Source organism: Myotis brandtii, unplaced genomic scaffold (genome assembly GCF_000412655.1).
Source record: "Myotis brandtii unplaced genomic scaffold, ASM41265v1 scaffold1327, whole genome shotgun sequence".
Lineage (NCBI taxonomy): Eukaryota > Metazoa > Chordata > Mammalia > Chiroptera > Vespertilionidae > Myotis > Myotis brandtii.
The window spans coordinates 55830-117629 of record NW_005354705.1 but is presented as its reverse complement, the minus strand read 5'-3'; the positions used below and the strand labels follow the sequence as shown (position 1 = coordinate 117629).

The following is a 61800-nucleotide window of genomic DNA, read 5'->3' as shown; positions in this document are numbered from 1 at the left end:
CCGGCCGGGCCCGGGAAGGCGGAGGTTCCGGGACGTGGTGGCCCCGGGAGCGCAGCCTGGCCTGGACTTCTGAGGACTCGCTGATTTGCTGATAATGTTAGAGATTGTCTAGTCTTTAAAGATTCTGGTTGCGAAACTGCATTGTAATGAGCTGGAGGAAGGCAACGGTTATGTCATTCAGCCTGCTTTTCTGTGCACCCTCTGTCTTGTTTGCACACAGTGCCTAGCGCATAGTCAGTATTCTACAAACATTGCATTGAAAAGAGGCACTGGGTAGACAGAGCAGGTATAGCATGCAAAGAAGTGATGGGGCGAGCAATCCCGATTGTGTATTGTTTAAAATGTATTATATGATTTCTTTTGAACCTCAGGTCAGCTTTTTGAGAGATTAGGATGGCTGTTTTTACAGAAGAGCAGCAGGCTCAGGAGGTTCAGTGAACCTGTTCAGGTTCCAGAAACGGCAAACTATTGGGCATTGTGAGAGAGGGAGCCAGGATGAGGTCCTGGAGGAGTTGTGCGCCATGTGAAAAGAACTTGGCCTTTATTATCTGTAGGGGATGGAGAGCCCTGTAGGGAGTAGTAACTACTGTTGGAGCTGGGTGTAGGGGAGAGGCTGAGTAAGGGAACTATTAGAAAGTTCTTGGTGCTGGCTTTGGCTGCACATATACTAAAATCGGAATAACACATAAGCGAGGCTCCTGTCCAAGGATGACAAGCAAATTCATGAAGCAGTCCATGATTTTAAGGAAAAATAATATTTTTCCTTTTTATTGTATCTATATGAGATGATGAATGCTAACTAGACCTATTGCCATAATCATTTCACAATTATGTAAGTCAAACCATTATGCTGAAACTTTAAACTTACGTATGTCAGTTATATCTCAGTAGAATTGGGGGTGGGGGTTCTTGTGACAGATGAAGGTGGCCTGAACAAGCTCAGTTGGGGTGGAGAGAAAGGAGCATTTTTTGATAAACAATTAGATTTTAAATGATCTTCTAGACAAAGTGCTCATTAACCTAAAGATGAAATGGGGAAGACTTGAGTGAGCAGGTAGATAATGGTGCCATCAGCTGACAGGAGATGAGAAAGAAGGAGGAGGCATTCAAGGTGAGAGGATGAGTTTTGTTTTGGAGATATGAAGTTTGGTGGGTTGAGGCCAACCACGATCCCGTTGTTTGAAGTGAGGTAGTCTCTAATGTGTCCCAGAATGAACAAGGTCTTTGAGATTAGAAGGTCACTGGAGGTTTAAGTCCTAATTCTGGCAGTTGAGTGATCCTGTACACACTCTATTACTGCATTTAAATGTTGTTTTGAAAATCCCCATAACTGTATCTTTTTCCCTAGCTCTGTGCTGTCAGATGCTGTCATCACCAGCACATGTGGCTAGTCTGAATTGAGATGTGCTATGTAAGTGTAAAGTACACACCGATTTCAAAGATGTGTTACCAAAGAAAGACTGCAGAATATCTCATTAATAACATATTTATGTTGACTATATGTTGAAGTGATTATTTTGGATATATTGGGTTAAATAAAAATCTATTAGAGTTAATTTCAATTTTATTTTTACCTTTTTTTCAAATGCAGTGACAATTGAGTAAAGACTGGAAAGAATGAAGGAGAGAGCCACGTGGAGCCCTGGGGTAGACGGAGCAGCAAGTAAAGGCCAGGATGTGTCTCATGTTGGGAGCTAGCAAGGAGGTGGGTGTGGCTGGAGCAGCAGGAGTCAAGGTTGAGAAGAGGTGGAGATGAGGTCAGCAGGGTATCCCAGGATAGATTCTGTAGGGTCTTACAGACTACTGTAAAGATGTTGGCTTTTATCGCAGGTGAAATAGGAAACTAGTGGATTTTACTGAAGAGAGAAGTAGCATGATATGACTTAGATTTTTAAAAATAATGTTTTTATTGATTTTAGAGAGGGAGAAATATCAATGTGAGAGAGAAACATCCATCAGCCGCCTCCCGACTGGGGATGAACCCGAAACCTGGGCATGTGCCCCGATTGAGAATCTAACAGCAACCCTTTGGTGCACAGGATGATGGTCAACCCACTGAGCATACTGGCCAGGACTGACTTAGAGTTTAACAGAATTGCTATCACTCTGGCTGTGTAGAGAAATTGGGAATGCGTTAAGTGGATACTGTACAGATGTAGGGGAGAAATAAGGGACACTTGGGTGCTAACAAAGTAGTAAGAAACAACGTGAAGCTCATGGACCCCTAGGGGATCTGTGGATAGGCTTTGGGGTATCCTTGAACCTCCTGAAATTTTATCTATACATCTGTGTGTAAGTGCATTTTTGAAGGAAGTTTTATTAGATGAAGACTCATGATCCAAATCAAGAACGACCTTGATGGCAAATAAGCAGGATGCCTCCTGTCAATTCCTAGTTACTCAAAATCCCAAAGGGGTTAAGTCCTTTCCCAAATCCTCCAGGGCACTGATCCTGTGTGTGAGCCTCTCAGAGCTTCGGCCACCCCTTTAGGAATGTAGCATGACATGACTGCCAGTTTAGATTCATCAGAATTGTTAAGAAAAAAAAAAATCACTGGAAAATGGGTAGATTCTGTTCATTTTTTATGCTACTCTGGGAAGCTCGGCAGCCATAGGCAGGAATAGGGAGAAGGCTTCAGATCTTTGGAGAGACGATGCAGGACACTCCTGAGGCTAGTTTGCTCTCGGTGAATCCCCTTTTTAATAAGCTCTGGTCTATGAATCATGTAAATCTCAACACCGAGAACTGATTTTATGGTTTGGTTTGCTTAATAGTCACACAATTAAAATACGTTGTAAAAAACGGTGGTGGTGTTTGCCAGGATACATATTTAAAAGGGAACAGCTGTAGAAAGATGTATAATTCAAATCAGCCCATGGCTTTTTAAAAAAAAATGTTTTTATTAATTTTTAGAGAGAGAGGAAGGGAGAGGGAGAGATAGAAACATCAATGATGAGAGAGAATCATTGATTGGCTGCCTCCTGCATGCCCCCCACTGGGGATCGAGCCCACAACCCGGGCACTTGCCCCAACCGGGTATCCAACCAATGACCTACCGGTGCATAGGTCGACACTCAACCACTGAGCCACACTGGTCGGGCAGCCCATGGCTTTTTTAATAAAGGCTATCGAGGCTGGTTCTTAACCAGAGCGGTTTCTTGGTCTCTCCTGTGAATATCTTGGTGCTGCGGCTGCCAGGCTGAGGTAGGACAGAGCAAAGAGGAGTCAAGTCCAGTATGCCTTTGGGAATAGCTGCTATGGCACAGGGACGGGCTTCTAGTGCAGGGTTGAGGTCACAGAAATGGAGTGAGGGAGGCAAAGTTGCTACCATCTCCCCTGAATTTCTAGGTTGGGTTTTCTGGTGTGAAGTCCTAGTGGTTACATTTTTTAGGAAGCAGGTTAATCAATTTCAAAGGGCAAAAGTATTTTACACAGATGTGCCTATTTGGAAAGCAAACTTCAGTTCTGTCTCTTCCACTGGACTCTGGGCTGGTTGCTAGGTATCATTGGTGACAGTTGGTTTTCTAGCTCTGATGTGGCAGAGGTTGGAGATCAGGTTGCAACTCCTTCCTGTTTCCTCACACCATTTCCTTTACCAGGAGAGCCCCTACCCTTTCTCTCTCCTACTCAGGGAGCTTCCACCCAAGCCCTCCTACTGAAGCCTTCCAGCTATGCAGCCCAATGTGCCCTCCTTCTCCTGCCTTCAGTTCCAGTCTTGGTCTCGGTGATTGTAAAGGAAGAAACTCATTTCCATCTCCATTACATACAACACTCTCTGAATACTACTTAACTTCTGACACCAGACATGGGTTTCCTACACCAAGCAATTCTGTGACACAAGCTGAGTGTCCTACAGTTTAATTCAATTCTGACACTATCTACCTGGAGTTAATGTCAGACTTCATAGGTTAAGGGCTCACACAAGAGTACCCATTCCCACCACTTCAGATGATAATCAAGTCCAGGATGTTGCTTGTGCTCCTGACTGACCAGCTATAGGCCAGAGCTCCCCCCACCCCCTTCTCAGGTTTAATTTGCTAGAGAAGCTCACAGAACTCAGGAAAACAGTAAACTTACTAGATCACTGTTTGTTAAAAAAGGCTATAATGCCTAGTGGGTGTGGCTCAGTGGTTGATCGTTGACCTATGAACCAGGAGGTCAAGGTTCAATTCCAGGTCAGGGCCCATGCCAGAGGTTGTGGGCTCCATCCCCAGTAGGGGGCGAGCAGGAGGCAGCCAATCAGTGATTCTCTCTCAACATTGATGTTTCTCTCTCTCTCTTCTCTCTGAAATCAATAAAAAGTGCATATTTTTTTAAAAGGCTCTAACTCAGGAACAGCCAGATGTCAGAGATGCAAATGGCAATGTATGTAGGAAGGGGCACAGAGCAACTCTGCATGTTCACCAACCCAGAAGCTCTTAAACCCCATGCTTTTGGGGTTTTATGGAGGCTCCATCATGCAGGCATGATTGTTTAAATCATTGGCCATTGGTGATTGAACTCAATCTCTAGCGCCCTTCCCTCCCCAGAGGGAGCTGGTGGTGGTGGGCTGAAAGTTCTAACCCTCTAATCATACAGTTGTTTTCACTGGCAACCAGCACCCACCCAAAGGGGCTTTCCAAATGTCACCTCATTAACATAAACTCCAGTGTGGCTGAAAGGGGCTTGTTTTGAATAACAAATGACACCTTTATCACTCTCACCACTCTAATCATTTAGGAAATTCCAAGGGTTTTAGGAGCTCTGTGACAGAAACCAGAGGAAAGCCAAAATACAGATATTTTTTATTAAAAATCACAGTATCACAGTGATACACAGGTGGGAGGGCTGTTAGGGAGTACCCAGAGAGCGTAATGCCCTGAGGGGATCAAATTAAGGTTCAGAGAATAAACTGACTAGGTAGACACCACATAGCTAGGGAGAGGGAAGTCAGTCTCTAGACGTGATCAGCCCTATTTAATAATAATTAAATAATCGGGTGCCCAATTTCTTATACTGTTGACACACAACCGGATTGTAGTTTTCTTGAAGGTAGGGCCAGATCTTCATTCATGTATTCAACTAGTATTATTAGAGAGTCTGTACTAAAAGCACTTACATGCGCCCTGGCTGGTTTGGCTCAGTGGATAGAGTGTTGGCTTGAAGACTGAAGGGTCCCGGGGTTCGATTCCAGTCAAGGGCACATGCCCAGGTTGCAGGTTCAGTCCCCAGTGGGGGTGTGCAGGAAGTAGCCAATCAATGATTCTCTCTCATCATTGATGTTTCTATCTCTCTCCCTTCTCTGAAATCAATAAAAATATATTTTAAAAATATTAATAAAAAATAAAAGCACTTACATGCATTTAACTTATTTAATCCTCTCAGTAATCCCAGAAGGTAGAAACTATTACTCTCCCTGTTTTGTACTTGAGTAAATGAAGGGTGAAGTAACTTACCCAAAGGCATGTAGTTAAAACGTGGTGGAGCACAGGGTACGGTGTAACTGTTGTTTCCCAGTTGGAATGTTTGGGAAATGAAGTCATTATTCTTGCTCCCATCAGAGACTACTAGGAGTAAAATTTATTGCTGGTGAAACAGAGGAAGATGGCAGAGAGTTCCAACTCAGCTAAAGTCTCTGAACAGCACCCTTAAACTTGGCATCAACTTAATTTTAATTCTTGCTATTTTGGGGGATCCTCTCCCATTTTCCACATTTTATTATTAAATAGTAGAGAGACTATTGGACTGGGAATCAAGTTACATCTTTGTCCTACTTTAGCAATGAATTTGCTGAGTGACCTTTGACAAGATGTCTACAATGGAGGCTGTTAGCTCTGATCAAATAATTGAATCAATACCCCTTCCCCTGGGAGCTGACCTTTAAACTACATCACAACCAGCATTCCCTTTCGCTTAGACCACATTCCACTTGACCTAAGACCATTATCTCTCCCTCCCCCTACTCCCACCCCCTTCCCAGGATCTGGACCAGCCCAGAGAATTCTCTGCCCAGAAAAAGCCTGCCCAGAGTCCTTTAAAATCTGACTCCTCGTCTCTGGGAGCTGGAACCATTTTTGGGCTCAGCTCATCTGGTCTCCAGATGACCTAATCAATTTATAATTCTTTACCACTTTTGGCCTTGTGCGCTCCTCCTTCAGCACCCTAACAGAGGTGATGATTATTTTACTTACTCTGGAGGTGTTGAGATTTGAACATATAAGTAATGTTAAATAATAATGAGGGTAATAGTAGGGACTTTGGAATTGTTGCCTTGAGAAGTTCCTTCACTTCTGAGCATGTTTCCTCATCTGTAAAATGAAGAGATTACATACAAGGTGGTTGTGAGGATCAGAGAGGGTGTATGTCAAACCCTAGCATACTGCCAGACACATGTAGGAATCCAGTAAGTGGTAACTATTATTAATAACCTGACAACCTTGGTTGATATTCTCTTATAATCACTATTGGCAGAGCAACACCCCCCCCCCCCCCCACACCAAAAACAGTAGCCACCATCATCAACCACCCAATCAGTGTGGTCCTGTGAACTCCCCTAAAGGTGACCGCTGGCTCCCCAGTGCGCTTGTAGCCTGCCAAATGCTGTTAGTAAAGTGGATGTGCCGCCAGATGGAACCCCTTCCTCTTACAGACTGGCAGTGCTTTGATTGAAGGATGGCTGAGTGCTCTGAAGTAGCTTTGACTGCCAAGTGACAGGCAAAATGAGCCAAACAAAATGGTGATGGCAGAGAAGGGGACTGAGGACTGAGAGCAGCTGGGAGGCAATGTGTACTTGCTGACTCTGATCTCACTCTGCCACTGAGTCACTTTATTCCTCCTCTTCTCCACGTAAGAGGCCCCTAGGCAGTCAGAACTGCCCACTAGCTCCCGCTGACATATGGACATCCCTCTTTGCTTGTTTGGTGCCATGAGGAATTCTTATCAGCTGCTAGATGCAGAGGTGGCCCATTATACGTGAGGGCCTGTTGTGTATGCTCTATGCTGCTTCCCTCAGAATAGGCCAAGGCTTCATGTTCCAGGAAAAGATTTCTAAGTCCTTTAAGCTGTTCAACGGACTTTTGTTCTGGTTCTGACTTCCAAGAGTCAGGTTGGTCTTTTTACCACTTTTCCAAGCAACTTTCTGCTATGTGGGTATTATTCCACAGATATTTATTGAGCTCTATTATGTGCCTGGCATTATTTTAAGTTGTGAACAAGACATGCAAGCTCCCTGCCCTGTGGAGTTTACATTCTGATGGGGAGAAACAATTTATGTCATCTGAGAAAGGGCCATTAGGGCTGAGAAGTGAATGATGAGAAGACTGCCATGCTATTTGAAATCAGGTTCCAAGCAGAGGGAACCACAGGCACAGGTCCTGAAATGGCATGTTTGAGTAGAAAGTTAGCTAGTGAGAATAAAGGGGAGGAGTGTAGCAGATGAAGTCAGAAGATAGGTACAAAGTGGGAATCCATGGATCACATTCAGCCCACCTCTTGTTTTGAGATTTCACTAAAAACAAAAACAATCTTGACTTGCAATTGTTCTTGAAAGTTAAGAAAACAAACAAAAAACACACCAAAAAACCAACTTGATCATCCAGGCCACTATTCCTGAATGGCAATTAGTTTCAACATAGAGCAGTTATGCTTGCCTTTCCCCTCCTATCCCCCTTTAATTGGAGTGTGGTCATTAGTTCATCAGTAGTCGACATTTGAATTAGTGATTGCTGAGCGCCAAGTAGGCTTAAGGGCCAGGGTTCCCGCCCCCCTCTCCCCGCCCCCAAGTGTGATGGAAGAATATATGGTTTTAAGTGACAGATTGACTTACCTAAATTTTAAAAAGATCACTCTACTTTGTTGGTAACAGACTGTGGCTAGGGAGGGGGAAATAGACAACAATTGATGCAAGAGATGTTGGTGGCTAGGACCAGTGGAGACAGAAAGGAGTGGACAGACTCTGGACATACTTGTAGATTTGGGGACTAAGAAAAGGAAATGAAGGATGACTCCCAGGAATAAGGTCAAGGCTAGGGCTATAAATTGTGAGTCATCAATATATAGGTGATATTTAAACCCATGGGTATGGATGAGATCATTGAGGGAGGAAAGGTAGATCGAAAATAGGATATAGCTTTGGGATTTTTCTTTCTCCCTATTCAAATTTAAAGTTTCTAAATTCCTGGTATCATACAGGCTTCTAGATCTTAGTATTAAAAGAAATCTAAGGTCATCTTTCTAGCCACCATTCCTACCCATATATTTACTCAAATTCCCCCATACAACATCCAGCCAAGTATCTAGCCCATTGGTGCATCATAAACAGGAAACATAATACATCCATTAAGGCTTTCCAATGTTTTTTTTTTTTCTCTCTCTCTGATACCTAACTTTTAGGTGAGTCTCTTTCTCTCTCTCGCCTTCTCCTCTCCGAAAAGGAATACTATTGAGAGTGAAAGGGGACACTATTCATAATTACACTAAGAAAGCTGTCACTTTCCTGGGCAAACCTTGTAAGCAAAAGTAACAGTACTTAGGCCATCTCTGTCTTTAGACAGGCAACTTAAAAAATCTTTAAAAGGTGAGATGCCACTTGACTCATGGCAAAATTAAGGATTTAGAGTTAAATCTCAACAAAACCATCTGCTCTAACTCCTGGCCAGCATGGCTCAGTGGTTGTCTTGACCTATGAACCAGGAGGTAGCGCTTTGATTCCGGGTTAGGGGGCATGCAGGAGGTGGCTGATCACTGATTCTCTCTCATCATTGAAGTTTCTATCTCTCTATCCCCCTCTCTTCCTTCCCTTCCTCAATGAAAGCAATAAAAATATATTTAATTTTTTAAACCTCTTTCTGGTTCTGACTTTCAAGAGTCAGGTTGGTCTTTTTACCACTCTTTCACATGTCATTTGAGTCTCACCACACCCTGTGAGGTATCATCATTTTACAGTGAAGCAAACTAAGGTTCAGAGAGGTGACTTTCCCAAGATCACTAGCCATTAAAAGCTAGAATGGGAACCTGAGTCTTATTTTCTCTTGCCAATTTTCTTGTTCTTCCTGTTACTCCATACTAATCTAGGAATTGTTACTATTAAAGGTTTTAGGTCTAAATTATATTCTTTTTCATGCAATTTTAATTCCACAGCCTCTTATTTTGTTCCCTGGCATGTAAAAGGTAGTCATTACTTCCATCATTAAATGAAAGCATTTTGTAGATTGTAAGGCACTGGGCAAATGTACATTTGAAGGCTAGTTAGGAAATCAGCATTTTTCTTCTCCACGTAGGGGAACTGTATTAAACTGGTAAGTGGGTGAGAGGATTACCTTTGTAGCATTTATAATAATTCTAATGTATTGTTGGCTAAATTATGGGGTTCTCTAAAAAGAGAACAAGAGACTGGAAGAAATCTTGGGACTAATTCTCACAATTTGGGAACATTGGTGGTATTCAGTCTAATGCCAAAACCCATTTGACCCAGTTCAAAGAGGTGTAAAGGAGCTCTCCAATGTGTGTAGCTGTTTATATGGCTCTCAGATCTAACAAGGATTCACTTGATTTTGGTCAAGATCCCATCACTCATGCACTGGGAGCAGATTTTGAGAGCTTTTTTGGACTTCCTAAAAATTCAATGGGGTTTATGTGTGTAGTAACATACCTGGCAGTACTTAAGCTCTTCTTTAACTGTGTTATAATTGAGAACTCAACAACCTCAAGAATACTCAATTGTTGCCCTAGCTCAGTAGTTGGCAAACTGCGGCTCGCGAGCCACATGCGGCTCTTTGGCCCCTTGAGTGTGGCTCTTCCACAAAATACCGACTTCTGCGCATGGGCCACGAAGTTTCAATCGAACTGTACATGCGCGCTGCACATGGTATTTTGTGGAAGAGCCACACTCAAGGGGCCAAAGAGCCGCATGTGGCTCGCGAGCCGCAGTTTGCTGACCACTGCCCTAGCTGGTTTGGCTCAGTGGATAGAACGTCAGCACATGCCCGAGATTGTGGACTCAATCCCTAGTAGGGAGCGTGCAGAAGGCAGCTGATCAATGATTCTCATCATTGATGTTTCTCTCCCTCTCTTGGGCGGGGGGCCGGGAATACAAATATATATATATAAAGCGATTGTTTGAAAAAAAAAAAGAGCACTCAATTGTTACCTTAGATAAAGTTCCAACTCTTTACAGCATGGCAGTTGAGGGCCTCCACAGTGGTTTATAATCTACCTTTTCAATAACTCCCATTGTCAGGAATGAACACTACTGTAGTTAAATTGTTCCGCCCACTACCCGAGCATATTTAATTTTCCCACCTATATACCTGTTTTTGTTTTTTTGTTAACCCTCACCCGAGGATATCTTTCTATTGATTTTTAGATAGAGTGGAAGGGAGGGGAAAGAGAAAGAGAAACACTGATGTGAGAGACACACATCGATTGGTTGCTTCCTGCATGTGCTCCCAACTGGGGCCAGGGATCAAACCTGCAACCCAGGTACATGCCCTTGACTGGGAATTGAACTGAAACCCTTCTGTGCATGGGCCCATGCTCTAACCACTGAGGACACTGGCCAGTGCTCCACCTGTATACTTTTCTCTTTAAATCTCCACTGTCCTTTATGGTAGCCATTAGTCACATAGGGCTAGTGTGTACTTGAAATGTGGCCAGTCTAAACTGAGATGTGTTAGATACATCCAAATTTCATAAATGTAGAACCCCCAAATTGTAAAATATTTCACTAGTATTTAAATATTGATTACATGTTGAAACATTAGTATTTTGGATATAGTTGGATTAAATTTATTGAAAATAATTTCGCATTTCTTTTTTTCATGCAATTACTAGAAAAGTTAAAAAAAATGTGTTTTGCATTGTATTTTTAAATGGACAGTGCTCTACATCATTAGCCTCGCCTCTTAAGCCAACATAAAACTGGACCAACCATTCAAGTCCATCTTTGTACCTTCTCATCTTTTGAAATAATAAACAATGAATGATAGAAAACTCTGAGTAAGTGGTTTCTTTCATATAGTTGAAGCAGGCATGCCCATTCTATGTTATCAAACTGAAGTTGCTATCACCAATCAGCTGACAGCTCAAGAAAGCAAAGACTTTTTACCAAAAGCAGTAAGATAATGAATATTCTCAGTAAGTGTCAGATAACTTCTTTAAGGCATATACACTAAAAAACTCTGCCAAACCCTTCAATTCTATCTTTCTCTCTCCTGGTTTTTTTTTTTTTTTTCCATTTCTAGTCACTGAAATGTTAACTCTTCCTGTGAAATTCTTTCACATCTATTCCTTTTCTCTCAATCCATAATTAAAGTCTACTATACTTTAAAAATCTAGTTTAGAAGTAGTTTGCCAGCTTCCTTTTCCCCTATCTATGCTCATTCCATTCCACACAGAATATATATTCCCTATTATATACAATATTATGGTGTATACTGCAACTTGAGTCATCTTCCATACGTTTTTAACAGATATAATTTTTTGCTCAAAAATTTCCACTTCTCCCACATTGCCTACAGGAAGAATTCTTTCATCTAGCATTCAAAGCTTTTTAAAACCTTATCTCTGGTTCCTCTCCTCCATAATACCTGGTCTTTAAGGAAACTAGGCTGAGTGTATGTAAAGCATTTAGAATCCTGCCTCACTTATATTGTAAGAACTATATAAACCTTGGTTATTATTATTACTACTCATTTTTGACGGGGTTCAATTCCAGTCAAGGGCACATGCCTGGGTTGCAGGCTCGATCACCAGTGGGGGCGGGGGGGGGGCGTGCAGGAGTCAGCCAATCAATGATGCTCATTATTGATGTTTCTCTCTCTCTCCTTTCCTCTCTGAAATAAAAAACATTAGGAAAAAAAAAAGCTGCTTAAGTGATCTTCATGTGCACCTACATCCAAGAATCATTGGTTTACTCGAGAGAAACTTTGGGTTAAGGAGGCTGGTCATGTTTGGCATATATTTTTCACCATGTTCTCCTACAGCACGTGTTTGAAACAGAATACAGAGAATTGATTAGCTGTGAATGACTTATGAATCTATGAGTAGTGTTCTTAAAAACAATGCAAAACTCTCCCACCCTCTTGAGTTTGACCTAGGGGGGTCCCAATACACTTGGTATTCATCAAAAAGCTTGTCTGTTGGTCCTCCTTCTATTAATTTGTAAATTTCAAAAACAGAATTAAGCAAATATATATTTAACTATGTACAATATTTACAGCTTACAGATTTTCCAACCCCAAAGTATACATTTAAATCCGTATATATGTGAAAAAGTTGGCATTTTAACATATAACACTGAAAAAATTTCAAAACTTTACCTCAAAAATATTTTACACCAATTTTCCACAGTGCCATTTTCACAGGCTCATATTGTACTGCAACAACCTCGCCAGGTTATCAAACCTCCAGGAATGGAGTAACCAGTATATGGAGAGAGAGCACTTTTTTATGGGTATTAGAAATACTGGGTCCTTGAAATCCTATAACAAAGCCCCCTTCACCCTCCAATCCTGAGACAACAAATCCTGCAGTTCTCCCTCATCGTCGCTGTCAACATTCTCCTCTTCCTTTCTCTGCAGCTCGCTCATCGTCAGGACCTCTTTAAGCTGATGTTTTATTTCATCCTGGCGATTCCGCAGCTTTTCCACCCGACGGTAACACTCTATCTGCTCATCGATCTCCCCAATCTGCCGGTCCAACCGCCCCTCCTCATCCTCTTCAGCAACGATGGCTTCGGAAATAGTGTTGACCTGTCTCATGGCCTTTTGAAATTCGTCCCACTCTTTGTCCATCTGATCCTTCGGGGCGTCAACCTTTCGCACCCTCGCATCTATCTCAGGGTCGTCAAAAAAGCCTTCCGGCAATGCTTCCGCAGTGTTTTCCCTCCTTTCCACGATTTTCTCATGTATTTCTGCTTTCTCAATGGACCCCGAGTGAGGAATTACAGGGGCCTTGGGAGGATTTGCAGTCGAGAAGTCTCTAGGCAGCCCGCTGCTTGCTGCCTCCCGCGGGGAGGAAAGTGGGTGTTCCCTGCCCTGTGTGTCGGGAGGCTGCTTGCTGGCGTCCCCCTCTGGCCTTTCTCCTCCCTTCTCCTTCTCTTCCTCCTCCTCCTCCTCCTCCTCATCTTCATAATCAGGGAGTAAACCGAGTGCCGAAGCCTTACCGGGGGTCGCTCTAGTGGACTCCTTTCCTGCTTTGTCAACGTGGGTGTGCAAAGCGGACGTGGAGGGCTGCACCGGCGGCACCTGGGGGGCCCTCGGCCTTTTGGCGTCCTGGCCGTCGGAGTCCGGCGCCTTCCTCTTGGCGGGCAGAGGCACTGCGCCGGCGGCCGGCCCCTGCGTGGCCTCCTTGGCGCCTTTCAGCTCGGCCACTCTCTCCCGGTGCTGCTTCCCCAGGACGTGCGTCTGCCACAGGAGCTCGCTCTTAATCGGGGCGTTACACAGGGCACAACTCAGCTGCCCCAGACGGTTGTACTTCGCAAATGGAGACTCTATGCGTTTCCTGTTGGTGCTCTGACGCTGCTTCTCCTTCATCAACCGCCGCAGTTCATCCTGACTCACCACTCGCTTTCCGGCCGAAGGCCGAGCCGAAGCGGGGGACGCCATCTTTGCGACCTGACCCACGGCGAGTCTGGCTTCCGCCTCGGCGATGCGTGATGCCGTCACTTCCGTCCCGAGCGAGGATTGGCTGGAGCTCCTGAGCGTGGACCAAGGCGCTGGGTTTTACCTCAGAATCGCGGCTCGGGCTGTTCGGGGCGGTCAGGTGGTCCTTCCACCGTCCTGCTATGGCTGCCATCAAGACCTTAAACGCCAAGGCCGAGGTGGCGCGGGCCCAGGCGGCCTTGGCGGTCAATATATGCGCTGCCCGAGGGCTGCAGGATGTGCTGCGGACCAACTTGGGTCCGAAGGGCACCATGAAAATGTGAGGCGGCGGTCGGACCGGCGGTTAGAGCGGCGGTTAGGGCGCCGGGGGTGTGTCGGGTGTCGGGGCGCGATGTCGGCCGACGTTCCGCGAAGCGATCGGCGCCATGTGGACACACTTGTGGGCCTGGATTCCCTCCTTCTCATTCCTGCCCTGAGGTCGTCTCTAGCCCCGTGCGGGAGGAGGAGGAGAAAAGCCTCCCCGAGCAAAAGGCCCCACGAGGGAAGCTGTGACTCCCTGTCCCGCCCCTTCCCCCCCCACCAACTTTCCGTTAAGGTTCATATGCAGTTTGAAAGTTCAGTTTTTCCAGTGAAACCTAAGCCATCTGACGCCCCTGCTCCTTAAGGCTGTGAGCCTGTAGGCCCCTCGTTTTGGTGATGGTCGGCAGGTGTGGGGAGGGCATGGGCTTTGGAGCCTGACAGGTATGGGTTCAATTCCCAGTTTCCCTTCCATCTGCGAGTCCTTTGGCAAGTTACTTGGATGCTCTGTGCCTAGGGTTCTTCATATCTGTTCATCCATTAAGCATGTATTTATTTAGCACCATTATTTAGGACAGAGTGAAGGAAAGACGAGCGAGGGCAAAAAGATGTAAGGAGAGATACAGCCTCAGGAATGAGCAAATTAACAGAGAAAGGTGTAAGAGGAGAGATACAGCCTCAGGAATGAGCAAATTAACAGTAAAAGGTGTAAGAGGAGACATACAGCCTCAGGAATGAGCAAATTAACAGAAAAAAGTGTAAGAGGAGAGATACAGCCTCAGGAATGAGCAAATTAACAGTAAAAGGTGTAAGAGGAGACATACAGCCTCAGGAATGAGCAAAATACATTAACAGTAAAAGAGGGTGCTTATTATGGGATGCTGAGAACACAGAGATGACCAAGATAAAGTTTTAGTTTTTAAGGGGACTTGTTAGGAACGAATGTGATGTATATTCTATATAATATTATATATACGTTTAAAAATATGTGCCAGGCATTGTATTTTTAATCATATAATATATAACACCAAGGAAAGGGACTGATTATTGATGGGATAATGGGGAAGGAAAAGATTCAAATAACGGATTATTATTATTTTTTTTTTATCAGAGTCTTGAAAGATGAGTTAGAATTCACCAGCTGGAGAAGTGAGCAAAGGTCTTTTAGATAGAGCAACTTCAGGAACAAGAAAATCAGTTGGCATAAACCCAAGAGAAACAAAAACAAACGTGATGTATTAAGGGAACCATAAGATTTGCCCACAAGATTTCATTTTGTAGATGAAACATTTTAAATAGATACAACCAGATGGGAACGGGTCAACTATGTCATTGCTGAGTAGTAAGCATTTTACCTTGAAAATGATGGAGAACATGAAAATCATTGAAGAATTTAAAATTTTATATATATATATTGATTTCAGAGAAGAAGGGAGGGAAAGAGAAAGAAACATCAGTGATGAGAGAGAATCATTGATTGGCTGCCTCCTGCACGCCCCACACTGGGGATAGAGCCCACAACCTGGGCATGTGTCCTGACTGGGATTTGAACCAATGAGCTACTGGTGCATAGGTCCATGCTCAACCACTGAGCCACACCAGCTGGGCTGGAGGATTTTTGATCAGTGAGCTGACTGAGTCATCCTGCTTTATAGAAAGATAAATGGAGGGTAGATTCAAATTCAGATATATGTGGATACTAAATAGTCCACACTGCAGATGATGATGACTGGAAATGGAGAGGAGGGAGTAGTTGGAAGAGGCTTTTAGGTTGTAGAATGACAGAATTTGATGCTCTAATAAATGTGAGGGATGAGGGAAGAAACTACACTGAGTGAATGAATGGTAACATTTCGCCAAAATAAACCTGCAGGAAATTCACAAATGTGTGGCTTGTAGACTTCCAAGTACTCTTCTGGACCAAACCACTGTCATAACTCACCAACTGCACTTAATCCTTAAACTTGTAAATTGTCCATTTGGAGTGAAATCACCATAGCAGTCCATCTGGGGAAAAGTGATTCTGTGGGCTGCAAATGAGGGGCTTACTGTGGTATCTCTCCGGATGATGGAAGTTTTCCAAGCCCAGTTCCCTATATTAATGAGAGTGGAGTGGCAAGCGCTATGTCTTGCTTGACTCTTGCCATACGAAGTTAATAACATCACTGTTTTCTGAACAGGCTTGTTTCTGGTGCAGGTGATATCAAACTCACCAAAGATGGCAATGTGCTGCTTCATGAGATGGTGAGCTGTTGCTGCTGACTTTAATAAACCTTAATAAGCCTTAACTGAGAGCATAATACAATTTGTATATCTTTAAACCAAGGCTTTCAGCTAAATATTGCAATCATGAGGTATACTTGTTGGATTAAACCTCAATAAAAAATTTTTTTTGGCTGTTTTCAAATCTTAGTATAGTTTTAGTAATAGCTTAGGGATGCTTCCAAATTAGTTGAATCTTTTAAAGGCATCACATTATGTTCTTTGTAATCATGGAAAAGTAAAAAGTCCTTTGCAATTTTGGTAAATATATTCATCTTTGAGATTTAAGGATTTAATCTAATTTTGGAAATGTCATTGCATTCTGAAGCAAAGACTCTTATAAAATGTTCAAATCTCATTAGTTCTCAACTTTTAACTCTCAGTCTTGACATTTATTAATAACTGATAATACAAAACTTGTGAACTTGTAGAATGATGCTTATTTCATTTCTTTAAAAAATCTTTATTGTTTAAAGTATTATGGATGTCTCCCTTTCTTCCCCCATTGACCACCGCCCCCCTTCCTATTCCCTTCCCCTCTCCAGGCCTTCACCCTTATTTCATTTCTTGATTTTACTATTGACCCTTAGGTTATCTTGTTTTTGGCAGACTATTTCTTTATTTCTTTATTCTCTCTCTTTTTTAAATCTGTTGCTTGCTTTTTCCAGCAAATTCAACACCCAACAGCTTCCTTGATAGCTAAAGTAGCAACAGCCCAGGATGACATTACAGGAGATGGTACTACTTCAAATGTTCTAATTATTGGGGAATTACTAAAACAAGCTGATCGTTACATTTCTGAGGTATTATAATTTCGTAGAATTCACAATCATGTAGTACTATATTTTGAATGGAAACTTGGGTTTGTTTTTACACTAGTAAACTGGTTTAATTTTATTTAATTTTTAAAATTGATTTCAGAGAGAGGGATGGAAACATCAATGATGAGAATCATTGTTGGCTGCCTTCTGCACGCCCCCTAGTGGGGAATCGAGCCCACAACCCGGGCATGTGCCCTGACCAGAATGAAACCATGAACTCCTGATTCATGGGTTGATGCTCAACCAGTAAGCCACAATAGCTGGGCAAATTTTAGAGGGCAAAGGTTAATGTTTATGAAGATATTTTTGGACAATTATAAATGAAAAGAATAATGAACTCCCCCCCCCAAAAAAAAAACAACAAAACAATGCCTTTTATGGAAATTATATACCTCTTTTTAGAATGGAAAATTTAAGAGATTTAAAAAGGTACAAAATTAGCCATGAACCCATGACTAATGCCTAAGAAAAAAAACACATCACTGATAAAGTTGAAACAAATTGTGGTTTAAAAAAAACTGGAGAAAACTTACTATTTTTAAAATTAAATTTATTGAGGTGACATTGGTTAATACATTACATGTTTCAAGTGTACAATTTTATAATGCATCACCTGTGTATTGCATTGTGTACTCACCACCCAAAGTCTAGTCTCCTTTGGTGACCATGTATTTGGCACCCCTTTACCCTCTTCATCCTCTCCCCACCCTTTCTCCTCTGGTAACCACCATAGTGTTGTCTGTGTCTATGAGTTTGTTTTGTTTTGTTTGTTGACTTCTGTTTTATATCATACATAGGAGTGAAATCATATGGTTCTTCTCCTTTTCTGTCTGACATATTTTATTTATCACGATACTCTCAAGATCCATCCATGTTGTTGCAAATGGCAGTATTTTATCCTTTCTTATGGCTTAGTAGTATCCCATTATATATATGTACCACATCATCTTTATCCAGTTATCTATTGAAGGACACTTAAGCCATTTTCATGTCTTGGCTACTGTGAATAATGCTGCAATGAACATAGGGGTACATATATCTTTATGAATAAATGTTTTCAAAATTTTTTGGTAGATACCCAGTAGAGGGATTGCTGGGTCACATGGTAGATCTATTCTCATTTTTTTTTTTTGAGGAACCTCCATATTGCTTTCCATAGTGGCCATAGCAGTTTACATTCTCACCAGCAATGAATGAGGATTCCTTTTTCTCCACATCTTCTCTAGCATTTGTTATTTTGTGTCTTCTTGAAAATAACCATTCTAATAGGTAGTATCTCATTGTGATTTTGATTTGTATTTCCCTTATAGCTAGCAAAGTTGAGCATCTTTTCATATATCTCTTGGCCATTTGTATGTCTTCTTGGAAAAAGTGTCTGTTCAGGTCCTCTGCCCATTTTTAATAGGATTGTTTTGTTGTTGAGTTGCATGAGTTTCTTATATATTTTGGGTATTAGCCCTTTATTGGAGTATTGTTTGCTAATACCTCTCCCATTTGGTTGGTTGCCTTTTTGGTTGGTTGGTTTGTTGATGGTTTCTTTTCCTGTGCAGAAGCTTTTTAGTTAGATGTAGTTCCATTTATTTATTTTTGCTTTTACTTCCCTTGCTTTTGGGTCAGGTTCATAACAGCCAGTTTGAGACCAAGGTCTGTAAGTTTAGGTACTTATGTTTTCTTCTATGTTTTTAATGTTTCAGATCTTATATTTAAGTGTTTAATCCATGTTGGGTTAATTTTTGGGTATGGTGTCAAATAGCAGTCTCATTTTATTCTTTTGCATGTGGCTTTCCAGTTTTTCCAACACTATTTATTGGAGAGGCTTTACTTTTCGAGAAAAATGTTGAAGGCTTCCACATTGTGAATTTACCTACTTTTCCAGTTTTCTTTCCCTTTATAAACTATCTACTCTAGTCAGACTCCTCCATTCACTAGCCTCTGAAATCATTACAGACATTTCTACCTCTGTGCCTTTATTCAATCTGTAGTCTTTTCTTGGTATTACTTACCTGTCTTCTCTAAGTATTTGAATTTTCCTCTCTTTCAAGGACAGTTTCAGCAAAGCATAATCTGGTCAAAGTGCTAAAATTATTACTTTTTTGTGTGTTTCATTTAGTATTGGGAATTGACTATTAATTCAGTACCTGCAACTTATTTCATAATGCTTTTGGCTGTTAGCAGTAGAAACTGGACTAAAAGTCACTTAAACAAAGAAATGATCTCCTATAACAGAACACAGAGAGATAAGGCAGGCTTCTCGGGCCAGTTGATTAAAAAATTCAGTCAGTTATCAAGTAGGTTCTTTCTGTCTCTTAGCCCTTCTACTTATAATGCTGTTTCATCATAAGGCTTATTTTCATCCTGACTGTAAGACTGTCAGAGGAAATCAAGGCTACCTCCTTCCCTTAGCAACACTCAGCAGGACAGAGCAGAGAATACCATTCACCCAACTATGGAATATAAGTCCTTCCTTTAAGTCAGCGGTTCTCAACCTGTGGGTCGCGACCCCTTTGGCGGTCGAACAACCCTTTCACAGGGGTCGCCTAAGACCATCCTGCATATCAGATATTTACATGACGATTCATAACAGTAGCAACATTACAGTTATGAAGTAGCAACAAAAATAATTTTATGGTTGGGTCACAACATGAGGAACTGTACTTAAAGGTCCAGAAGGTTGAGAACCACTGCTTTAAGTGATTGGGCCAATTTTGGTTTTATGTTATCCCAACCAATAACAGTTTTTAGGGAATTGACTTAATCTAACCAGGGCCCAACCCTTGAACTAGGGATAGGGTCAGCTTCCCCTGAAGCACTGGAGGACGAGGGATACCTAAACAAAATGAAGGTTGGGTTAGAAAAAATGAAGTTAGGAAAGGGGGAGATGCTGACAGACGTTAACATAACTATGAACCTGTGTGGCAGCACAGGGAGGGATGTCCTAAACTAGCCGGGGGTAGTCAGGTAGCACTCTCTGGAGAAAACAAGGCCTGGGCTAAATCTTTAGGATGAGAAAGAGTGAGCCAGATGAAAGAGTCAGGAGTTAGGGGAGTGGCATTCCAGGCAGAAGGAAAAACATGAGGAAAGGCACAAGAGAAGAGAAGCAACACAATATGGGTGTAGAGCTACAAGAAGTTTAGTGCTGGTGGAGTTTAAAGTGATGTGGACAGTAGTGAATCGGCTGGAGAAGTAGGTGGGAGCCAGATCATGGAGAGCATATGGTATACTAACCAAGAAGAATACTATTCATATTAACGTACTAATGAGTGATATAGTCAGATTTGCATTTTAAATATTTGGGGGACAGTTTTAAGGGAATCAAAAGACTGGAGGTTTTTAGAGTAGTCTGGGTGAGGAATTGTGAAGTCCGTCCTAGACAGGAAAAATGTTTTGAAAATCATTATTAACATCTTCTGGAGTCAGACCTGCTAAGGCAAATTACATTATTTCTTTAAGCCTCAATTTTCTCATCTGTGAAACAGGAATAATAACAACTCCCAATTCATAGTGTCCAGAGGACTAAATTAAATAATATATGTAAACCTCTTTAGAATAGTGTCTGGCTCAAATGCTCAATAGATGGCAACTTTTAGAAATTGTTATAGGACTGATGTAAAGGAATGGAGGAAGGGGACAAATTAGATCCAGTCCCAGCTTCAGTAAGTTTGTGTATTACTTAAAAAAAAAATACTGTTTTTAAAAAGTATTTTGATATAATGTCAGCTCTAGAAAAGTTGCAAGAATATTTCAAAGAATGATACTTGTCTTTCTCAGATAAAAAAATAAATGTATATATGTGTCTTTATATATGTAATAAGGTACATTTTTTTGAATGCTATAAGGATAAGTTGCAGATATGACCATCTAAATATTTCTTAAAACAAGGGAATTCTCTTATATAATCCAGTATAGTGATCAAAACCAGGAAATTAATATTAACACTGACAAATTGATACAGATTTTATTCAAATTTCATCACTTATCCCAATAATGTCCTTTATAGCAGAAGAAAATCTAGGTTCATGCATTACATTCAGCTGTCATGTCTCTTTAGTTTCCTTTAAGCTGGAATAGTTCCTGAGCCGTCATTTGTGCTTCATGGTAGTATTATTTTTAGAGTACAGGCCATTTATTTTGTAGAAAGTCCCTCAATTTGGATTTGACTGTTTCCTCAGATTAGACTCAGGTTATAAACTTTTGGCAGGAATGCCATAGAAGTGCTATAGTGTTCTTAATGCATCATATCATGAGGCACATGATGTCTATTTGTCCCATGACTGTGGTGTTAACTTTGAACATTTAATGAGGGTGGTGTCTGTCTGCCACTTCTCTCTAAGCCAGTGCTGATTCTTTTTCTCTGCATTAAAAGGACTTCTTTTGTGCCCATTATGATATATTAAGACCATATGATATCAATGTGTCATAATTTTCAGAAATAAAAAGGACTTTTGTAGTTTTTTTGTACTAGACTTAGAATTTTTCTGTAAGTTTGAGATTGTTTTAAATGTGAAGCACTGAAAAACTACTTTTATAAATTATATCATACACTTATATTTAGTGGCATTGATGTACTATTACTTTTTGCAGACATACCTATTAATAGGAAAGGATGGTTACTTTTACTTTGGATGAGTTACTTTATAATTTATAGTTTTATGTTGTTTTAATAGGGCTTGCACCCTAGAATAATAGCTGAAGGGTTTGAAGCGGCAAAGAAAAAAGCACTTGATGTTTTGGAAGAAATTAAAATTAAAAAAGAGATGAAAAGGGATATCCTCTTAGAGGTGGCTAGAACATCTCTACAAACTAAAGTTCATGCTGAACTGGCTGATGTGTTAATAGAGGTATGTGATTAATTTTTTACATTCAGAAAGAGTATAGCCTGACACATGGTGATATTTTTCTTTTTCCTATAAGATATTCAACTATTGCATGTGGTTTTTTGTATGTAAAATAAATTATGGAAGACAAACATTATAGACTTGCTTACTAGATTTGACTGGTCAGAACAGTATGTATAATTTTTTTTCAACAGTATTACATTAAGCCTTCTTTTAAGTTAATTTGAAAGTTGAGGGGTCCTTGGCTGCCTCTGGCTCATCCCCTGTGGAAGCCAGTGGAGTGAAGTACTGGTCTCATACCTAGAGGTTCATGTTAACTACATGAGGTTATACCTGGAGAGGCTGTTTTGACAGTGTGCTTTGTAGTTAAGGTTGCAACTTTAATGAAGCACGATTGATTTGCTAATACTTCTGGGAACTGCATAATTTGTTTTGATCACTTCTAAAGGTAGAATGTATGTAATATAAGGACAAGATTAGGTGTTTTGGGAAGCCTTTTATCAAGGGGCTATGGTTTAGTTATATCATTGCTCCTTAGCTTTGCAGTTTCTGAAATTTGAATATATTAATGTATTAGGAATGATGATTTCATAACCAAATTCACAAGACATTGACATATAAGTCAGAATGCTGTCATACTAAGTTACTTTGAGGAATATAAATCACAAATGGACTGGAATACTTGTTATTTCTGGTAAATTCTCCTTACCAACAGGAAAACCTATTTGGGATATCAGACTACAATCAGACAATTTCTTACTGAGCAGAGTCTAAATAAAGACTGCTGTAATTTTTGCTGTTGGAATACATATAGCAAGTTGCTCAGAATCTTCATGCTCTCTGGTTAGGGCCCCACATTTCCTTTTGGAGTTATACAAACACTGATACTCTCACTATCCAATATTTTTTTTGTCATATCCTATTAGGCTCCAAAACCAAATATTATACTACATCAAGTAATCTTTCTAAGAAATTGTGTTTGTTTGTTTTTTTGCTTTATTTACATTTTAGGATGGTTATACTGTAGCACTTTATTTCTGTGGTCATTTTATGTTACTCTCTGAGCTAAACAACGGGTGTATTGGGCTGTTTCTCAAATTGCATATACCTGGCGATATTTAACAGAATAAATGAAACACATCTTTCTGAAGTGTCAATTTTACTTTATGATTTTTGAAGAAAAGTATTATTTCACATTAAAACAAACATGTATGTATAATGTCATGACGTGGAAAGTGTTCATGATAAAACACAAGACTTAAAAATTTCCTATTGTTAATAGCTAGCAAATTTGAGCTCTACCCTTATGTTAGATTCCCTTCTTTTTTATTAAGGTGTCCTTTGGTGGAAAAGTTTGAGCAGTTTTGGTATAGTAGGAGCAGTGGCTTGGCAGTTCCAGAGACCTGAATTCTAGTCCTGGCTGGCTACTACTTGTTTTAAGATCTTTAAGATCATAACTTATTTTTTAAAAATATGTTTTTATTAATTTTAGAGAGAGAGGAAGGGAGAGGGATAGAGAGAAAGAAACATCGATGAGAGAAACATCGAGATCGGCTGCCTCCTGCATGCCCCATATTGGGGATTGAGGCTGCAACTGGGGCATGTGCCTTGACCAGGAACCGAACCTCTTGATTCTTGGGTTGATGCTCAACCACTGAGCCATGCCAGCTGGGCAAGAGCATAACTTCTTAAACTCTTGTCTTAGTTTCCTTATCTGTAAAATAAAGGGTTTGGACTTGATGATCTCTGAAATCCCTGTAGGCTGTAATTATTAATGTCTATGACCAAGAGGCCCTTTTTGGCCTTGCCCCGTGTTTTGGAGCCTGAAGCTCTTTGCCTGCTTAGTCTGGTGATAGATTACCTGGACCAGTGGTGTTCTCTAGTAGTCCAAATAACTTACTGTTCTCATTCATTTCTCTTTCAGGCCGTGGTGGATTCTGTGTTGGCTATTACAAGACCGGGTTATCCTATTGATCTCTTCATGGTAGAAATCATGGAGATGAAGCACAAATCAGAAACAGATACAAAGTAAATTACATAAACTTTGGCAATACATAGATTCTAGAATATTTGGTTATCTTCAGATACTCTTTCATTAGTTTCATTGGTTATTCATTCGACATATATTAATTGGATACTTACCAGAGCCAGTTTCTTTCTCCAAGAAGCTTACATTTCTAGTTGGAGATAGTAAACAAATAAGTGATATTAAATGCTAGAGTAACTGTGTGTGTGAGAAAAAGTGTGATTTTAGAGCGACATGAAACTAAACTAGAGAACTAAGGAGGTCTCTGAATATCTGGAAGTAGAGTATTCTAGGCAGAGGGAATAATAGTTGAAAAGGCCCCGAGGCAGAAATGTGCTTGTGTGTTCCTTTGTGCCTAGAGCAGAATCAGAGGAAAAAGTTGTAGCAGATGATGAGGTAAGAGGGGCCATGCAATTGACATTGTCTGAGTATGTATATACTCAGAGTATATGGCATCTTGTTGATTTGGGACTTAACTAATTTTAAATGTTCTATCATGGAAAATTCTAAACATATATAAAAGTAGAATAGAATAGTGACATATCTGTCACTCATCTTTATCTATTTTCAGATGATGGCTAAAAAAACCCTTATAGACTCATTTTCTCTTTCCCCTGCCCTAAACTTGGATTATTCTGAAGCCAGTCCAGATATCATAATTCATCAGTAAATACTTTATTTTTAAAATATGTATATATATCTTTACTTATTTATAGAAGTTCTGTTTGGTTGTTTTTTAAATTTGCCATGTCACTATTTATGGTTTCCTATTCCTTGCATATCTTCCCAAACTTACATTTTATTTCTTTAAACATACAGGGGTGGACAAAAGTAGGTTTACAGTTGTAAAACAAGTAAATAATACAATATTAATAAATAATAATGCAAGAATAAACTGTTTTTGCATACTCACAACTTTAAACCTACTTTTGCCCCACACTGTATAGTCCATGTCTGATAATTACGTTATTTAAAGTCTGGCTTGTCTATTTATGGTGTTTATTGTATTTTGCTGTTTCTCACACATCATACTTTATTTCTATATGTGCTACTCATTATGTTTGAAAAAAGTATTTGTAGAAATAATTTGAGACCTAGGATGAAGGTGCTTTTCTGCAGAGAATTTTGAATTTGCTGCTGTAAGGAGCCCAGATACTAAATTACATCCACATCTGAGGCTTTTTGGGAATATCCAGTTGTGAATTCTAACTGCAAATTCATGTGAGGGCTGCTTGCTTTTAGTTCATCCTTCTGGTTTATGCCCTGAGTATATAGCCTATTGAGGTTCCCACTTAATGTGAAGAGGGCCTTCTATTAGACCCTGTACCTTGGATGAACTTTGAACTTTTAATTCTGCCCCCTCTCATTGTGAGGTCATTGAAACCAAAGTTCAGATTTGCCTGAATTGTCAAATGACTTTGCAGTAGGAGATCCCACAGTTCTCTACTTACCTCTTAGAGTTCTGGTTTTCCTTTCAGTTTTGAAAAGAAAATTATTTTGTGACTCTTTATTATCTTATAGCTTTCTAGCATTTAAAGGTTTTCTTGTTTTTAACCCAACATTGTTTTTGGTATTGGTGTTGGTCCAAATTAGTTTACTATTGTTGAGGGCAACCAGTTTTTGATTTATATTTCAGAGGGAGCTCTGTGGTTGTTATGTGGAGAATACACTGGAGTGGGGTGGGAGGTGTAAGGGCAAAAGTAGGAGACCAGTTAGGAATCTGTTGTGCTAATAGGTGAGAAATGAAAATGGTTTAGATCAGGGTATACTTAGAAGGAGCAAGAGGACTTCTTGGTGATTTGACATAGAATGTGGCAGGAACAGAGGAGTCAGGATGTCTCTTGGGTTTTTGCATGAGCAGCTGGAAAACTGGAGGTGTCATGGAGAAGACTGGGAGGAGCAGGTTTGGGGAAATAAATCAGGAGTTCAGTTTGGGGAATGTTGTATTTTTAGATGCCTATTAGTGGTTGAGTAAAAGTTGGAGAAATGTTCTGGAGTGCACATAGTGGTCTGGACTGGAAATACATGTTTGGAAGTCATCAGTGTACGGATGACCTAAAGCTGCAAGAGTTGATGAGATCATCTGGGAAGTAAATATAGATGAAGAAAAGCAGAAATTTAAGGATTGGGAACTTTGGTACACTCCAGTATTTGGAATTGAGACGATAAGGAGCATTCAGCAAAGGAAACTGAGAAGGGGTGGCCAGTGTGATAGGAGGAAAACCAAGAGAGGGTAGTGTCCCAGAAACTACTAGTAAGAGAAGAAAGTATTTCAAGAAGGAGAGAATAATAAGCTATGTCATATGCTGCTGAAATTTTGAGCAAATTGTTGTGAACTGAGAATTGACTATTAGATTTGGGAAAAATTTAGTTTTTTGGTAACTTTAATGAAAGTTCATTCAGTAAAGGGGTGGACATGAAAGTCAGATTGAAGTGGGCTCAAGAGAATGGTTTGGGAAGAAGTGAGGATGCAAATGTAGACAACTCAGAGGAGTTTATCCACAAAAGGGTGGAGAGAAATAGGGTAGTAGCTAGAAGAGAACATGGGAATGGGGCTTCAACCCAAAGATTCCTTTAAAAAATATATATTTTTATTGATTTCAGAGAGGAAGGGAGAGGGAGAGAGAGATAGAAACATCAGTGATGAGAGAGAATCATTGATCGGCTGCCTCCTGCACACCCCCTACTGGGGACAGAGCCCGGAAACCCGCAACGTGGGCATGTGCCCTGACGGGGAATTGAACTGTGACCTCCTGGTTCACAGGTCGATGCTCAACCACTGAGCCGTGCCAGCCGGGCCCAAAGAATCCTTTGTTTTAAAGATGGGAATTATGGCACATTAGTATCCTGATGAGAATGCTCCTTTAGGCAGAAAGACTTAGTGTAAGGGAATAGGGGACAATGCAGGAACAGAGAGGGGAAAGGAATACAGTACACAAGTGGAGGAGTTAACCTTAGAGAAGAGCAAGGACAGATCATTCGTAATCATAGGAGGTTCGGGTTCAAGTGCTGGTGGATTCATAAGAGGTAGTGATGGGACAGTGTTTCTTTTTTTCTTGAAGAAGCAAGGACATTTGCTGAGAGTGAGGTGGGGGGAACAGTAAAGGATGTTTGAAGAGTGAAGAATATTGAACATGTAGTTTGTTTCTTCCTAATTAAAATATCTTCACGTTAAGTTAGGAGTTAGAGTAATCTAGTTAGACTAAAACTGAAAACTTCCTTATATTTAACTATTCAAAAAATTATATCTTTAATGTATAACAAATATTGGTTATAAAAGATTCAGTAGAAATGCCATTCCCTAATTGGGCATAAATGAATTTTGAAGAGTTACAAAGATATTTACTCTTGAAGGAACATTTAGAAAACAGGAAAAAAGACCCCTCAACATGATCTGTGTTCCTAACCACTCAAGCATAAGCGCCTACTCTTTAATTTTCTTTCATTTTTTTTTTCTTTTCAATGCCTAAGTGCTTATTTTTTTTAAAGAACAGTTATAATCATGTTTTATATGCAATTTGTCACTCTGTGTTTATCAGCCATCCCTGTAAATATTTTTCCATGTTATTGCATAGTTTTTATGACTGAAATATCTGGGCCATTATTTGCTGAATAGTACTCTATTGTTGGACATTTAGATTAACAATTTTCAGTTGTTCCATATAATTATTTTGAACAAATAAATGTTCCTTAGAAGCTCATTGTGTGCCTACCTTTCATTACTTGATCAGCTGTGTCATATGTTTGAGCCACATAATTTAGAGGATAATTCTGGGTTGATTTCATTGTGACTTAACAGTCACAGTGTGTAAAGTAGATTATCTTTTCCAATTTTACTAATTGTGTGTTAGGATTAAAGTTGGCGTAAGGAAACGGTGTATGCCCTAGAAGTTCTGTTACACCTTTAAGAGTATAATTCTAGCCCTAGCTGGTTTTGCTCAGTGGCTAGAGCGTTGGCCTGTGGACTGAAGGGTCCCAGGTTTGATTTCAGCCAAGGGCATGTACCCGGGTTGTGGGCTTGGTCTCCGGTTGGGGGCTTGCAGGAGGTAGCCGATCAATGATTCTCTCTCATCATTGATGTTTCTATCTCGCTCTCCCTTCCTCTCAGAAATAAATAAAAATATCTTTAAAAAAGTATAATTCTAATTTTATATCAAATTTTAGAGTGTATATTCAAAGAAGGTAAGAAACATTACATATTTTTAATAGGTTAATCAGAGGATTAGTTTTGGATCATGGTGCCCGTCACCCAGAAATGAAGAAGCGAGTAGAAGATGCATATATCCTTATTTGCAATGTATCACTAGAATATGAAAAAACGTATGTATGTCATTTACTCTTTATAACATTTGAAACTGTTTTTTCTAAAAGTGTTTTTTAATCTCTTTCTTTCCTCCCACTGTTTAGTGTAAACTCCTACCTTTTCCTCTTCTCCCCACTGCCTTTACTAGCTTGTTTTTATTAATTTTTTAGAGAGGTGAGCTCTGGTTTCTTTTATAAGACTGCTCAAGAAAAAGAGAAATTGGTAAAAGCTGAAAGAAAATTTATTGATGATAGAGTACAAAAAATAATAGACCTGAAAGAAAAAGTCTGTGCTCATTCCAACAAAGGATTTGTTGTTATTAATCAAAAGGTGAGAAAAAATGTTTAGATTTTAACTATTTGTAAATGTTCTTTAGTGTTTCTCAAAGTGTGGTCTGTGGACGTGAAGGAATCCCTAAGACCATTTCAGGGAGATGGTGAGGACAAAACTATTTTCATAATATTAGTAATAATGCTTTTTATATTGTGTTGACATTTGCAATGATGATGCAAAACTGCTGATGCCTTAGCACAAATCAAAGCAGTAGCACCAAACTATACTGGTAGTCATCATACGCTTTATTGCCATACTACCACACACTGGCAGTTTAAAAAAAAGGGAGTTCATTTAAGAATGCCTTTATGAAGTAGTAAAGCTTATTAATTTTATTAAATGTTGATCCTTAAATAATTCTGTGTGACAAAATATGAAGTATGCACAAAACACTTTTGTGGCATATCGAAATATGGTTGTGTCGAAGGAAAGCTCTTGTGTAATTGAGAATCATGCAATGCATTTTTACTTGAAAGGATGACTGACAAACTATATTTATTTAGACATGGGTGCTTGGTAGTTTCTTCTAAGAAATGAATGCAGCAATCCTGCCACTTGAAGGAAAACAACTGACGGTATTTGTTTCCAGTGATAACATTTGAGCCTTCAAACAAAAATTAGAATTTTGGAAAACCTGTATCTGCCACTGTGAACTTGACAGCTTTCCTATGTTTAAAAGGCTTTTCTGATAACATTTGTGATGATATTAGCAAAGGTGACATATTTGATATTGTATTACCATGAATATGTCAGCATTTGGAAGCTCTGCCTAACTTAGTGAACCAATATTTTCTAAATGCCTAACAATCAATTCAAAGTGCAAGATAGACAAATGGATTTCAATGTTGCAGAGTATGCAGAGTTCATTGATATGGTTCCATATTCCACATTGAAACTGACCACTTACTGAGTTTTGGTATAGTATCAAAGAAGAATGTCCACGTTTATCTGAAAAGGCTATTAAAATATGTTTACCTATGCCGCCATCTTGGTCTCTCCCCCACACACTTCTTCCTCTCTTTTCTAATATATGTCTCTGTGAGGCCAGGTTTTCTTCTTATACTTTAGACAAAACAACATATTGCACCAAATTGAATGCAGAAGCAGATAGGAGAATCCAGCTGTCTTCTATTTAGACAGACATTAAAGCCCTGGCCAGTGTGGCTCAGTTGGTTGAGCATCATCCCCTGCAAGGAAGTTTGCTGGTTAGATTCTTGGTCAGGACACATGCCTAGGCTACAGGCTCAATCCCCAGTAGGGGTGTGTACAGGAGGCAACTGATTGATGTCTCTCTCATATCCATGCTTCCCTCCCCCTCCCCCTCCCCCTTCCCCTCTCCTTCTCCCTCTCCCTCTCCCTCTCCCTCTTAAAGAAAAAATCAATAGAAAAAATAAAAAACATATATAACAGACATTAAAAAGATTTATAAAAATCTAAAACAGTGTCTCACCCTCACTGTATTTTTTGTTTGTTTAGGAAACTAGAGTAAATTTTTATTAAAAAATGTTATTTATGTTAACATAAATGGTTTCTTATTATATTAAATAGATTAATAAATATTTTAAAATTCCTCAATTTTAATGATATGATAAATATTACAGGTACAGATTACATAAAAGTGCTTTGGGCTCTTAATAATTAAAAAATATGTATTTTTATAGATTTCAGAGAGGAAGGGGGAGAGAGATATAGAAATATCAGTGATGGGAGAGAATCAATGATCGAAACCCGAAACCCGGGCATGTGCCCTGACTGGGAATTGAACCATTATCTCCTGGTTCATAGGTTGACAGTCAACCACTGAGCCATACCATTGGGGCTCTAGCTGCATGCCCCTGCTGCTCCCTGACCCAGCACCTCTCTCTGTTTCCATTGGGGCTTTTTATTTTTTATCTTTTTAAAATTTTTATTGTTGGAAGTATTACATTTGTCCCCCATTGACCTCCTCTAGCCCACCCCCACTCCCCACTCCAGGCCTTCACCACCCTATTGTCTGTGTCCACGGGTTATGCATCTCTTCCCACCCACCCCTCCCACACCTTCCCTCTGAGGTTCAACAGTCTGTTCCATGCTTCCTTCTATGTCTCTGGATCTATTACTGTTCATCAGATTATTTTGTTAGGGGCTTAAGAATTTTTAAGAGTGTGAAGCAGTGATGAGATCAGAAAGTTTTAGGACCACTAGCTTAAAACATGCTTGTAACTTTTGTGCTAATTTGATTATAGGGAATTGATCCATTGTCCTTAGATGCACTTGCAAAACATGATATAGTAGCTCTTCGTAGAGCAAAAAGAAGAAATATGGAAAGGTAAGTTTATTAACAGATTAATTTGAAATTATCCCATATCTTCCTTTTAGCTTATATGCAAACATTGTTGAGCAAAATAGTAGTGTACAAATTTCAAATTTTGTTTCTGATTTCAGTAAATAATGTAATTGTCAAAAATCAAGATTAACCTACCTCAAAACTTTGTTGAAATATAAGAAAGGTTTTCATCTTTAAAAAAAATTTTTTTTATTGATTTCAGAGAGGAAGGGAGAGGAGAGAGATAGAAACATCAATGAAGATGAGAGAATCATTGATCAGCTGCCCTGACCAGGAATCAAAACGTGACTTCCTGGCTCATAGGTCAACACTCAACCCAGACTGGCTGGGCAGTTTTCTTCTTCTTAAAACAGATTTTATTTATTTATTTATTTATTTATTTATTTATTTATTTATTTCGTTAAAACAGATTTAGAAGCAATATAATACAGTGACAATGAAGTCTTCCATGTTAGATATCTTTTCACCTTTAAGAAATTAGTCTTTATGTTTTCCATAACCAAAGCTATGTTGACATACATGTAATTTCAGACTCACTCTTGCTTGTGGTGGAATAGCTTTGAATTCTCTTGAAGACCTCAGTGTAGATTGCTTGGGACATGCTGGTATTGTACACGAATATGCATTAGTGAGTATCTTTGGGGGCAGTGGTTAGAAAGTAAACAGTAAACTACCTCCTTTTTTAAATATTGAAACTTTTAATTCAGGTTTTACATTTTGAAGTCTGAATAATACACAGGATAGATTTTATAATTTATTTACCTAAATATTAAGAGTTTAAATATAACTTATCTGCTTTTAACATATATTTAGTTATGTTTGACAAGAAAAATTCACAAGAAGATTGACATAATGACATTACATATTAAAGTTATATCTTCTTGTATTATCCTTTAGGGTGAAGAAAAGTTCACTTTTGTTGAGGACTGTGTTAACCCTCGCTCTGTCACCTTGTTGGTTAAGGGACCAAATAAGCATACTCTCACACAAATCAAGGATGCTGTAAGGGATGGACTTCGTGCCATTCGAAATGCCATTGAAGATGGTAAGTTGTTTTTTGTGTGATGGATATGAAACTCTCATATTTTTAAAGTGGTAATAAATCTATCTGGTATGTATACTATCTTAAAATATATTAATGATAACTATTATTTCATTTTACTTTGGGCAATTTATAGTTTGGGTTGTGACGGTTTTTCCCTTTGGAATATTGTTAATAGTATGTTGCCATTTTAATTATCTTCTATTTATGAAATGAAAAGCACTTAATTTAATGCTGTATTATCATTTTTTAATTTTTAAAACCATAAGAAGCTTTTACTGCTTAGAACGAATTTCATTACCTCAGGTGCAGTGTAAAGTTTATCATTGTCTAACCACTATGCTAGACACCTGACACTAATACAAAATAACATTGAATCTAAACTGTAAGTGAAAAAAATAAAAAAATAAAAAAGAAAGATTCGGGAAGAATATTAGCTATTATTTAACTAGAGGCCTGGTGCACAGATTCGTGCATTGGTGGCGTCCCTTAGCCTGGCCTGCACCCTCTTGCAATCTGGGACCTCTCGGGGGATGTAGTAGTGCGCAAAGCGACAGGCGGCCAGGGAGGAGCCTGATCCTGGGCCGGGCACTGCGCTGTTCCTGCTCATCCTGGCCCCACTGTGCCTGCCACCACCACTGCCACCATTCAGGAGCGCTGCTGTGGAGGCAGGAGAGGCTCGTGCTGCCACAGCCATGCTTGCCAGCTGTGAGCCCGGCATCTGGTGCCCGTAGGTCAGCTGAGTGGTGTTCCTGCTGTGGGAGCACACTGATCAACAGGGGGTAGCTCCTGTGTTGAGCATCTGCCCCCTGGTGGTCAGTGTGCATCATAGTGATCGGTTGGTCATTTGGTTGTTTGGTCACTTAGGCTTTTATACATATACTAGAAGCCTGGTGCACAAAAATTTGTGCACTCGGGGGGCGGGGGAGGGGGGGCCCCCAGCCCGGCCTGTGCCCTCTCGCAGTCTGGGACCCCTCGGGAGATAACGACCTGCTGGCTTAGGCCTGCTCCCGGGTGGCAGAGGGCAGGCCCAATCCCTAAGTGCAGCCCCTGGTCAGGCTCAGAGCAGGGCTGATTGGGGAGTTGGGGCGCTTTATACTCACTGATTAGCCAATGAAAAGGGTAGCGGTTGTACGCTAATTACCATGTTTCTCTTTTATTAGTGTAGATATGTGTGTGTGTGTGTGTGTGTGTGTGTGTGTGTGTGTATGATAATTTATAACCAGCTACCTTTTGAAAGGAGTTAGGATAAATAATTCAATAAAAACACACGTTTAAAATAGAATAATAAGCACATGAAAAGATGCTCAACATCATTAGTCATTAAGGAAATAAAAATAAAAACTACAAAGAGATACCATTTCATGTTAGGATGGCTATGGTCAAAGACCTGGACAATAATAAATGTTGGAACCCTCATATACAGTTGCTCATGGGGAACAGTTAGGCAGCTCCTCAAAAAGTTAAACACAGAGTTACTGTGTGAACCAGCAAATCAACTCTTAGGTATATACACAAGAGAGTTGAAAACATATCCACCCAAAAAACTTGTAACTGAATGTTCACAGCAGCATTTTCATAATAACCAAATAGTGGAATCAATTCAAATATCCATTAGTTAATGAATGTATAAACAAAAATGGTATACCCATACAATGGAGTGTTATTTAACCACAAAAAAGAATAAATACTGATATATGGTACAACATGACGACCTTGAAAACATTATGCTAAGTAAAAGAGTCTAGACACAAAAGGCTATGTATTATGTGATTCCACTTATACGAAATATCCAGGAAAAGCAAAGACATACAGACAAAGAGTAAATTAGTGGTGGCCAGGGGCTGGGCAAAGGGGAAATAGAGACTGGTTGTGAATGGATACAGGGTTGTTGTTGTTGTTGTTTTTTTAAATGTTCTGGAATAAGATAGGGGTGATGGTTGCACATTCATGTGAATATACTAAAAACTACTGAAAAGTATAACTTTAAAAAGCTGAATTTTATGGTATGTGAATTATATCTCAAAAATAGAGTAATAAATTTTATAAAAATAGGCCAGATTTATCTGGTAAACAAAAAGATAGATATGAAATAATGGTAAAAAGACATCTGAGTAATCACTGAGCTGTGCAACTTATTTTACTTCTGTATATATTTATATATATTTTAGAAATAGACAAGATAATAAAGCACACTTGAATAGCTAGTTGCCTTTTTCTGTTTTCTTTTTCTGTATGGCATGTCTTGTCAATTTTTTTCGCTTCCAATAGGTTGTGTGGTTCCAGGAGCTGGTGCAGTTGAAGTGGCAATAGCTGAAGCTCTTATGAAGTACAAGCACAGTATAAAAGGAAGAGCTCGCCTTGGAGTCCAAGCTTTTGCTGATGCCTTACTCATTATTCCTAAGGTACAACTATCCTAATGGCCAAAGAACAACTGGTTAGACATAAGGCGTTTCATTATAATTTGCATATATTATCTAACAGCAGACATATTTATTTGCATTTACTCACAGTTTTGTCTAAGATGTTTTTATAGCTAAAGCAGGGAAACTTTTGGAATAACAGCTCAGAATCCTTATAGGAGTTTAATGAAATAGCCAAATTACCCCCTTGCTTTACTGATGTTCTCTGAGTTCCAAAAGTTGAAGTAATTCCAAAAATTTCCTTCAAAAATGCTGCTTGATTAACTAATCATAATGAAAAAGTTTACAATTTAAGATTTAATTAGATTTTAGAGTAGACCTTTATTTTGTTGATGGTATCCAAAGTATTATCACTTTAAATTGTGCAAAGTGAGAACTTCAGGATGTTTAGCACTCCCAAATATGACCTTGCATTCCATTTTCATTATAATTCCTTAGAAAAGGAGAGACACCAAATATTTTTTCATGTATCAGTAGGACAGAGAACTAACATCCCTTTGCTTTTGTCTTAACCTGGTTATAAACCACTTAGAAGCACAGAAAAACTTTCAAATATGCTGTTACCATGAATTACAACATTACTAACAATGCTAGCAAAGTCTGTTTGATAATTGCTTTAAAATTATTCATAATTTGTGGAATCTTTGTGAATCAGAAATCTAAGGTTTTCTTTCCCCAAAGCAGCAAAGTCAATAAATAATGATCCTTTAGTTGAAGCAAATTGGTAAACCTAGTATACATTGGTCATACCTTTTTACTCATCAACTGTTGGTTTGGGACCACTTGCAGTAAACCTGGGTTGGACTGCAGGTATCTCCATCCCTGTTGCCACAGGTCATGACTCTCCTCTTGTTGATGAGGAACACAAAGATGCTGCAAATATGCAGGCTTCCTTTTGTAAGTGCCCAGGAAAAACTGGAAGACATGTGGCTAGAAGAACTAGAGGAAACAAGAATACCATTCTACTTCCTTTCATGTCTTTTGTTTTTAAAATCTTTTGCAAAGAGGGAAATTAATTTATTGGGGTGGGGATGGGGGAACTCTAATACCCTACTCAGAATTTAGTGTGCTGTACATAGGGAAAATATTTAAGTAAATATAAAAATGCTAGATATATAAAATAATCATTTGATTTAGATTAAGAATGAAATTCCTCAAAAGGAGTTGATTATTATATTGTGAATATATTTTCCCAAGACTAGAGAGCAGTGCCTTTTTAAAAAATATATGATATCTACATATATATGTGAAGGTATTCCACGCATACATTTATTGTTATTTTTATTTCTCCAGGTTCTTGCTCAGAATTCTGGTTATGACCCTCAGGAAACACTAGTAAAAGTTCAGGCTGAGCATTTAGAATCAGAACAACCTGTTGGTATTGATTTGAATACAGGTAAGAAAATGAAGAAAAATTAGCTGCTTAATAAAGAAAGATGTTATACTATAGTGACCCAGAACTTAGTAAGGGGGTGGAAGTTTGGATGATTTTAATATTTAAATTTTGGGTGCCTTTTAGTTTACTTTTGAACTTTTTAAATTATTCATTCATTTAAGAAATAGTCATTGAGTGCTTGTTATTTGACTCTTGGAATTCACACAGAGCAAAACAGACAAAAGTCCTTGTTCTTGTGAGCTTATGTTGTAGTGGGCAAGGATAGACAGTAAAAAATAAACTTCATACGTAAGTTATTTTTAGCATTTTTTAAGAGTAATAAATTCTATGAAAAAAATAAAATAACAATATAGGATGATTGTGAATGTTAGCACAGGAGGGTTGGGAGGGGGTTTCAATTTAAAGAGGATGGTCATCAATGAGAATATGTCTGTTGAGAAAAAAAAGTGAGGAATGTAGCCGTGTGGGGCTCTGAGGAAGGAGTATCATAGGCAGAGGGACTGGCCAGTGGAAAAAATCATTGTCTGATATTTTAGAGGAGGAGGAAGGAGATTGGGGAGGTAGTACAAAGTCATGTAGGGGCATATAGGCCAGTCTAAGGACCCGGATTTTTACTGTAGTGGAATAGGGAGCAATTTAGAGCAGAGGTGTGACATGGCCTAATTATGTTTAAAAGGATCACTGGCTACTCTGTGCAGAGGAGTTAACTGAACAACAACTAGAAGGTCGGGATTGCCATTGGAGAAGACTGTGGGCAGAGCAGGTTGTAGTGGGTGGTGGTGACCAGTATTAAGTTTTTCAGAGTTAAGTGTGAAGTATCTGTAGATTTCCAAGTAAAATAGACGGTTGGATGTATGAGTCTGGAGCTCAAGAAAGAGGTCTGGGTTGGAGATGAAAGCTTGAGAGTCATCGGAGTGTATATGGTTTAAGTAGAGACTGGATGAGATCATCTAAGTTAGTGTAGAGAGAAGAGAAGAATCCAGGTCTGAGCTTTTAGGTACTCCAACAGTAAGAGCTCAGGGAAGAAGAGGAAGAAGCAGCAAAGCAGACAGAAAAGGAGCCACTAGTGCAAAAGAAAAAACAGGCAAGTTTGCCGTCCTAGAAGACAAGTGGAGGAAGAACAGTCAGGAGGGTATGATCAGGTGTGTTAACATCCTATACTGTTAAGTGCTGCTGATAGATGAGGCCTGAGAATCGACCAGTGGATTTGACAACATGGAGGTCATTGGTTACTGTGACAATAGCAGTTTTGGTGGTATATTAAATATTGTTAGAATATACAACAAATGTTAATATATTAACACTAGAGGCCCGATGCATGGAATTCGTGCAAGGGGCTTGGCCCCTGCCGCCGTGGTGGCCACCTCTGCCTCAGCCCCCGGAAGGTCGTCGGGAAGGACATCCGGTCTAATTAGCATATTATGCTTTTATTATTATAGATTATAGTATTAAAATAGCTTGTTTTTACTTTGCAGGTGAGCCAATGGTAGCTGCAGATGCAGGAGTTTGGGATAATTATTGTGTGAAAAAACAACTTCTTCACTCTTGGTAAGTTTGTATTAATAAAAGAAAGACTTTTGGGGACATAATTGATAACATTAAATTTTTTCTATTATTTTTGTCATCCTGCATTGGAAAAATGGCTAAGTGTATGAAAAGGCATGGTATTCAGTTATTAAGACTGGCTTCTGCCATTTTATAGTCCCTGTAACATTTTAGTTCTAGCAATGTAAGTTATAGGAAATGTTAATCTTTCTGTTTATTTGAGGGGAAAGGGAAAGAAATGACTTTACTGAAATAGTACCCATGCACAGTGGGAAAATCAAATAATGTGCTAAAAATGAGGTCAGTTTTGCTGGAAAATACAATCAGGCTTCCACTTTATTAGCAAAAGAATTGAATTTATAATACAAGGGTAATGTTTGTATTTATAATAGCTGTGTCTCAGAAAATCTTACACCAACATCATTGAAAAACAAAGTACCTTTAGTAATTGCAGATTGCTATGGAGAAAAGATAAGAGTGAGTTGGAGGTTTTACTCACCCTGTCATCTTTTTCTTCCCAGAAGGATGTCTGACACCCCCGGCCCCAGTGGGGTCCGGGGTTGCCGCCTGGCCTGCACCTGGGCCCTCCTGCCCTCCGATGCCATGGGGATCCTGGGCACAGGCCAGCCGACAACCCCGGCCCCCGGGGGGTCTGGGGTTGCCGCCTGGCCTGCGCCCCAGCCCTCATGCCTCCGGTCGCCACCATTGCTCGGCACAGGCCAGCCGGCAACCCCAGCCCCTGGGGTCGGGTTTGCTGCCCGGCTTTCCAATGGCGATCACCGGCTGTGGGGTGGGGAAAGGCGGCCTTTGCCCACCCCCTAGTTCTTGCCTGCCGCCTGGGTTGCCGATCACCATTCTTCAGTCCTTCCCCTTTCGCCTGGGCGTATGCAAATTAGCCGCCATTTTTGTTGGTGGTTAACCGCCATCTTAGTTGGCAGTTGATTTGCATAAGGATATGCTGATTAGCCAATGGGAAGGGTAGCGGTCGTACGCTAATTACCATTTTTCTCTTTTATTAGTGTAGATTATAGTATTAAAATAGCTTGTTTTTACTTTGCAGGTGAGCCAATGGTAGCTGCAGATGCAGGAGTTTGGGATAATTATTGTGTGAAAAAACAACTTCTTCACTCTTGGTAAGTTTGTATTAATAAAAGAAAGACTTTTGGGGACATAATTGATAACATTAAATTTTTTCTATTATTTTTGTCATCCTGCATTGGAAAAATGGCTAAGTGTATGAAAAGGCATGGTATTCAGTTATTAAGACTGGCTTCTGCCATTTTATAGTCCCTGTAACATTTTAGTTCTAGCAATGTAAGTTATAGGAAATGTTAATCTTTCTGTTTATTTGAGGGGAAAGGGAAAGAAATGACTTTACTGAAATAGTACCCATGCACAGTGGGAAAATCAAATAATGTGCTAAAAATGAGGTCAGTTTTGCTGGAAAATACAATCAGGCTTCCACTTTATTAGCAAAAGAATTGAATTTATAATACAAGGGTAATGTTTGTATTTATAATAGCTGTGTCTCAGAAAATCTCACACCAACATCATTGAAAAACAAAGTACCTTTAGTAATTGCAGATTGCTATGGAGAAAAGATAAGAGTGAGTTGGAGGTTTTACTCACCCTGTCATCTTTTTCTTCAGCACAGTGATTGCTGCGAACATTCTCCTGGTTGATGAAATTATGCGAGCTGGTATGTCTTCTCTCAAAGGGTGATTGAGTTCAAAATCAACTCTTCTAGAAGCTGAGATTTAGCACATTTTACATCCAACTACCTTTATATAGCCTGAACCATTCTTAATTTTTACACAATAAATGCAGCTTATATTTGTTGGTTTTAGCAGTCTCAAAAATTATTTCATCCAGGTATAAAGAACACAAGAAAGATTTTTACAATAAGGAGTAATAATGAAAATATTTTTCCCTAAGAGTTCTAATCTTATGTAGTAGGTGTCCTGTAGCATCCAGTGTCACAGCCTCTCCATTCCCCTGAGCTGGGCACTCCAGTTGTGCACTCCTGTGTGGGCTGTGTGCACCCTCCTGTTGTAGTTGAGCGATGATTGCTGTTGGCACCTCAATGGGAGGGATTTACCCTCAGGTTGATTGGCTGTGAGGACTGGCTGTGACCACTGTGGAGAATCAGCTATTCTGGGGCCCACTCCACAGAGCAGAACTTACTTCAGCAGGGCTCTGGTGCCCGCTGAGTCTTCCCCTTGAGTGTGTTGCTTGTGGAGGTGGTTGGGTGGTGCTTCAACGTGATCTGCAGCTGTCTGCCATGGCTCTGGGACATTTCAGGAGGTGCAGGTCAAGGTCAGCCACCATCTGTGCCCTATCCAAGGCCACCCTGCATGAGCTACAAAGCAATCTGCAGTTGGCTGCTACTTGTGCTGGGCTTGGAGATGCCCAGAAGAAGCCAAGTTGTGAACTAAGGCTGGCTGCTATGAGTGCCAGGCCTAGGGCCACTTAACAGGAGGTACAGGGCATGCCGAGGCCAGATGCTGCTTGTTTGAGAGATTTTAGAACAGTCTGAAAATAAACCATTTGCATGGAAAAACCACTAGAAACAGCTTGGGTTGGCCCAGCAAGTTGGGTGGGGTGGGGTTTTAGGGAATCACCATGGTGGGCTAACAGCCATAGCCAGGTTCATAGAAACTCATATATAGCACCCCATGCTGACCCTGATGCCAGATAGTTCAGTGCCTCCCTGGATGTCCTGGGTGCCTTTTGAGCTGCTGCCCCAGCACTGCAGTTCAGAGGGAGTCCAAATAAGTTTATATGTGGGTTGTTGAAGAGGAACACCTGAGTCTCCAGCAGCCCTCTGTCTCTCTCAGCCACAAACCCCACTGGCTTTAACAGCCAGAAGTTATGGGGACTTCTCTTCCTGGCACTGGAACCCTAAGCTGGGGTGTCTGATGTGGGCCTGGGACCCCTTGCTCCTCAGAGGGGACCTCTGCAACCCAGATAACCCTCCTGAGTTTGAATACTGAGTAGTATCATATAGTATTTGTCCTTTTGTGACTAGCTTATTTTACTTAGCATAATGACTTCAAGGTTCATCCATGTTGTGGAAAGTGTTTGAATTTCCTTTCTTAAAAAAATATATTTTTATTGATTTCAGAGAGGAAGAGAGGGGGAGAGAGAGAGAGAGAAACATCAATGATGAGAGGGAATCATAATCAGCTGCTTCCTGCACACCCCACATGGGTGATTGAGCCCATAACCCAGGCATGTGCCCTGACCGGGAATCCACCTGTGACCTCCTGGTTTATAGGTCGACACTCAACTACTAAGCCACACTGGCTGGGTTCCTTCCTTTTTAAGACTGGATAATATTCCATTGTATGTATATACCACACTTTATCTATCTGTTCATTTGATGATGGGCGCTTAGGTTGCTTCTGCTTTTGGGTGATTGTGATTAATGCTGCTATGAACATGTGTATATAAATATCCATTTGTGTCCCTGATTTCACTTTTTTTTGGTATATACCCAGAGTTGGAATTGTTGGATCATATGCTAGTCTGTGTTTAATTTTTAAAGAAATCACCATATATTTTACATATCTACCAGCAATGCAAAAGGGTTCTAATTTCTCTGCATCCTTACCAACACTTATTTTCTGTTGTTTTGATAATAGCTGTCCAAATGAATGTGAAGTAATAGCTCATAATGAGCTATGCAGTTTCAAATATGCTGCATTTTATCTGGCATTTTTCAGTGTTTGTGAATTGAAGATGAGGTAGAGGGTTGTCTACATTAGCTAAATCTGCCTTTCGCTATAACTGCCAGACCTATCAGTCTGTTTATTTATTTTTTTAATTCTTACCTGAGGATATGTTTATTGATTTTTTTTTAGAGAGAGAGGAAGTGGGGAGAGAGAAGAGAGGAAGAGAAGAGAAAGAAACATTGATTGGTTGCCTGCCATGTGTGCCTTGTCCAGGGATTGAACATGCAACCTTTTGGTGTATGGGATGATGCTCCAATCAACTGAGCCACCTGGCCAGGGCCAGAATTATCTATTTATTTTTTTAAAATCCTCACCCGAGGATATTTTTCCATTGATTTTTAGAGAGAGTGGAAGAGAGAGGGAAAGACAGAAATGTCGATGTGAGAGAAACAATTGATTGGTTGCCTCCTCGAAACACATCGATCATGCCTCACACAAAACACACAACCAAGGCCTGGGACAGGGAGGAGCCTGCAACCAAGGTTGGTGCCCTTGACTGGAATTGAACCTGTCAATTCCAGGCCGATGCTCTATCCACAGCCAAACCGGCTAGGGCCAGACCTATCTATTTTTAATGTAAATTGTTTAACTAATTTTTTCTCTTTTGGAGAGTAGCCGACTTTTAAGTATGTAAAAACTTGATGACAGCTCCTTTAAAAATAAAAAAGACTTCATCCTAAGTTTGTTTAATAAATCTCTCAGTTTCAGTTAAAGTATCAGGAGCCAAGAATCGTTATTCCCCTGTCTGCCATTCTCCTAACAGTTTGTTTCTTACCTGCCTTTTTTTTTATACTCCTTTCCGTAACAATAACTATTTCTTTGAGATTACTTTATTGGTGCCATCACTATTGTTTTATGTTTTGATCCTGTCTGATAGTCATACATTACTACCCTTCCAGGCTCCCACAAACACCACACCATCTCAGGGTTTTGGCTCTTGAACATAATTCAGTTTAATATCTCTAAGTATTAAGGCCTTGTAACAACCCATTCACTCTTCCTTTATAGCTTCCTATAGAATTGTCAAAGAGATCTAGGGGAACAAGGATACAATCATTAAGGAGATCACCGCTGACTCTATAAATAGTCTTGCTTTCCTTATCCTGTTCTAGATTGAAGTCTTTAAGCTTATCACCGAGTAAATCAAGTGCCTCATGAATTAGATTTACTCTTCGATCATACTTTTCCTGGCCAGATGTTTAGGCTCTATAGGAAAGGGACAGAGATGGGAAAATTGGAAGAGCAGTGTTTTAGTGTTCAGAAGATCAATGGTTTATTGCATTAGTGAAAAACAGACATATGCTGCTAAGCTATAATATAAAGGTTGCCTTGCAACATAGACTTAATTGTTGGTTTTTGACTACACCGCTCTTTACTTATTTCATAAATATTAGCCTTTTTTAGAAAGGAGGCCTGGGGACCTGAGTTGGAGCCTTTACTGAGGGGCATATGTTTGAGGACAGAGAGAGAGAGGGGAAGTGCCAGAATGCAGATATTTCCTCAGAGCCCACAAACGCTAAGAATGGTTTTCCCACGACCTGACTTGCCATCTTCTCCATGTTCAGCAGAGGGCTTGACGCTACAGAACTGAGCTGATGACAGCTACAATGAGCAATGACCACAGTCTCCTTCCTTCTGAGACTTGCTTAACATTTCTCAAGTGCTTAGTCCAAGAATCAGCTGGCATAGCCCTATGTCTGCCCATTGCCTGGACCAGGATGCAGCCAAGTGTCTTGTTGGACAAATAGCCTGTGGGCCTGAGCCTGGCTCCTGTCCATGCCTTGGAGATTATTAATCTAGATGTTGAGGTTGAGGAACAGGCTTGGGCCATATGGTTGCCTGGCAGGTGCTTCACAAAAGCTCAAGATTCATAAGGTAAGGCTTCGAAAGCAGTGAGCTTAAAATGATCTTTTCTATTGCCTCTTGCTTCTGTAGCCCTGGAGCTGTATACAAGGGCCAGTTTGTTATGTAGTGTTTGTCAGTGGGGGTGCTGTTGACATAGCATAGACTGTTCTATCCATTGTAGGATATTTTGCATTCCTGGCACCCCTGTTCCTTGTGACAGCCAGGAATGCAGCTGCATTTCGAAATGTCCCCTGGAAGATGGGACCACTGAAAGGAAACTTTGTTCAGGAATCTCCCCACTTGTTTGTGTTACTTGGTTCTTTGTTGTCCTAAACTTCAGCCTCAAGAAGTATGCTATTCTACCTCACCCCCAATCCAGGTCAGAGAATGTGAAGGGCTCTCCTATGGGAAGGGAAACCTCTTCTGTCCTGGAGTTGTCTTTGTCGAGTGGAGTCATGCTGGCAGTTAAGAATGCTGGCTCTGGAGTCACAGGGCTTGGGGTCATATTCCATCTCTGCCACCTATTAGTGACCTGGGGCCAACCTGTCTTCAGGATTGTTGAGAGGTAGTATGTGAAATTGCTTCACACAGTGCTTGGTCCATACTTGTGCTTAACAAGCATTTAGCTGTTATTATTTTTATTACCATCAGTGGTATGCATCAAAGGTTAGGGGTAGTCTGTGACATAAGTTGAGTAAAATCAACTAGTGACAATCAGGAAACTACTAAAGAAGTCTCAACATTGCTTTGACAGTGGGATCAGGCTTGTGCTGCGTGGGGGCAGGCTGGATGCTGGAGAGGGTGCCAGAGGAGTGTGTGCTTTCCTGCCCCCCTTTGACATACTCTCAATCTTTACTTCAGACTGTGACTGATGAAACTTGTGCAGTTTTGATGGGGGGTGGAGAGGTAGTGTTGCTGAAAAGCCACAAGGCTTGGAAAAGCCATTTCCCTTACAGTGCAGGGACAATATTTCTGCTTAAGCACTGCATGACATGAACTGAGGGCTTTTTCTGTCACTCCAAAGTAAACTCTCTAGAGATGCAGGCTTGACTGTACATATGCACATGGGTAGGCTAAAGGAGTGTGGTTCCAGGACACTAAGAATGTCCGGCCACTCAAACCTCCCTTCCTCCATCCTCCTATGGCTAAAATGCCAACATTAGCATTTACTTTTTTTGTATTAATCATTATTTACTTTCTGGGATTTTGTTTTAAATGCAGGTGCGCAGAAAAGAGTTAACAGAAGGCCTATCCTTTGAAAGGCCTGCTTACAAGGTCAGTCCTTGGTGGCATCTGGTAACTTGGAGTTCGGGAATGTTCCCATTGCCCTAACTAGTAAGAATGGCTCCCTGTGCCTAAGCTAAGCTGTCATCAATATTGTTTATGCTAAATATTTGCTTTCCTTTTGGAAATCTGGAATTTGGGTACATGTCAGGCATAGGGTGCCTACATGACCTGTCTCTCAAAAAATTCTCAGCACTGAGTCTCTAATGAGCTTCATTAATGGCAACATTTCACACATGTTGTCACAGTTTATTGCTAGGGAAATGAAGGACATCCTATCTGACTCTACTGAGAGAGGGCCCTTGAAAACTTGCACTCGGTTTCCTCTGGACTTAATCCCATGTAACTTTCTTGGGGACCTCCAATGCAATAATATTCTTCTTAAAAAATATTTTTTTATTGATTTCAGAAAGGAAGGGAGAGGGAGAGAAAGATAGAAACATCAATGATGAGAGAATCATTGACTGACTGCCTCCCGCACATCCCACAATGGGGATCAAGCTCGAAACCTGGGCATGTGCCCGGACCAGGAATCAAACCATGACCTCCTGGTTTATAGGTCAATGCTCAACTACTGAGCCATGCCAGCCAGGCAACAAGAACTTTCCTGACATCACAAGAAAACTACAGAACAATAAGCAAAAGTCCTCAATAAAATATTAGCAAGCTGAATACAACATCATAGAAAAAAGATGAAAGGTGGTTTTAACATCCAAAAATCAATTAATGTAATACACCATATTAGTATAATAAAGGATGAAATCCACACAATCATCTCAGTATATACACAAAAATCATTTACAAATTCACGATATAGTTCAATAAACTTAGAGTAGAAGAAAGCTTCCTTAACCTGATAAAAGGCATCTACAAAAACCCCACAGGAAGCATCAGACTTAATGGTGAAAGCCTGGATGCCTTCCATGTTAGATCAGAAACAAAGCAAGGATGTTTACTTTCACCTCTGATTCATCATAGCACTAGAGGTTTTAGCTAGCGCTGTGAGATGAGAAAAGGAAATAAAAGGGCTTCATATTGGAAAGGAAGAAGTAACACTGTCTTTATTTACAAACACCATTATCTGACATCGAGAAAATTCTAAGGAATTAATAAACACAAGTTTCCCCTAGAGAAGAGTACATTGTGAAGTCTGCCTGAGAATGAGTTTTGGACTTTCTTCTGGGAGCCCTGCAAGAGCCTGGCACCTTGGGACTTGGACAGAAGAGATGTTAAACGGGAAATTAAAAACCTGTCTGCTGCCTGGTATGTGGTTAATTTATCTACTAGAGACAGTCTGCTCTGATGTGTGTCCCTAAGATAAGAATGGGATGTGGATGTTGTCAGCTGTTTTAAACTCTCCTGAAAGGCCTGTGCCGTCTCATGAATTACTGAGAGTAAACATGGCTCTTACCAAAGGGATGGGAGGAGCAGGGACTTTGGAATTAGATTCAAGTTTGAATCCTGCTGCTTTCCCTTACTTAGCTGTGGGGTTTGGGGCAACTTGTTAGCTTCAGTGTCCAAATGGAGATGATGGTTATAACTACTGTATCTGTTAAGATATGGATTTGACTGCTAGCGACTGAGATAAGGAATAATAAGTTAAACAGTATAGACAATGCCTAATTGCAATAGAGGCTTTAAAATGTAGTCTTGCCCTAGCCGATTTGGCTCAGTGGATAGAGCGTCAGCCTGCAGACTGAAGGGTCCCGGGTTTGATTCTGGTCAAGGGCACATGCCTGGGTTACAGGCTCCATCCCCAGTGGGGGGCATGCAGGAGGCAGACATTCAATGATTCTCATCTTGATGTTTCTATCTCTCCCTTCCCCTCTGAAATCAATAATAAAAAAAAGAACTTAAAAAAATGTAGTCTTTAGTTAGACACATTGGCACTCGAGATAAAAATCAGGATTCTTATGCTGGCACTCGAGATAAAAATCAGGATTCTTATGCTGGCACTCGAGATAAAAATCAGGATTCTTATGCTGGCACTCGAGATAAAAATCAGGATTCTTATGCTGCGGGGGTAGGGAATCAGGACAGGCAAAGCATTACCTTGCTGAGCTGATGGAAGGGCTCAGTGATCCAATGCATGAAATGCCAAGCAGAGCAGAAGCTCAGGGGTCTCCTCCTGCACCCTCCCACCTGCTCTCTCATTTTGTTGTTGTTAATCCTCACCCGAGGATATTTTTTCCATTGCTTTTTAGAGTTGGAGGGAGGAGGGACGGGGTGAGGGGAGGGGGGCAGGAAGAGTGTGAGAGGGAGGGAGAAACATCGATGTGAGAGAGGAACATCGATTGGTTGCCTTCTGTATGTGCTCAGGCTGAGGATTGAACTGGTTATCTAGGAATGTGCCCTGACCAGAAATCAAACCTGCAATCTTTTTGGTGTAGGGGATGAGGCTCCAACCAACTGAGCCACCCTGCCAGGGCTCTCTCACATTCTTTAATCAAGAGTAAGAGGAATGCTTCTTAAGGGGCTGAGTATAGGGTGTAAGTCAAGCATGTCAAATTCAAAGGCTAACACGGGCCAAATAAACAAGGTTTAAGTTTATGTGGGCCGCAAAAAACCCCAAAAGCTTCAATTTTCATAGAAACGTAGGTTTATTTGGATAGAGACATGCTGAATACAAAGGGCTGAAATAAATGAGTAATCGTTAACATAAAATAATAGAACATTTAAATAAAAATTAATATTTTTTCTTGAACATTAACTTACCACTGAATAACTGCAAAATTAATAAGCATAATGCAAATAAACCTATTTTTCTTGTTCTCTGAAAGCGAAATATTTCCTGTTGCATATACCAAACAAGTTGGTCCAGGACTAATGATGTGGCAATCAGCTGCTAAAATATTCGCTGCTAGTATTAGTGGAGAGAAATGTGTATCTGCGTGTAAGGCGTGTAAGGGAAATGAATGCAACATTAGTATACTAATCAGTCATTAGCAAACATTGTAGTTCGTTATTAATTATATATAACAGGATATTGTAAAAATTAAGTTACAAAATTTTTATTAAAACGTTTCTTACATACCGTTATATTGGCTGGGTCGAGAGTTTGACATGCTTGGTATAAGTGATGGGGGCACTAACCAAGGGATCCTTCCAAGGCTAGTGTCTCTTTCATGTTTGGATACTCGGTTCAGTGCCTGCCACTTCATAGGTGCCCATAAGTGCTTTTTGGATGAATAAAAAAGCATGGGTTTTGGAGTCAGGCAAACTTTAAATTTGAATCTTGTCTTTGCCACGTCCTAGTAAGGCTACTTAACCCCTTGAATCTCACTGGTTAATAAATTGGGGGCAACAATAGTACCCTCTCTATAGTCATTGAAAGGATTAAATAGGAAAACACTTTGTAAACTTCCCAAGTACTGAATGGATAACATCACCATTGAATTGTATGGAGAGAAAAATAGTATGGGAGGCAACATTTGTTCCCTGAGCTTCCTTCCCCCTGGCTCAGTCTGCTTCTCTTCAAGCCATCTTTGTCCATGTTCCTGTCCCAGGCGTCCCATGTAGCTATGGGCGGGGACTCTGAAACAGCCTGCCTGGATTGTCTAAGCTCTGAAGCTCTGTGCCTCAGTTTCCTCATTTATAAAATGGGGATCATAATAGTACCCACCCCATAGAGTTGCTGGGAAGATGAAGAGACTTAATGTAAAGTTTTAAGAACAGTGTCTGGCACATGGTGTTAGTTGCTGTTGTGATTTGGCATTCTCCTCTCTGCCGACTGTGTTTACATATTATGTTCTTTCCTCCTTCCCCATTGAAATTCACATCCTCTTGTCCCTCATGAACAATGCAGCACCTCTTCCTCAGTCCCTGCAGCCACCCAGTCAGCCTTCCCTCCTATCCCCCCTCTCTTTGGTGATGCCCATGGGCCTGGGGGCGGGGGTGTTGCTGTGGTGGGAATGGGAGGAAAGCTCCTGTCAGAGGGTCTCCTATATTTCCAGCCCTCACCCACCTCAGTGGCCTAGAGGCCTCAATACCCCCCTCACACCCTTCTCTCCAGCCACACTGGCCTCCCTGCTGTTCTTCCTATTAAGCTAGTTTCTGTCTTGGGGACTTTGCTTTTCTCTCAGCCTAGAACACTCATTCCTCAGATCTCTGCATGGCTTACTTGCTCATTTAATTTTTACATTTTCTTAAAAAGAAATATTGGTGGTTTCTCAGTGGTTAGGGCACTGGCCTGTGCACTACAGGGTCTTGGGTTCAATTCCTGGTGGAGGGCACATACCTGCATTGCCCTCAGGGCATGTGCGGGAGGCAACCAGTGGTAACCAGTCAATGTGTCTCTCACATCGATGTTTCTCTCCTTCTCTCCCTCCTCCCACTCTCTCTGAAAATCAATGGAAAAAATATCTTCAGGTGAGGATTAACAACAAAAATTACCCTGCCATGTCTGTATCCTCTGCTTAATTTTTCTTCAGACCATTCATCACTACCTGAGATTTAAAAAATAAAATTCTGATTTGTTAATTGCTCATATCCCCTGAACTAAAACGGAGGATGCTTTCTGTCCCTAGTCAGGGGTGGGCAAACTTTTTGACTCGAGGGCCACAATGGGTTCTTAAACTGGACCGGAGGGCCGGAACAAAAGCATGGATGGAGTGTTTGTGTGAACTAATATAAATTCAAAGTAAACATCATTACATAAAAGGGTACGATCTTTTTTTTTTTTTAGTTTTATTCATTTCAAACGGGCCGGATCCGGCCCGCGGGCCGTAGTTTGCCCACGGCTGCCCTAGCTGAATCCTCAGTGTCTGAAATAGTCCTTGCACATGGTGGGGTCTCCAGGAGCTTTCGTTGATTGAGTGAATGCTGACCTTGGGACACTATCTCTGACCATTTTTCCCTTGTTGAGCCCAAGAAGTGGGGGTGAACTCTGGGGTGGGATAAGGTTGGGGGCTAGTTGTCACCTGTTGGGCTTCAGCAGCAAGGCTTCGGCTGCTGTTCTGCCACCTCTCTTGGCGGATCCCTACTTTCTCCTCTCCAGGCCCCAGGTCGTCTGCTCAGTTGATTAAAGATAGTTACAATTACTTTACAAAGCAGCTTTATACATTGTCTCCTTAAATCTTCAGTGATCATACTTAATCCAGGGGGCGGGCAGAATCCCCTTTATTCTAACTCCAGCAGAGCTGACTGCAGGTGAAACTGGCCGCTTTGTGACTCAGGGAGGTAGGCAGGCCTCTGGCCTTGGAGACCAGGCCACTTCTTGGCAGCAGAGTTTTGGTCAGTGTTCAAGCCCTGGTGATTGAATTAGTTGGACTTCATGATCCTTTCAAGCCTACAGGTTTATGATTCTTCAATCCTTATCTTCCCCATGAGAATACTAAGGCCCTGGGACATTGAAAGACTTGCTCAAGGTGGAGATGTGGGGAAAGGAGGTGTTTGTATGAGAGAGGCATAAAATATCCTAAAGCAAGGTCTGCAAAGGCCCTAAAGGCCCATCTGATTTGTACAGAGCGGCTTGCCCTTCCACATTCCTTCCTTTCCCATGTGGTGGTACAGGGCTCAGGATCCAGGGTACAAGCTGTCATTCTCAGGGCTGGTCCAGGTGCGGCCTGTCAGGCTCGCCATGGAGGGGACAAGGCAGAAGGGTTCCCTTCTCCAGCTCGGGCAGCATCTCCTAGCCCAGAGCCTGCCCAGGGCCAGGCCCGCTCTACCCTGCCGCCCCCCGCCCCCCCATCCCCAGCCTCTTCGTTTTGCTGCAGGCTATTAAGGGCCCCCATCTGCACATCTCTCATTAATTAAAAATGCTATAAACCATCTGTTGGAGGGGAAGCTTCAGAGGGGCTGCTTGCCTGGCCTGAGGTAGCATTCTTTCATACCTCTCAACTTTAATTGAAAACATATTTTTAGAATAAAACCCAGGCCCATAAATCTTTCTTGCTGCTGGTGGTAGTGAGGGTGTGGAGAGTGAGCCTAGTGAGCCCATAGGTGACCGAGGCTCTGGAGTCAGGGATAGTGCTATTGGACAGAATTTAGGATTGCTTTAGCCAGCTTGTCAGAGGCTGCAGTGCATACGGGGAGAGAGGAGCAAGTAGAGAAGCTGGCGGCTAGAGGGACAAGGGCAGAGATGCAGGGGTGGCCTGGCACAGAGGAATATGCCTTAGGCCTGGGGGGAGCCAGGAGGCCCAAGTTGTCTCCTAACTCTGCGCTGACTGGGTATGGGCCAGGGCTACTCCCCCAAGTCAGTTACTTCTCCTCCCTGGAATACTGGAGTCAGGATGGGTCCTTGCTTTCTGCAATGGGTGGGATGGATGGTTTAGAAATGGGAATAAACTTGAGGGTCCATGCCCACTGCTGAGGGACCCCATACAGGGAGTGGGGCAGACCCTTGACCTTCATCCTGGCTCGACCGTGGGTCTTGTCCCTGCCCTGCCCATATCCCTGGGAATAATTTCGAAGTTTTATGGTTGCTCTCACCTATGAGATGGGAACAGGAAGTGGTGGAGATTTCAGTCAAGGCCTGGCACCATGGGTACCCTGCCCCGTGGCTGGATTTCATGGAGATGGGCAGGGCAACTGATGTTCACTAATGACACTCTTTCCAACTGCTCCCTCAGAAGTAAAAGAATCATCCCCATTTCTCCAGTTTCCAGAGGAGGAAAGGAAAGGCTAGAATAGAAAGTGATGTTCCCATGGTCATACAACAATTAGAGCCAGAGCCCAGAACCAAGGCCTCTGGCATCAAGGCCAGTTCTCTTTCTGCTCCACCTCATTGCCTCTTCCGGTCTCCCCTCCTCTGGGTCTTGGAGCAGAGGGATGACGGAGGCAGGGCCAGTGTACTGTGCACCTGAGACCAAGCTGACCCAGCCCATGGTGAGCACTGCTTGCCTTTGATTTCCTGAGGGTGACTGTAGGCCAGCAAGAAGCAGCTAATTCAGATCTGTCCCCACTGCCTACTGCAGAGCCTCATATAGGCCCTCAATTATGTGTATTAAGTGAAGAGGTGAGGTGAATAAATGGATGAGGGAAAGAAGGAAGGAGGGAAGCTTGTCCCCTTTAAGGGAAACCATTCTGCCAGCTTCTGAGACTCAGAAATTAGAGCGATTCAAGCCAGGGGAAACCATCCAGTGACTACACTAGCCCAACCTGCTCTTTTTTGTTGTTGTTAATCCTCACCCAAGAATATTTTTCCATTGATTTTTAGGGAGAGTGAGAAAGGGAAAGAGAGAGAGAAACATTGATGTGAGAGAAACACATCGATTGGTTGCCTCCTGCATGCACCCTGACCAGGGCCTGGCTGGGGAGGAGCCCACAACCGAGGTACGTGCCCTTGACTGGAATCAAACCCGGGACCCTTTGGTCCGCAGGCCAACCCTCTATCCACTGAGCCAAACCGGCTAGGGCCCAGCCTGCTCCTTTTAAAGGGGAGGTCCAAACAGGAAGTGACAGGCCTGCGGTCACAAGCCCACTGTAGGAGAACCAGCCCGGAACCCAGGTCTCCTGACTCCTACTCTTCCCTCTTGCCCTGGGCAGGGATCAAGGACAGGAGGATCTGAACCACTTAGAATGGACTTCACGTCAAGTCACGCCAGCCTCTCTCCACCTAATCTCCCCAAATCAATTTGCAAAACTTCCATTAATACTGCCAGGAAATCTGCAAGCTGTTTAAAGCCAGGGAACCACAGCAACTGCCTGCATAATGGCTACCTGGGGGAAGACAGACATTAACAGCATAATTAAAGATTAGCGTGGCCTTGGGCAGTTCAACAAAATTTACTTTTCTCAGCAGCTGGTGGTAGAAGAACTTCAAACTGTGGCAGAGCCTCACACTCACCCAGGGCTGGGCCAGGTGGCTTTGCACCTCTCTTAGCAACACTCTCCTTGCCCCCAGGAGGCTGGAGAGGGACAGTGGAGCAGCAATGCAACTTGTTTGCCAGGTGGAGTGAGTCTGATCCAAAGTAACACTGTAGAGCAGGGGTGGGAACCTTTTTTCTGCCAGGGGCCCTTTGGATATTTATAACAGCATTTGCCGGTCATACAAAATTATCAACTTAAAAAGTAGCCTGCTATATTTGGCCAAACATTTAATTATTCACCCCTAATGCTGGTAGGGCCAGACCAAATGATTTCTTGGGCCTTATATGGCCCTCGGCCGGAAGTTTCCCACCCCTGCGGCAGAGCATGGCTTCTCCAACTCTGGTGGACAGCCACAGCACCTGGGCACTCTGTGAAAGTAGGGTCTGATTTAGAAAGGCCGGGGGGAGGGGGGCTGAGACTCTGCCTGTGTAACAAGCTCCCAGGTGCTACCCATGCAGCTAGTTATTAGAACACACAGTGAGTAGCAAAGCCTGGGTCTCCTGGGGTTGCAGTCGTCAGGTTTTAGGGAGCTGTGGCCATTTGTCCACAGCCTTCCTTAACTCCACCTTGGACTCAGTCCACCCTCTCTGGGAAGAAACTGGCATCTCTGGGGTCGTAAAAAGAGCATAGATTTCAGAGTCAGACAAACCTGAGCTTGAATTCCAGCTCTGCCATTGACTGGCTAGGAGACTTAGGCAAACCATTTCACCCCCACTGGGCCTCTATTTCCTCATCCTCAGAATGGGGATGCTAAGCTGATCTCTGCTTCTTGGGGATGGCATGGGATTTAATGAAATGATGTGGCAATAGCACTTTGCCAACTGGAAAGCCCTATACACGTTTACTGTCAGGGCCATTGTAGTAGAATGCCATTATTAAAACAATCTTTTTCCTCCTCCTGTCACCTGAGGGGCAGGTCAAATGCCCATCAACTGTGAAACCTCCCACAGCCAGAGTGGTCTCCCTTGTCCTTGCTTCCTCAGAGTCCAGAACTTTCCGCATCAGAGTTCATGGAAAGCTGTTAGTGCCCCCACTACATGTGGAATCCTGACTGTGTCTTTCTCTTTTCTGTCTGACATTCGGTAGGGCCTGCCTCAACAGATACTAGGTAAGTGACAGAATGATTAACTCCTAAGGACATAGTAGAGCAAGCTGCACCCTATCCCCCCAAGAATTTCCTTTCCAGCCGTCTTCCCCTCTGAATCTCTTCCTGGACTCCACTCACCCTCCCACCACCCCTCCCTGGCCTTCTCCCTCCCTCCTCATTTCATGCATGGAACTCGATGGGGAGCTCCTGTTCCATGCCTGAAGGATTAAATGCAGTGATGAGAAATGTGTTTTCTTATTGTTTTAGGAAGCTGAGCAGGGCGGGGGCGGGGGAGGAAGAAATTGAATCAGAGGCAACAATTTATCTTGTGCTAAAGGGACTACAAGGATTCCGGGAAGCCATGCTCTTACTTAGCACCCCTCCCCAGTGCTGACCCCTCCTTAATTGGCAGTGGTGGTGGGGGATAATTAGCCGGGACAGCTGGCAGCCCACGTGTGCCTACCCTTGTGCATGAATGAGGGGATGCGGCTCCATGGCCTTGAATGGAATCCCTGGTTCTGCTCAGGGACCTCTTTTCATTGCAGACGCATGCAAAGGGACTTCCCTTCACCTTCCTAGCCATCACAGCCTTCGCCCGGGTTTCTTAGTCATTGAGGGGCCATGGAGAGATGCAGTAGGAAGGAGACAGGGCGACCTGGTTCTGCCATTTCTGGGTGTGCCACCTTAAGCCTGTTTCCCTCTCTGAAAATAAGGTTAAGGACATAACTATGTGATTCATATGGGCTAGATGGGTTCCATGACCTAGCCCATAACCTCCCAGGCTCAAAATCCCAATGTTGTCCTTGTGCTCAGAGAGGTTCTGCCTTTGGGGCTTATTCACGCTGACAGATACATGTAAGACCAGATGCCTACCGGCTAGGATGCTACACTGTGGCTCATACAGAGAAACACAACTACCAGGTAGATGAATGCCCACCCTAGCAAGGCTGATGCAACAGAGACCCAGGCCCAGGTGTGGGCTCTGCTCCTTACTTGCTGTGTGAATTTCTCCAAGTTGGAGCTCGGTTTCCTCTTCTGTAAAATGGGAAGAAGAATAATTCCTCCCTACTGGAGTTGTGTGAGGAATAATGAACTATTGTATGTTAAATGCTTAGCTCAGTTTGGCATTTAGAAGACACATCACAAAGCATTAGCTGTTACTGTTATTATTGGTTGGTTTTAATTAAGCAGGGCTTTCATCTATCACTTACGTAGATTTTCTAAGAAAGGTTAGCCACAAAGTTCTCTCCCAGGGTGAGAGCTGGGATGGGCACTGTCAAGACTTGCTTCTGGGAGAGACTTTTCTTTTCTATTGCTGCTCAAACATCTGTAGGCATTAGACATGATACAGTGATGGCGTTTCTACTCAATTACAGTTGTGAGCCTGTCTTGCCTCCCTGAGATTCCTCTTTAAAGGAAGATGATGGGTGACTTGGCTCTTCCCAAACTTCTCACTCACATGATCAGAGCAGGTCTCTAGGTTGGGTCCCACTGGTGATGACATTAATTATAATAATGCTATGAACAGTAACACTTGCTCTAACCAGTTTCTTAGTGGTTAGAGCATCGGCCCTTGGATTGAGGGTCCCGGGTTTGATTCTGATCAGGGGCATGTACCTTGGTTGCAGGCTCAATCCCCAGTAGGGGGCATGCAGGAGGCGGCTGATCAATGTTTTTCTCTCATCTGTGTTTCCCTTTATCCCTCTCCCTTCCTCTCTCTAAAAAAATCAATAAAATTTTTATATATATTTAAAAAGCTATTAAAAAGAATAATAATACTTGCTGAGCACTTACTACACACCAGGTGAGGGCTTTACTTAAATACTAGAGGCCCAGTGCACAAAATTCGTGCACTGGAGGGGGGGGGTCCCTCAGCCCGGCCTGTGCCCTCTCGCAGTCTGGGACCCCTCACTCCTTACTGCCCACCTGCTCGCTGCTGCTTACCGTTCGGCTTGCTGCTCCTTAGTGCTGCTGCGGAGGCAGGAGAGGCTCCCGCCACTGCTGCTGTGCTCACCAGCCATGAGCCCGGCTTCTGGCTGAGTAGTGCTAACCCTGTGGGAGCGCACTGACCACCAGGGGGCAGCTCCTGCGTTGAGCATCTGCCCCCTGGTGGTCAGTGTGCATCATAGAGACTGGTTGTTCTGGTCGTTCCACCATAATGGTCTTTTATTATGCTTAGGCTTTTATTATATAGATATGACATAACAACCTCTGAGGCAGGTTTCATTATTATCCCCATTTTACATATGAGGAAACTGAGGCCCAGAGACGTTAAGTAACTTTGCCCAAGGCCCCACATTTGGCTAATTATCCCCACAGGTGTGAGATTTATTGCATAAGAATGATATCCTTAGCAATAAGTCATTTGGCACACATGGGAAGATATCTGTAGGATAAGTACCTAGAAGTGGAAATGCTGGGTCAAATTTCACCAGTTGCCCTCCATATACATTTTGTCAGTTCACATTCCCATCAGCAAAGTGTGAGACTTCCTGTTTTTCCAAAAGAGCATTATCAAGCTTTAAAATTAAACATTTTTAAAACCAGCTTTATGAAAGATGTAATTGATAATTTTTTTTCAGTGATAGATGAAAACCATAGATATGCTGGGAGCAGGGAGGAGTTAGCACATGAAAAAGCAGACTCAGTGCTAGAATCTTTGGAAATGAGTCTTCTCTTTGGAAAGCAGAAGTCTGTTTTGGAAAACAAACAAAAAATCCTCTATGCTGCCCAGCTGGCATGGCTCAGTTTGGTTGACCATCGATTCCTGGTCAGGGCATATGCCTGGGTTTCGGGCTCGATCCCCAGGGTGGGGTGTGCAGGAGGCAGCTGATCAATCACTCTCTCTCTTTGATGTTTCTCTCTCTCTCCCTTCCTCTCTGAAAAAAAAATTCTCTATGCTTTTCATAATGCAGAGCACAGAAAGGGTATAAGAATTTAATGCTGCTTAAACAGGGGCATATATTTAAAAGTACATATTAAGAAACATTGGTCCAAACCAAATTGAAGATGAAAAACCAAGGCTTAACGAGGTGCCCAAGGTCTCCAGGTGTTTGGGGAGCATGCCAGCTTTGGAGTCAGGGAGGTGAGAGGCTCCATGTCATGTCTTACTAACTATGGCCCGTTTCAGGTGTGTCTTCTGTAAAATGGGGAAAAGGTCACCCATTCTCAGAGTTGGGGGGAGGGAGGAGTAGATGAGATTTTGTAAATAAAATGGCCCAGCTTTCCATGCACTGTGGGCTCAGTTACTGTTGCTATTGTTCATTGGAAGCAGAGCCTGTCCTTTAGCTTATCTCGGGACTCATAGTTGGGTGCTTGTCTGCCCTTGTTGGAAGAGGTGTGGCAGGGTGAACCTCCAGGGACTGGCTGCCCGGGTCTCTTCTCTGTCTCCTGCCCTTGGTCTGACCCCTGTCCCCAGAGTGAAGATGGGGAGTGCCCCTTCCTCTGCAGTGGTGGAGGGAGGGAGGGGGTGCTGTGCAGATGAGGAGATGGTGGGGGTGGGGAACCTGTCTGGGCTCAGGAGCTGCAGCTTCTGTTTGGAAATACAAATTGCAGCAAATTTGTCATCTCTGGAGAGAAATTGCGGTTGGCAATTTCAGTGTTTTTCGCGCTTTGATGCTCCCGTCTGTTTAAGGGGAGAGGAAAGGGCTTGGAGGGAATCGAACTGGGCCTCTGTGAGTGGGAATGAAGGCTGAAAAGAGAGCAGAAAAACAAGTAGGGTGCTGTGGTGGCCAAAATGTTTTGAAAAAGGCTTCTCTCCTAATACTGGTGGGGTGGGTCTGCACTCTGGGGCTGAGACCCTGGTTGTGGCTGGGTGATGGCCTGGGCACACAAATGCTGTATTTACAGAACCATCACCAGACTAGGACCAGCTGGTGGAAGTGTGGGCTTGTCCTGGTCCCTGGCTGGTGGCAGCTTAGGCCTAATGAGGTAGTAAAGTGATGCATCAGGCTTTAAAGTCCTCAAGCCCAGTGGCTAACCTTCCCTCATTTGGTAGATCAGAGTAGCTAAAAACACTTCCATAATAGCACGTACTTTGTGCCTCATGCTACTTTAAGGCCTTAGGTCTATTAACCCATTTAATCCTCACAGCAACTCTATTAGGAGGGTACTGTTATTTTCCTCATCTTATAGAAGGGGAACCTGAGAGACAGAGAGGTTAGCTGTTCCAGCCTCACACAGGAAGTTGGTAGCAGGAACTCAAGTCTCTTGATGATTAGTCTTGAATTTGTTCTCAAGGGCCATTTGTGAAGTTAGTCCAGTGCTGACCATCCAAGACTAGGTGTTGGGGAAAATGGTGGGAAAGTAACCAGGGTGTTCTAAATCAAGGCGAATTGTTGGGGTACACCTGGTTAATTGTGGGGGCTTCCTGGAGCAGTAGATATTTCTGGAGCAGTTAAGGAAGATCTGAGAGGTTTTCCCAGGTTGGTGTGGTGGGTACTCCAGGCATATGACCCTGCATAGGCAGAGGTTGGGCTGGTGTGGGACAATTAGGCAAAGGGGGCTTTGGACAGTTTAGCAATCTGGGAGGCTTGTCTGAGGAAGAAGGGGAAGAGACATCAGTGGCAGAGCATTAGCACCTGGGTTTCTTCATTCGTTCATTCATTCATTCACCAAAACATTTCTGAAGCCTCTTCTTCATGGCAGATCCTATGCTGGGTGGTGGGGATATAGAAATGAACAAGACCCAGACCTGGTCTTGGAGATGATTGTAGGCTTTGCACAACAGACTTGTAATAAAGTCAATTATATTATTTTGTGATAAGGGTTTTGATAGAGGTACCAGGGGACCTTGAGTTCATAGCAGGGGCACCAGTGCAGATTGGCAGTAGAGGGACAGTTAGGGAAGGCAGCCTAGAAGAGCTGACTTCTGAGCAGAGGTATGACGAGAAGCAGCCAGAGGTCCTCAAGTTGGCACTGCAGAGTCCCCTGGGGAGCTGATGCCCGGGTCCTGCCCAGACTCATTGAATCAGAATCTCCCTTGATTATTCTAATGTGCAGCCAGCAATGAGAACTGCTGAATTACAGGAAGAAGCTGATGAAGAAGGGGGGTAACAGGGTGAGACAAGGAAGGCTTGAAGGTGGGAGGGTGGTGTGTTCAGGGGCTAAGCCAGATGGCAGGGGCTGGGAAGCAGTGGCTTCTGGATGAATGATGTAGGAAGAGCTGTCAGTGGGTCAGCGGGCACACATCTGATGGCCCAGGCCCTGGCTGTCCTGGACAGGGACTCTCCATGCTGCCAGCCCCTCCCGGGGCCTGCACCTGGGAGTGCTAGCTGGACAGGAATTCAGCTAATACTTCTGTTCCCATTACTGCTTCTCCGCGGAGCTGTCAGCCACGCAGCCAGCTGTGTGCAGAGCCTACTGCTAGGAGTGGTGGTGGGTCAGTAATGAAGGGCCCTTGGCTCCCAGAGGCAGCTCAGGGCTGCAAGGAGGGCATGGAGGCCTCAGGGGTGGATGGACATTGCCTGTCAGAGACCTGGAACTTGGAGGGTCTGATGACCCACTACGGCAGTCCAGAGTCCAGGGTAACTGGGAAGTAGGGGCCACAGCCCCTGGAGGGGAAAGGAGGGACAGGGCTCACTGGCTGGTTTATGCCTCAGGGTCAGGGGGGCGTTTTCATGTGGCAGCGGCATTGTGGGTGCGGGGCACTCTGCAAAGGCCTCTCTGGCAGGCTGTGTCTCACACATCACTAGCATCAACCCTGAGATCCCAGTGTCCTGGGGTCAGATAGATCTCAGTTTCCAGCCACACATCTGCTCTCTGACCCTGGGCCTCTCGGCGAGGCTGCTTTATGCAAGCAAATGAGGATCGTAATCCTAGTTCCTGGGATTTGTGGGGTTTTACAGCTGTGCCTCTGAAAAGCAACCCAGATGGTTCTGAGTCGCCTCTGTCCCTTCCCCCTTCTCGGCAGGGCTATGGCCCCGCCTCAGCCCTGATCCTGCCCAGTGTAGGCTGTTGTCCCTCCCCTCCACATGGAACACCTTGTAATCAAGGTCCCAGCAATGCTTCCCACGTTCTCCTGGCCTGGACATGGGTGCAGAGGAGTGGGCTGTGGGTTTATGGGTAAGGGCTCTTGCCTGGAGGAAGATGATGGGAGTTATGGAGGGCACTGCTGAGGAGAAGGCCATTGGCAATTTAGGAGAATTCTGGAGAGATAGATACTTGTTGCTAGGTGACCAGCAGGGGCCAGTCAGGAGAGGTGAGCAGGACTGTGGAAACCAGGGTCATTTTCATAGTTAACCTTTCAGTGAATTCCTGCCCCCTCTGGGGTCCTGTCCTTCTGCTTCCTCTTCTCCTTCTTCTCTGCTCCCCTGACCAGTGCCATCAAAAGCGAGTGTGTGCAGGGGTAGGACAAAGTTCAGGCTGTTGGCTTGAGGTTTTTATTTTCTTCCCCTTTATTAATGTTTGCGGTATGTGTTGTGTATGTTTGAGTGGGTGTGTATGTGCATGCGGGGTGTTCATATACGTGTGTGTGAATATAAGAAGATACTTGCCTGGCTGGTGTGGGTCAGTGGTTGAGCATCAACCTATGAACTAGGAGGTCACAGTTAGATTCCTGTCGGGGCACATGCTCAGATTGCTGGCTTGATCCCTAATAGGGGGTGTGCAGGAGGCAGCTAATCAATGGTTCTCTCTCATCATTGATATTTCTATCTCTCTCTCCCTCTCCCTTCCTCTCTGAAATCAATAAAAATGTATTTAGAAAAATATATAAGAAGACAGTTCGCAGAGCGGCTGCATGGCAACTGCTTTCCCATGTGCATGCTTATCATGTGCCAGGCACTTGCTATGTTCCTTTACCCAGCTTCCATCATCTCCCTGAATCCTCCCAGCCACCCTGTGAAGTAAGCAAGTATGCCCCTGTTTTACAGATAAAACACAGGTTCAGAGAGCTTACGTGGGTTTGTCTGAGGGGCCCCAACCAAGAAGTGGGAGAGTCAGGATTTGAACTCAGATCTGCCTGTGCACTTGAGCACCGAGTAACGTTCTGTAGAGACAGTGTTCCCTAGCTCAGGGAAGCCATTCCCAGCCTCAGGAGAAGGGCAGGTGCAGGGGAGGTGCCTGGCATAGGACTCGGCAGACCCGAGGTCTGTTCTCACATTTGTCACCGATGATTCACTCTTCGACTGTCACCTTCCCTGGGCCTTGCTGTCCTAACCTGTGAGTGGTCCTGTTGAAGTGATACCCATGGCTCTCTCTTAGGAAGGAATCCGGGTCCCCAGCCATGGCCTGATTAGACAGGGCACTCAGATGGACTGTCTTAGCCAAGGTCCTGACTGGAGGATCCCAGGACAGAGCCCTGGATGGAGTCAGGCAGAAGCATGCTCCTCCTGTCATGGTGGTTCCTGGGCTCAAGCAGACAGATGCAGAGTGTGGTTGATGCATGGGACTTGGAGCTGGAGCAGGGGAATAGAGGGGGCTGAGATGCAGCCAGGGAGCTGACTTGTCCACAAGACACTGGGGAACCATTGGTGACATCACCAATCCATGGGCACACCTTCTTGCTTATTCTGATGAGGGGTCAGGGCTCTGAGCCTGGAATCCAGGGCCCTGAGACATGGTGGGTATGACTGGATGGGGAAACTTAAAATTGGAGGGGCCATCTGGAAACCCCTCAGCTGGCTTCAGAATTCCCTCTGAAATGTCGAGGTTCCTGCTCTGGCCAATGATTGGCTGATGGCATCTGGTGACCAATAATTCCAACTCAGCACAGACCTACTATGTGTCAGGAACTTTTACACATCTTGCCTTATTAAATGTAAATCGCAGTCCTGTGGTGGGTATTGTTAATTCCTGCTCTACAGACAAGGACTGAGGCACAGAAATGGTAATTTCCCCAAGAATCATTGATAATTAGGCCGAGATGGTTTGGAACCCATAAAAGGCCATCTCTGGAAGGACTTCCTTTTGAATGGGTATGGAGCACTGACTATGTGCCTAGCTTTGTGTTAAAACCTTCTGAGGCGATATCCCATTTAAATCCTTTCAAATACTAAACGAGGCAAGAATTATTCTTCCTCCTTAACAGATGAAGACACTGTGGCTCAGGGAGGAAGTAGTCAAGCTGGGATTCAAACCCTGGCCACGCTAAGAAGAAACTGCCTCATCCAGGCCCTGGCCTGGTCAGCGGGGTGGGCCATGCCCGCCCCTGCTCCTGCTGCTCAGAAGTGCTGGTTAGCCGTGCTCCTGTTGGCGTGGGCACGTGCTCCCTCGCTACAGACATGTTCCATTAGGTGAAAGAGCAGTGAGGATAATGTCTTTATGGAAATGGGCTTGGGCTGAAGGCAGCGCAGGCATTTGTCTTCGGGAGACGCTGTCCTCCGCTCTGCTGCTCATGGCCTGAAGATTTCCCTGGGGACTACCCCCGCCCCATGGGTCCCTTCGTGTACTTGCTCTGCCCACTTCTCCGCTCCAGTCAGCCCTGAGAACATGATGCTGTGCCCACTCACTCACCTCCCCACCCTGGGCCCACCAGGACCGGGGCATTTGGAGCTGGGCTTCAGTGGCAGCAGGGGGAGTTCTGGTTGGATTCCAGGAAGCACTTCCAGACAATTTCGGGTTGTGGGACGGTGCTTAAGGCTGCCCACAGCCAGTAGTAGGGACAATGAAAAGGGCCCAGGTGTTGGGGGTGGGAGTGGGGGGTGGTACCTGCCCTTTGATCCTAAGCTTGGGCAGGGTTCTGACTCATCTCTACCCCCTGGCTCCCCATCCACGTGCTGGACTTGGAACTCCTCCACCCACACCGCCATTCTGCACCTGCTCCTGGTGTCCTTTAAACAGATTTCTCCCCGCCTCAGAGTTTGGGGTGAGGTTCAGGATCCCAGAGACAATCCGGCAAAGAGACTCTGACT

At 42.6% G+C, this 61800-nt stretch overlaps 2 protein-coding genes across 3 annotated transcripts; one reads left to right on the top strand and one right to left on the bottom strand.

Annotated features, from left to right (window-relative positions):
* Nucleotides 1–12151: 12151 nt before the first annotated feature.
* Nucleotides 12152–13618, bottom strand: ZNF830 (zinc finger protein 830). Its single transcript, XM_005860203.2, has one exon. It carries the CDS (start codon nucleotides 13581–13583, stop codon nucleotides 12459–12461), a length of 1125 nt encoding a protein of 374 aa, XP_005860265.1. The 5' UTR covers nucleotides 13584–13618; the 3' UTR covers nucleotides 12152–12458.
* A 68-nt stretch (nucleotides 13619–13686) lies between these two features.
* CCT6B (chaperonin containing TCP1, subunit 6B (zeta 2)) lies at nucleotides 13687–39032 on the top strand. 2 transcript variants are annotated; one of them, XM_005860200.2, is made up of 14 exons: nucleotides 13687–13899; nucleotides 16058–16121; nucleotides 16808–16942; nucleotides 21625–21798; nucleotides 23720–23823; nucleotides 28031–28141; nucleotides 28295–28454; nucleotides 30683–30765; nucleotides 31315–31411; nucleotides 31681–31828; nucleotides 34097–34230; nucleotides 35542–35644; nucleotides 37120–37192; nucleotides 38839–39032. In XM_005860200.2, exons 1-14 carry the CDS (start codon nucleotides 13763–13765, stop codon nucleotides 38909–38911), a joined length of 1596 nt encoding a protein of 531 aa, XP_005860262.1. In that variant the 5' UTR covers nucleotides 13687–13762; the 3' UTR covers nucleotides 38912–39032. The 2 variants fall into 2 exon arrangements, with proteins under 2 accessions (XP_005860262.1, XP_005860264.1); XM_005860202.2 differs by lacking the exon at nucleotides 16808–16942.
* Nucleotides 39033–61800: the final 22768 nt, after the last annotated feature.

Bases quoted from the DNA above. Each gene is read 5' to 3' on its own strand.
- ZNF830 (XM_005860203.2), bottom strand. From the start codon at position 13,583: ATGGCGTCCCCCGCTTCGGCTCGGCCTTCGGCCGGAAAGCGAGTGGTG.
- CCT6B (XM_005860200.2), top strand. From the start codon at position 13,763: ATGGCTGCCATCAAGACCTTAAACGCCAAGGCCGAGGTGGCGCGGGCC. The intron at 23,824-28,030 runs GTAAATTACATA...TATTTTTAATAG, and splicing joins AAATCAGAAACAGATACAAA to GTTAATCAGAGGATTAGTTT. The intron at 35,645-37,119 runs GTAAGAAAATGA...TTTACTTTGCAG, and splicing joins TGGTATTGATTTGAATACAG to GTGAGCCAATGGTAGCTGCA.